Below are 71695 nucleotides of genomic sequence, written 5' to 3' on the forward strand. Positions count from 1 at the left end.
TGAGATCCATGTGCACTGTGACCTCCTGGGAAAACCCTCTCCTCACATTGACTGAGCGCTTATAACTTCTAGTCCTCAACTGAGATATAGACCAGTGGAATGGGAACCATTTATACTCTCTCATCCTGGTCCTCAGATTCGGAGGACGAGCAGCCGCGGCAGCAGCAGGAGAACCAGGCACAACAGCAGCACCAACACCAGGAGCGCCAACCTCCTCCTCACCCACCTGATGCTGCACAGGGCAGAGGGCGTCAGCGCAGGGCTGCACCTCGCCGCAGGAGATACCCCCAACACAGGGTTTACAGGCTGAGGATGAGCTTCCTCAACTTGACTGAGTAGCAGTGCCAAAGGAGGCTGAGACTTTCGCGAGAGGTAGTCGCTGACATCTGCGCAATGCTGCAGTGACACCTGGAGCCCAGAGGAGCGTGTGGACACCCCTTACCAGTGGCTGTCAAAGTCACCACCCCCCTCAATTTTTTTGCTTCAGGGCCCTTCCAGGGATCATCAGCGGCATCTCCCAGTCGGCCGCACACACTTGCATCACGCAGGTTACTGAAGGCCTCTTTGCAAAGACGCACAATTACATCCACTTCTCCACGGATGAAGCAAGTGTAACCGTGCGTGCGGTTGGCTTTGCAAATATGGCAGGCTTGCCAAGGGTGCAGGGCAACATAGACTGCACACATGTGGCCATTACGGCACCCCATCACAACCCAGCTGTATTTGTCAACCGCAAGGGCTTCCACTCCCTTAACGTCCAGCTGGTTTGTAACCACAGGAAGAACATTATGCATGTTTGCGCCATGTTTCCTGGCAGTTGCCATGACTCGTTCGTCCTGCGGCAGTCTACTGTGCCTCAGCTCTTCAATCCGCCAACCCAACTTTCCAGATGGCTACTTGGAGACAAGGGCTATCCCCTGAAGACGTGGCTAATGACGCCATTGAGGAGGCCATCAAACAAAGCTGAGGAGCGCTACAATGTGAGCCACATTTCCACCAGAGCCATCATCGAGCAAACCATCTGCTTGCTCAAAATGCAATTCAGATGCCTCGACAGATCAGGTGGAGCCCTACAGTACTCACCAGCCAGGGTCTCCAGAATCATCGTGGTCTGCTGTGCACTGCACAACATCGCACAGCAGCGTGGCTTCCCACTGTCTGAGGAACAAGTAGCTCAGCGCATAGCCTCCTCCTTCTCAGAGGAGGAGGAGGAGGAGGAGGAAGAAGACCTTGCGGAGGCGGATGTGCCACTTCCACCAGCACGCAAGCACATTGTTGTCCGTGATGTAAGGGATGCACTAATCTATGCCAGACTCACTTAAGTTGACGAAGCAAACACATGTGGCTGCCACCTTCTTAACACTCCATACACAATAAACTGTGGGTTCCTATCACTCTCACCACCATCATTACAGATGAAAGGCGCCCTGACACCTCACTGTGACACTTCCATTTCAGGGCACACATAGGCACTTTGAATCTTTGCCATCGCATTTCTTTATTACAATTGAAATGGCGATCATTATATTAAATATGTATTACATCAAAACACCCAAGTGAGTCCCCTTGTGACTAATTGTGCTTAATCTTTCTCTTACGTGTGTTTCTACGTGGTGCTTCCCCTGTGGCTTCAGCAGATGTGGAGGCCCCTTGCTCACTCTCATGCTGCTCCTGCTTTGACACCTTTGGTGGGAATCCTCTGGGTTTGCGAGCCTGTGAGGGCTCGGCAACAGTCTGCTCCTCCTGCAGCTGTGCAGGGGCTGAGACGCCCATCTCAGTTGGGTGAGGACTCTGGTGGGGCTCTGACCGAGGGCTCCGCAGTGGCATGGGAGTGTGAACGCTTGGAGAGGAGCCCACACTTCCTTGTTGCCTGCCACAAACATCCCTCTCATGGGTCAGCCGCACTTCAGTGCTAGCAAGTGTCTGGACAGCACCTTGCTGCACATCAGGGGGACCATGAGGACCCGTATCTGCACTGGCAATCCTCCTCAAAAGGACGTCCATGAAGCTCTGGTATCTCTGCTCAATAGCTGCACATCGCTCCTCCAGAGATGTTAGTCTATTCTGAACAGTCACCATGTTTTCCTGACTCTGGTGACTTATTTCCTCCATGACCGTAGCCATCCTTTCCACGGAGGTAGCCATCCTTTCCATGGTGGTGCGTTCATGCACCATTACCTCCACAAAGGCAGTGCTCATGTTAGAGATGGACAGCTCCATTCTCTCCACACTCGCAGTTACCCTGGAGACAAAACCTGTCAGAGACTCCTGCACTTGTTCCTGGAGTTCCAGCACCGCTCACTTTCTGGATGGCCTCAGAGGCACAGGGTCCACATGCAGCTGAGCAGAGCTAGGAGCGCCCTGCGGCCTCCAACGAGGACTCTCCACTGCTGTCGCTGTCTCCACCATCTGCTGATGCTCACTTGTGAGCTGTGATACACCAGGTGACAACACTAGTCTACCTCACGAATGACCCACCGAGGTGTGCGTCTCTGCGCTGGTGCTGGGTGCACTTAATTCTGCTGATGCTGCGCCCTCAGAGGTTGCAGCTTCCTCTGAGGAGTCTTCCAGCTCTTCCTCCTGGACAGTGGGGAGGGGAGCTCTCGATGGTCCTGTGGCATGAGTTAGACATGTGATATTAACGTAGCATGCACATCAAATTGTGCAGATGATCATAACTCAATCTGTATGAGCATCAGATGCCATATCAGTCACTCATGCAATGTAAATGAGAGGGCTGCAAATCTATTCTGTCACCGGCTTGCTTTACTGCGCCCGTCTGACCGTCCCCCACTTCCAGATCCTCAGCACCTCCTATGATCTCCAGAGCAGCCTCCTCAGCTGGGCAATGGAAGGTGGCCCTCCTCCTGTCCTGGCCCTCTCCCTCTTATTGTGGGCTCTCTTTTCCTGCAATGAGGGACACAAGTGGAGTTTGAGCGAGAATGTTGGAATGAGTGTAGAGAATCCATAGCATAGATGCTTAGAGGGAGACAAAGATGGAGTGAGGTGCCAATACCAAGGGCCCTCCCTGTGCGTTGTTAGTTGTTGGCATTGCATAACAGTGAGAGCGAGTGTGAGGGCAACATAGTCGAATAGTGAAGTGATTGTGTTCATAGAGAGAGAGGGATGGTTAAGGGTGCAAGGGATGTAAGGGTAAAGTGGGATGTGCAGGAGTAGGGTGACAATGCAGAGTGCTGGTGATGAGAGGAGACGGGGAGCAGATTGAAGGTAAGTGTGATGTTAGATTCACTTTTGTTGAGCGTACCAGGTCATTAAACCTTTTCCTGTACTGGACCCAGGAGCGAACACACAAAGATCTGGAGCTCACCTCCTCAGCAATTTGCAGCCAGGCTGCTTTGCTTTGCTGAGGAGGCTTCCTGCGTCTGGATGAGGGGAAGAGTACCTCCTGGCGCCCTCTCACTCCCTCCACAAGAGCATGGAGAGTGTCATCATCAAAGCGGGGAGAGGCCTTAGCTCTTGCAGCAGTCATGGGTACAATTTCAACAAGGAGAAGCAGCAGGAAAGGATGGATTTGAAACAATGCTGCATGGGCCCCTTAAATACAGCTGGCTGACAGACGTCAGCAGAGGTGAGCAGCAGACCCGAACCCACTAATTGGGCCAGGTAGTGCGCACGGAGACATTAATTAGGCCACTTAAAGCAAACTTGTAGTTTCTGGGCGGCTGAAAGCGGTGGCGAGACCGGAACCCGCCGAACATCAAACCCGCACTTAACCCACCTCCATTAATAAAATCATGGCCATTAGGTTTAAACAGTCGCATTCTGTCCCAGAAATCATCAGGCCCAGGGGTCCTCTGCACCTCAACTCCCAAGCTTCCCCAGTCAGTAGGCAGCACACTTCATGATAAAAGTTACTCTTTGGGCTCATCCTCTGGGTGAATTAATTGAATTGATGCTGCCCATTGTCAATGACACCCCAAGAAGCGACTGGGGGTGAGGGGTGGGTTTGCCTCAGAGTTAGCCTGTGCAACACCCGCTGAGCGAAAGCAAGTTTTTATGGGAATCTTCCACGCATGGGCTTCTTAGATCAGAACCTAAAGCATATGGAAGATTCCAATATACAGGTTGATGTAATAAAACTCACTACGCACTTGGTTTGAGCATAAAGCAAGGCTTTAATCAACTTGTTTCAGAACATGGAGGTCTAGTTGTACTTCACTAGTTCCTTGTCTTACAAAATGTCCCTGGTAAGCTGGGGCCAACGCCCGAGTATTTATACTCCTTGGATGGCGCCACCAGCTGGCCATCCAGTGTTATTTCATGAGTACTTTCTTGATGAATGATGAGATTTATAACACAGGTTGTCCAAACTGTTGCCGTATTGGCTCTAAGGCTCCCAACCCTAAAATAGAATCCTGCCGCCCGATTTCCTGTAGAACCCGATTCCCAGGGATCATGACAACAAAGACTTCAGTGCTAAATAAGTGCGTGCTTCACTGTGCAGCCATCTTAATTCTACACTGCAGCTGTCAATCATAAGAACAACTTCCAGGTCAAAGGAAAGAGTCTGGGAATTTCCTGTGCTTGTTCTAAAGTTTCAGTTCAGTATTGCTACATCAACCTCCCTCTGGAATATGGTCACAGTAGCTTAGGCAATATCCATAGGTTATTAGGCCCCATTCATCAAATGCACAAGGTCTGTAAGATGTAAAATAACAACAGAAAATGCTGGAAAAACTCAGCAGGCCAGGCAACATCCGTGGAGAGAAATTAGAGTCGACGTTTCGGGTCGAACCCTTCTTCAAAACTAAAGAGGCACAGGGAATGAAATGGATTAAGAGGCCAGGCTGGGAGAGAACAAAAGAGAAGAGACATTAAGAGGTATTCAAAACGAAACGAGATGGTGATGGGACTAGTGGAGACAAAAGGCAGCTCTAGATTAGGTGTGAAATGCGCTGGCTGAATGAGAGACAGCTGCCATGTGGGAGAGAGAAAAAAAGGAAAGGGGTGGGGGGGAAGGGAAAAACCAAAACAAAGGTGTGGATAAAAAATATAAGTAAAAATGTAATAGGGGCCGAGGTTATGATCTGAAATTGTTGAACTCGATATTGAGTCCGGAAGGCTGTAAAGTGCCTAATCGGAAGATGAGGTGCTGTTCCTCGAGTTTACGTTGAACTTCCATGGAACAATGCAAGAGGCCAAGGACGGTGAGGTCCGAGTGGGAATGGAGCGGTGAATTAAAATGACAGGCGACCGGAAGCTCGGGATCCCTCTTACGGACTGAACGGAGGTGTTCCGCAAAGCGGTCACCCAATCTGCGTTTGGTCTCCCCAATGTAGAGGAGACCGCATCGTGAGCAGCGAATGCAGTATATTAAATTGCAAGAAGTACAAGTAAATCGCTGTTTCACCTGGAAGGGGTGTTTGGGGCCCGGGACAGTGGGAAGGGGGGAGGTATAAGGGCAGGTGTTACATCTCCTGCGCTTGCACGGGAAGGTGCCAGGCGAAGGGGAAGGGGTGCTGGGGGTGATAGAGGAGTGGACTAGGGTGTCTCAGAGGGAGCGGTCCCTATGGAATGCTGAAAGGGGAGGGGAGGGGAAGATGTGTTTGGTGGTGGGATCACTTTGGAGGTGGCGGAAATGGCGGAGGATGATCCGTTGAATGTGGAGGCTGGTGGGGTGAAAGGTGAGGACAAGGGGAACCCTATCGTGGTTCCGGGAGGGAGGGGCAGGGGTGAGGGCAGAAGTGCGGGAGATAGAACGGACACGGTCGAGGGCCGTGTCAACCACGGTAGAGGGGAATCCTCGGTTGAGGAAAAAAGAAGACATGTCGGAAGCACTGGTGTGGAAGGTGGCATCGTCGGAGCAGATGCGGCGGAGACGGAGAAATTGGGAGAACGGAATAGAGTCCTTACAGGAGGTGGGGTGGGAGGAAGTGTAGTCCAGGTAGCTGTGGGAGTCAGTGGGCTTGTAGTGAATATTGGTCAATAACCTATCCCCAGAGATGGAGACGGAGAAGTCGAGGAAGGGAAGGGAAGAGTCAGAGATGGACCATGTGAAGGTGAGGGAAGGGTGGAAATTGGAGGCAAAGTGAATGAAATTGTCTAGTTCAGGGCGAGAGCAGGAAACGGCACCGATACAGTCATCAATGTATCGGAAAAAGAGGTGAGGGAGGGGACCTGAGTAGGACTGGAACAAAGAGTGTTCCACATATCCCACGAAAAGGCAGGCATAGCGAGGACCCATGCAGGTACCCATAGCAACCTTTGATTTGGAGGAAATGAGTGGAGTTAAAGGAGAAGTTGTTCAATGTGAGAACAAGTTCAGCCAGGCGGAGGAGGGTGGTGGTGGATGGGGACTGGTCAGGCCTCTGTTCAAGGAAGAAGCGGAGCGCCCTCAGGCCATCCTGGTGGGGGATGGAGGTGTAGAGGGATTGTACGTCCATGGTGAAAAGGAAGCGGTTGGGGCCAGGAAACTGGAAACTGTTAAAGTGGCGGAGGGTGTCCGAAGAGTCGCGGATGTAGGTGGGAAGAGACTGGACAAGGGGAGAAAAGATAGAGTCGAGATAGGAAGAGATAAGTTCCGTGGGGCAAGAACAGGCTGAAACGATGGGTCTACCAGGGCAGTCCTGTTTGTGGATCTTGGGAAGGAGGTAGAAGTGGGCTGTGCGGGGTTGGGGAACGTTTGCTATCGTCTGTAAGATGTACCCTGCGTAAGTAGACCCCTTATATAATATCCCATTGTGGATTCCACAGTAGTCCTGATTCAGGAAGTCCATAACACAGAATGCCAATCCCATGTCTCCAGATGAAAAGTCGAATGGGGAGAAATTTGGTATCGCCCCGCTTGGGGCGCAATTATCGGCCGGGCGCAAAGTTTAGCGCCTGGCGCTAATTATCGCCTCTGACTGCAAACTTGGCTTCTATCGCCCCTGGAGGTGTTTGGAGTGCTAAATCAAGCGCTACACACCTCTCTTAAGGTGCTAACGCCGAGGAGCGAGGCGCTACCTCAGAGCGCGGGCGAAGCTCAGGTGATGTCAGTCAGCAATGGAACACAGACACACTGGCGCCGGACAGTTCTTAAAGGGGAGGGTCGATCTTGCTCTCCATCCACACTCTGCTCATTGCAGCCTTGAGTCTCGGCCTGGAGAGACCTGTACATCAATTCTGCTGGAAAGAACAATGGAGAGGCCCAGGAAAAGAGCTCAGAGTGCAGCCCCCACAGTCTCTTCTAAATCGATGCAAGGAAGGTCAAATCAAAATGAACCTGCAAAGTGCTGCTCAGTCCCCAAAACTCCTTCACACAGCGTTGAATCTCTCCAGAAGTCTCTCTTTCTCTTTCAGAATGCGTGGTGCAAAAATGTCGCCGACAAAAAAAGGCAGGAAGCAGTCGCCTTTAAATAGCGCTCCCCCAGTCCCTTCCCGACTGCAAAACGCTCCCCTCAACCTGTCATTGCTAGCGGCAGGCGGTAAGGCAGGGAGCGCCACTCAATATCCGGTCCGGGGCACTACCGGGGCGTTGCACGCTCGACTGACGTCACGACCTGCGGGAGTAGGAGATCGTGGCGGAAGTGCTTAGCACCGCTGCAAAATGTCTGGTCAATTTCGCGAGCGGCGCAAACATCACCACGCCCGGGCGCTAGTTGCTTTGCGCCCCATTAGCACCCTCTTAGGGCGCTAACGGGAGGCGCAAAGCAACCAAATTTTTTCCCCTAAGTGCCTAGGTGCTTTTGGCCAGCATATGTTCTAAAGCTTCCTCAGGACCTACCTCTTTGACCTTGCCTTCAGTTACCACCCCTAAGCTTTTTCTCAATTCCTGCTCACTTTCTGAATTCTTCCCTGTACATTTTGTGAAGTATCTTGGAATGTTTTGCCACATACAGGTACTAAGTATAAATGAAGGTTATTATTGCAAGGACTGAGATACACTGGGTGGTATATACTTGAGATCTATATTCTGTGCATTATAATTTCAAATTTTACGATAGTTATTGTACTTCATGAAATATAAGAGTCTTTTTTTCTGTTAAATAGAAAATACTGGACGTGTGGGAATGGCTTGAGTAAATAATCCAATCAGAGTTCAGATAAAGTTATCAACCGAAAAATCAAACATTGAGGGGTTTGTTAGTCCCAGAGGCCTGAGACTGAATTGCTACCTGTTATGCTGTACTGCCCATCCAGAATTCGTCATATTGTACAGAATTGTATGTTTTAATCTCTGTAGTGTTTCTTGCATCGCTGTTGGTGATAATCCAGGTCATCACAAAACATTGAGGTTGTGGCACAAAATTCTAAAGGAATTCACCATCCCAGACATATTGAAGACAAGTTTCTTTAAGCTTTCTTACACTTCTGGTCAGGATACCTCCAAGCAGCTAAGTTTCCAATATCATGGCATGCTCTTCTTCACCTCAATAAGTCTTAGCATCTCTCTCGCTCACCTGGGCAGGTAATCACCTGATAGGCAATTCCACCTCTATCCTCCAATGTCTCCCTCACCATCACATTCTTTCTTGTCTCTATTTGATCATTGCTTCCCTGAACATTCCTCCCTTCTAAGCTGCAGCAATATCATCCTCTACAACTCATCCTCCTCACTTGTGTTGAAATCAAGACTCATCGCACCATGTCTTAGTTTATTTCCCAGACGTTAAAACCACAGAACTCCTCACCTCCCTCAGCTTTTCCTGCCTCCTGCAGTCTGCGAGTGAAAGCCTTAAACGAACATACTAAGTGATCTGCAGCCACACTGTAGCAATGGAGTGACACATTATGCATTGTGCTCCTGTCCTTAAGTGTGTGTCCATCGGCCTATTATGAGCAGTGTCATGAGAAATCCACCAGTATTATGCTCTATTTATAACATTAATACTCACACTATGTCTGAAAAACTCAGATTTTTTTCCTGCTGGATTGAAGGATCTTGTGGTAGGATTTGAAGTAAATAGGAGAGGTGATTAAGCCCTCAGACTAAACTTGAAGAGGGATTTGTTATTCAAGGCTAGGCCGGTCTTCTTTTCCACTCCCCTGTAGTTGTTGACCTATGCTGGGGTATGGTTCTACAGCAGTCTCCCTTTGGTCCTTCACTTCAGCAGTCTCCGTGTGCTGGTGGACAAGGGGAAGTCATGAGCCAGATTCTGTCCTCCTCCAATGTCCAGGCACATTCACTTTACTGCACAAATCAGTGGATAGTGAGCCAAGAGCTATCTGATATAATTATGGAGAGGATACAAAAGAAAGACAAAATAAACTTGTATTTATGTAGCACCTGGGACACCTCAAAGCGCTTTGCAGCCAATTAATTACTTTTAAAGTGCAGTTACTGTTGTTATGCAGATAAGACAATCAATTTGCAAACAGCAAGGACCAACACTTCACAAACAGCAAATGAGGTGAATCACTCAATGTGTTTTGGTGGTGTTGGTTTAGGGAAGAATATTGGTTGGGAGAACTCCTTGCTCTTCAAGTAGTGCCATAGGATGTTATATGTCTGGCTGAACAATCAGAAAGGGCATTAGTTTAACATTTGATCTGAAAGAGGGGTATCTCAGACAATGCAGCACTCCCTCAGTACTGCACTGAAGATAGGACAAACCGAGCGAGAGGTCCAATGGTGGGGAGTAGCCCCTAACCCTGCACTTCACCTTCCACAGTTCCTTCCTCCTTGCTTCCTGCTCCCATGCTTCAGACTGTGCGCGCTCAAACTGTCATCTACATGTTCCTCCCTTGCAGATTGCACTGCGCCCTCCGCACACTTCTCCCACCCCAACATTGTAGCTTTAAAAAGGTAGAAGCCCGTCTCCCAGCACTGGTTTGGGAAATAAGTTTTTAGGTTTTTTTTAAAAGCACTTCGAGAACCTATAGGCCTAGAAATTCAGTTGCTTGCGCCAGCCGGTAGCGCCTTAGGAGGAGGAGATGTTGGGCGCTAGGCGGCTAGCGGCCGGGCGCAGCGCGATCTGCGCCTCTCCCCAACTTCACTAGAGATTTAGCGTCGGCGCAAAGTCTTTGCGCGCGCTCAGCTGTGCGCGCAGATCCTGACGTCATTTCATCGTGCAACGCCCTTTGTGCGCCCCAAACTGGAACTTCAGTGGTGCCGCCCTTCTTTGCGCCTGGCGCCCCCAGCGACTGGTAGAGAGGAACGGTTCCCAGTCGCTGCGGGGGGCGCTATTTAAAGGGGACTCCTCCTGCATTATAAGTGACAGCCATTTTGTGCCAATCCTTCTGTGTGAGAGACAAAGGCAGAGAGCTTTCTGCTTTGACTCAGCGCTCGCACAGGTACTTCTGGCTTCAGGCCAGAGCTTTGCACTTGGATTTCACTTTCAGTGCCATAGCCTTGAGTCGCCACATATACTGTAATGGGGGCTACAATGGGTGGAAACGTTGGCTTTCTGCATTGCATTCAAAGGGATCAGAGACGCCGTGAGAGAGTGCCAGTCATGGCCAGACGGAGAAGGGCCAACAGGTGTCGGCACAGGAGGCCTTACCCACCCAGGGTATACCGCCAGCAGTTCTCATATCTGAACATGTCTGAGGAGCAGTGTGTTCGGAGGCTGCGATTCAGAAGGGAGGTGGTTACTGAGATCTGCCACCTGCTTCGCAGAGATCTGCAGCCACAGCTGAGGAGCAGGACGTCTCTGTCGGTGGCAGTGAAGGTGACGGCGGCTCTCAACTTCTATGCCACCGGCTCCTTCCAATCCGCTACTGGGGACATTGCCAACATCTCCCAGTTCGCGGTACATTGCTGCATCCGACAGGTGAACAATGCCCTTTTCAGAAGGAGACGTCAGTACATCTCCTTCCCCATGACCCTGGACAAGCAGCAAGAGCGTACAATGGGATTTGGAAGAATAGCGGGCTTCCCCATGGTCCAGGGTGTAGAACTGATGAACCAGCATTGGTCAGGCCTTGCTTCAGGGCTGCAGTGCGCAGGGCATGGCAGCCAGACAAGTCCACCCTCCCCCTTTAAGAGCTGACCGGCGCCAGAGTGTCTGCCGTCAATCAGCAACTCGCCGCACCTGCGCTGCGCCCGCCCTCGGGGGTATCACCCCGGACCGCCGGCTTAGCGCCTAATGATAGTCGTGCATCGCCTGTTTTAGCGCAGCAGCAACCTCTTGGGGCGATGCGGCTGAATATCGGCGAAGGTGGCGCGAACTTGCGCCGGGCACAAACTTTAGCGGCCGCCCGACTGTAGCGCCCCGAACGTGGCTATACTGAATTTCTAGGCCATACTGTGTTCAGTCATTTGCCTTAGTCAGCAAGGGCATAAATATAAGAAAACAAAGAATTGAAGGGGCAAAAAATCTTCACATAGACAGCAGTTAGAACATGGAATTCTCTGCCACATACTGTTGTTGAAGCAGAGTCCATTAATTATTTTTAAAGGGAATTAGATTGTTGATTGACAAAGAGGGATATTAAAAGGAATGGGGAGCGAGTGGGAGAGTGGGATTCGACTAGGTGGCTCAGGGAGAAAAACACCAGTACAGCATTGCTGGGCTGATTGGTGTGATTCTAGACTAACATTTTAGAACTCAGGCTTGAGGTTTACCATTTCACTACATTCTGATTGACTTCATTATCTCTCCTACTTTTTTTCCCCCCCAACTTGTCTTGCAGTATCTTAAGAGTCTGGGCCCTTCACCTGGGTTTCTCAAAAAAATATTAAGTTACTTTGGGGTAGATTTTCAACCCGCCACCTGGGTGTAAAACTAGCGTTGCGGATCGATCGCCCGTTATAGAAAAGCTCCTGATTTCCCCCCCCCCCCCCCCCCGCATAGCCATTCTTCATGCCTGAGCTTGGACAGTGCATGTCTGTAAGCTATCCTACCGACAGTATCGTGATCAAGCTCCATCCTGTCCTCAGATCCAACCATACATCTTCAGTAGAGGGGGGGCGGGGGCGGTTACTGAATAGTGATTAGGAGTAGGAACCCTGGCTGATTTCTCCCCTCACCAAACCAGAGACCAAAGAGGCACGGAGTCTAATTGTTGGTCCCTAGCTAAACATCATCCCTAGCAGATCAGACCAGGACTCAAATCTTCTGATTTGTAATGGTGGCGCATTTACCAAACATAGAATATACAGCACAGAAACAGGCCATTTGGCCCAACTGGTCTCTGCCGGTGTTTATGCTCCACATGAGCCTCCTCCCACCCCTACTTCATCTCACCCTATCAGCATCCCCTTCGATTCCTTTCTCCCTCATGTACTTATCTAGCCTCCCCTTAAATACATCTATACTATTTGCCTCAACTACTCCTTGTGGTGGCAAATTCCACATTCTCACCACTCTGGGTAAAGTCGTTTCTCCTGAATTCCCTATTGATTTATTAGTGACTATCTTATATTTACGGCCCCTAGTTCTGGTCTCCCCCACAAGTTGAAACACCTTCTCTACATTTACCCTTTTATAAAATTATATTCAAACCCCTTTATAATTTTTAAAGACCTCTATCAGGTCACCTCTCAGCCTTCTCTTTTCTGGAGAAAAGAGCCCCAGCCTGTTCAATCGTTCCTGATAAGTACATCCTCTCCGTTCTAGTATCATCCTTTTGAATCTTTTTTGCATCTTCTCCAGTGCCTCTATAGGCTTTTTTAATAATACGGAGACCAGAACTGTGCACAGTATGCCACCTAGGGAACCAAACCAAGTTCTTTGAGGGAATTCATAAGAGATTGTCTTTTGAAATACATGCAAATCTGCCAGTTTCCCAAAGGGCAAGGACACATCTAATTGATGAGAGTTCATTGTAAAATTACTCAGAACAGAAAATGCACATGTATCGTATTATCAAGCTTTATTTCACATTTGGTACCAGGAATGGGGTAAAATCCTTCATAATTCCTTATTCTCAAAATCCTTTAAAGGACCCATTGATGTACATTTGAGGTAAATTTAAACCAACAAAATTTGAAATGCAAGAAGTTAAAAATGATTGAAATGACCAGACATCTTTTTATAAAACATCTTCATTTTCTTGGATAAAAAGGGGACTCGGAGAGTGTTTTGCCATCCTTGGTTTCAATCGTCTTGACGATAAGGGATTTGGTTACTCCGCTTGTTTCCATCCCGCCACGGATTGAGCTCTCGAAATGCCTCACCGGAACTCCGTAATCTGTTGAGCATGTACAAATTTTAAACATGAGGAAAGAGAATGAGCAACGATTGCATTGGAAAGCACAACTTTCTTAATCTACCAATTTATTATACTGAACACTAAGCAGTACCTGTGACGAACATTAAACATGGATGCAGTGCAGACATCTACAACTGTAAGAGGGGGGGGGGGAATTGTTGCATTCCTTTGTGTGGTCCATGCAGTGTTACTGAATTTCAGTCAAGGGTCACAATCCCAATCAATGTCTTACTTGAGGTTCCACACCAAGGGATACTGCAACAGGAGTAAATGAAGGGGACTGGGTCTCTGGTCCTGATCACCCAAACAGGGTGCTGTGGGCAGTTGCCAAGTGAAGGCCAGCACTTTCTCAAATCAATAGAAAGGGAGGGAAAAAAATCAAATGATGGGACTAATTGTTCCATTTGGTAATAGGGCTGTTTCATTCATTGTATGGGACATGAATCAGTCATTCATTCATGAAAGAAAGACTTCTGAAATAATACTGAGCGGCCTACGGGTGGCGCTGTCCAGGGAGAGTATAAATACTCGGGCACGGGCCCAGTTTGTGCAGGACATTCTTAACAGGAACTAGTGAAGGACACAACTAGACCTCTATGTTGTAAAACAGTTGATTAAAGCTTTGTTTAATGCTTAGACAAGTGCCTAGTAGTTTTCTTACGTCAGTATGGAAGCTGAGACAGCCCTTCCTCCTGGTTCACCACATCACACTGACTGCAATGGAACTGAATCTCAGGCGCTGCGTATAACGGGCGACCGATCCGATACTGCCCGCTTTGCACCACAGCACGAGCTGAATATATAGGCCTTAATCTCAGAGTGCTTGGGACTCACTGCCACACCAGGCAGGTAAAATGTATCTTGTTCTGCACGAAATGATTAGATTCTGTAACTGAAAAAATTCTGAGCAGTTTTCTTACTTTTGACTGATTGGTGATGATAGGTCACATTCACTGGCGTTGACAATCTGAAATGAGACAAGAGCAACTGTTATTGGAAAGAACACGCACAGGAACAGTTACGGATGAATAAAGGTACAATGACGCTCACACCCTTCCATTACCCTATGCAACTTTGAATAATCTTAATCTCTTAGGCCAGGAATTTCCTTGGAGCTGCTCCTGCTGTAACTTCACCAGAGGTGTAGTGTAAACAGCATAAAGGGGGTTTCCAATGCACTCCCTGGACAACATTCAGGCTTGGGCTGATGAGCAGCAAGTAACATTCACGCCACAGAAGTGCCAGGCAATGACTATCTCCAACAAGCGAGAATCTTTCCACCTCCCTGACATTCAACGGCATCACCATCGCCAAATCCACCACCATCAACATCCTGGGAGTCACCACTGACCAGAAACTTAACTGGACCAATCACAAATACTGTGGTAACAAGAGCAGGTCGGAGGCTAGGTGTTCTGCGGTGAGTGTCGCACCTCCTGACTCCCCAAAGCCTTTCCACCATCTACAAGGCACAAGTAAGGAGTGTGATGGAATACTCTCCACTTGCCTGGATGAGTGTAGCTCCAACAACACTCAAGAAGCTCGACACCATCCAGGACAAAGCAGCCCGCTTGATTGGCACCTCATCCACCACCTTAAACATTCACTCCCTGCAGTATTTTGTTTATCCACTGATGATTTTTCTCCCAGGTTTGCTTGCAGCAGTGTCCTGGAGATGAATCTTCATTTCCTGGAGACTCCAGGGCAATGCTGGAGAGTTGGCAACCCTCGTTGTGCCAGATGTTTGCTGAGGAATTCTGAGTTGCACCCACTAATAATCTGTAAAACTGAATCCTCATTAATTTTGCGGGTCAGCCCGTCAGTACTCGCTCGTGCGCCTCGGCATGTATATCGACATTAAAAGCGTTATACAAATGCAAGTTGTTGTGTTCGTAGTAGCTGCTTCAAGTAACACCCAAAGCGCACTCAAGGGCAGCAGAGATCATTTAGAATTTGTATCACACCCAAAGCTGCTGGTGCGGCAGATTTTATGCTGCAGGTTGAATTCCACAGCACTTAACCAGCTGACAGACAAGTAGGCCTCCCAACCTCGCAAAAACACGTGCCACCACTTTGATCCAAAAACAGTGTCCAATTTATATTTTTTTAAAGACGTATCACACTGCAGCAGTTAAACATACACTGGCCCCCCCTCATTAACATACGCGAGCTGTGAAACACCACGGTTACGCCAAGATCACACCCATCAGCGCTCTTGTGGGCTCAGCAGGAGCACCTTGAATTTACATGGGGCTGGCAAGCACCCATGCCATGACGAACGTATCGCCAATGCCCACTTGCTCCATCCAGCCTGACGATCTGGCATCTGCTGACCATGGGAGGGGGTGGTGAGGTTGTCCAGCCCCCTCCCACCACCCCCAACACCAAGACATCAGCCATGTCCTGGGGACGGATCCAAAAAACAACTTGCCTTTGTTTCGTGCTCCATGCCCTTCCCTCCTGACTGAACTCCCCGGTAGGGCCCACCTACAACCACTCGGAGGCCAGTACATCTCATCTCACTCAGCATAGTGGTCTCCAGTCCAAAGCTGGGTCCTGACTGAGCCGGAGGAGTGGGAACTCTCAGCATAGGGAGTCCCTAACCCTGGTTCCGCCCTCCGGAGCTTTCCCCCTTGGTGTCATTTGCCTTGTACGCAGTGGGCGGAGGTTCTGTCCCCAACAAGGCTGCCCAGAAAGTCCCGGAAAAGGCAGCGACCCAATGCAACTGGATCCCTGCAGTCTTCTGGTGGGTTCCGATGGAGTTACATCGGGAGTCCGACAGAACTCACAAATTTCCAGGGCCACATTGTGCAACACTCACAAAGGACACTCTCAACTAAAACACTTTTTGTGCATCTCTGAATGCAGCCTTCTAGAAAGAGCCTAATTTATTGAACTAAACCAGATCAAGAGGTACCCAAAATGTGCTAACCTGCTCTCCTCTCCTTCAAGCAGTTTTTTGTAAGTGGCAATTTCAATGTCCAGGGCCAGCTTTGTGTTCATCAAGTCCTGGTACTCTCGCACCTGACGGATCGTTTCCTGGTTAGCCTTATCCAAGGCTTTCTGTAGATCGGCAATGCGGTTCCTAGCTTCCAGAAGGGCCATCTCCCCACGCTCCTCTGCCTCTGTGATCGCTGCCTCCAGCTGCTCTTTCTGGAATATATGGAAAACAGTCAGTGTCAAGTGAGCCAATGCCCCCAACTTAGGATTTGGTAAGGTATAAACCATTTCCTCTGGTGGGGGAATCCAGCACAAGGGGGCATAACCTTAAAATTAGAGCCAGGCCGTTCATGGACGATGTCAGGAAGCACCACTTCACACAAAGGGCAGTGGAAATCTGGAACACTCTCCCCCAAAAAGCTGTTGAGGCTGGGGGTCAATTGAAAATGTCAAAACGGAGATTGATAGATTTTTGAGGCAAGGGTATTAAGGGTTACGGAACCAAGGCAGGTAGATGGAGTTAAGATACAGATCAGCCATAATCTAATTGAATGGCAGAACAGGTTTGAGGGGCTGAGTGGCCTCCTCCTGTTCCTATGCAACAGGCTCGAGGAGCTGAGTGGCCTCCTCCTGTAGCCCAGGTTAGCTTACCCGGTGAGTTCCCCTTTTTCCTTGTAAATACATTTCTTCACATTATTAAAAATATGGAAATTAACACCAACTACCTTTGGTGATTTTAAATTCACAAAATTGTTTTGATAGAGTTCAAACTGCCATATTCACTAACATTAAACACAAAAGGGGTCACAATCTCCTCTGTATAATGGTAGAAATGTCTCAACTTGGCTCCTCCCCGGCCAATTTGCTCTATAGGTGCACCTGGTAGCGTGGAACAGAGCCATACAGACCAGGATGGTTCCAAGTTCAGTCCGTGATCTGTGCCGAGTCAGCTGCCCTACAATTGGCCTCAGCACCACTAGATCAGTCATAGAGTCATAGAGTTTTACAGCACAGAAAGAGGCCCTTCGGCCCATCGTGTCTGCGCCGCCCATCCATCCCTGTCCAGTCTAATCCCATTTTCCAGCATTTGGTCCATAGCCTTGTATGCAATGGCATTTCAAGTGCCCATCCAAATGCTTCTTGAATGTTGTGAGGGTTCCTGCCTCTACCACCCTTTTAGGCATTGAGTTCCACATTCCATCCACCCTCTGGGTGAAAAAGTTACTCCTCAAATCCCCTCTAAATCTCCTGCCCCTTACCCTGAATCTATGCCCCCTTGTTATTGACCCCCCTACTAAGGGGAAAAGTTCCTCTTTGTCTACCCTATCTATGCCCCTCATCATTTTGTACACCTCAATCAGGTCCCCCCTCAGCCTTCTTTGCTCCAAGGAAAACAACCCCAGCCTGTTTAGTCTTTCTTCATAGCTGAGGCGCTCCATCCCAGGTAACATCCTGGTGAATCTTCTCTGCACCCTCTCCAAAGCAATCACATCCTTCCTATAGTGAGGTGACCAGAACTGCACACAGTACTCCAGCTGTGGCCTCACCAGCGTTTTGTACAGCTCCATCATAACCTCCCTGCTCTTATATTCTATGCCTCGGCTAATGAAGGCAAGTATCCCATATGCCTTTTTAACCACCTTATCTACCTGTTCCGCTGCCTTCAGGGATCTATGTACATGTACACCAAGGTCCCTCTGACCCTCTGTACTTCCTAGGGTCCTACCACTCATTGTGTATTCCCTTGCCTTATTTGTCCGTCCAAAATGCATCACCTCGCACTTTTCAGGGTTAAATTCCATTTGCCACTTTTCCGCCCATCTGACCAACCCATTTATATCGTCCTGTAGCCTGAGGCTTTCCTCCTCGCAATTTACCACCCCACCAATTTTCGTGTCATCTGCGAACTTACTGATCATACCTTTTACATTCTCATCCAAATCATCTATGTAGATCACAAACAACAAGGGACCCAGCACCGATCCCTGAGGTACCCCACTGGACACAGGCTTCCAGTCACAAAAGCAACCTTCAACCATCACCCTCTGCCTCCTGCCACTCAGCCAGTTTAGGATCCAACGCGCCAAGGCACCCTGGATCCCATGGGCTCTTACCTTCTTGACCAGTCTCCTATGCGGGACTTTGTCAAAAGCTTTACTGAAGTCCATGTAAACCACATCCACAGCATTTCCCTCATCCACCCCCCTAGTCACCCCCTCGAAAAATTCAATCAGATTTGTCAGACATGATTTACCCTTGACAAAGCCATGCTGACTATCCCCGATTAATCCTTGCCTCTCCAAGTGGAGACTAATTTTGTCCCTCAGAATTTTTTCCAATAATTTCCCTACCACAGATGTTAGGCTCACTGGCCTGTAATTCCCTGGTTTATCCCGGCTACCCTTCTTGTATAATGGTACTACATTAGCTGTTCTCCAGTCCTCTGGTACATCCCCTGTGGCCAGAGAGGTTCTGAAAATTTGTGTCAGAGCCCCTGCAATCTCCTCCTTTGCCTCCCACAGCAGCCTGGGATACATCTCGTCCGGGCCTGGGGATTTATCCACTTTTTGGCCTGCTAAAACCGCTAGCACCTCCTCCCTCTCGATGCTAATATGTTCAAGTATGTCACAGTCCCCTTGCCAGACCAGAGGAGGGACAATCAGCCAGGGCTCCCATTCACAGAATCACAGCAACCCCACAGTGCAGATAGAGGCCATTTCGGCCCATCAAGCCTGCACCGACACATATCCCACCCTATCCCCGTAACCCCACGTATTTAATCCCCCTAACACTAAGGGTCAATTTATCATGGCCAATCAACCTAACCTGCACATCTTTGGACTGTGGGAGGAAACCGGAGCACCCGGAGTAAACCCACGCAAACACGGGGAGAATGTGCAAACTCCACACAGTCGCCTGAGGCCAGATTCGAACCCGGGTCCCTGGCGCTGTGAGGCAACAGTGCTAACCACTATGCCACCGTGCTGCCCTGATCTGTTGTTCAGTGACTCTTGCTGGAAAGACCATAGGGCTGATTTTAATGTTCAGTGATAACAGAAAACGGGCAGTAACAAATCAGCTGCGCCCGGGTGGCCCTGGAGATGGAGCACGCGGTGTCCGCCGGCACGCTTGAGTACTTCCACGACCAGTGGGCGCCGCGGGGACTGGAGTGCATAATCGATTTGGACAACCACATTTTAATTTGATTTGTTAAGGTTTATTTAAAGTTTTATTAGTTACAGCTTATTTGTTTATTTTGCTTGGTCCAATCAAAAGAGGAACAAATCAGCTGCCTGTTATACCCCCTGCCTGATTATCCTGTCCATTAACTTCAATCAAGATGATTATCTCAAATTGTCCATTAACACTTGTAAGAACACATGAAACTTGGCCACTTGAGTGAGGTACTGGAGGGCAGTTGGCACCTGTGGAACCAAAGAGTCAACACCTCTAGGAGAAGAGGGTTGAAAATAGAGGGGGCATTGACAACAACAAAAAAAGCAATGACTAAGAATGCCATTGCTCTGTAAAGTGATCTTACTTGTTGCTTCAAAGCCTGGATTTCAGAATTTAGTCTTGCAGCTTGTCTTGTCTGTTCTGAAATGTCAGTCTTCATGATACGGAGATCATCTGTATATTTTCCAGAATTTTTCTTCATACCGTCAAACTAAAATGGAGAATCATTATTGATGTAAAATTCATAATCATTCTTTAAGGGAGCCCAAACCATCCCTTCTATAGAGGTGGCCGATGTACTAACGGTTCTGACAAAGGGCCTGCACCCCAAACGTGAACATATTGCACTCATTTCAGATAGTGATGGACCAAAACATAAATAAGATAGTCACTAAGAAATACAATAGGGGATTCAGAAAAAACTTCTTTACCCAGAGAGTGGTTAGAATGTGGAACTCGCTACCACAGGGAGTGGTTGAGGCGAATAGCAGAGGCATTTAAGGGGAAGCGAGAGACGTACATGAGGGTGAAAGGAATAGAAGGTTATGCTGATAGGGCGAGATAGAGGGGTGAGAGGAGGCTCGTGTGGAGCATGGACCAGTTGGGCCGGTTTCTGTGCTGTAAATTCTATCTAATGAATTAGAGTAGAAGATGCTGATGAGTCTCGGTTTCAACACAATGAGAATACAGGGAGGAGAAAGAGGAGAGAGAGAGTGTGTACAGGCTGGAGTGGCTAAACGTCATCATTTTACAAAATATCATTCTCATGTGAAAGTACAGGACAGTGGGTTATCATCTTGTGACATGCAATATGTAAATTCAGTCTTTTTGACTTAAGACAAATAGCTTCACAACATTTTTGAAGACTTTGAAATGGAAAGGGGTTTATAAAGCAAAATGTGATTCACCTAGCAGTAGAACATCAGTGCTACACCACATTTATTTTCTGGAAAAACAAAGTAAAGGCAGTGGGGGTCATTTTGACTTTGGGTGATGGAAATGAAAATGGGGAGAGGTGTATACAAAATCAAATCAAATCAACTTTTATTGTCATTGTTAGTGCACAAGTGCAGTACAACGAAATGTAGGCTTGCAGCTCCCGAGAGTGTACATTTAGATTAAGACATTTAAACATTCAACATACATTTGGCTTGTAATACATTAACATAAACATAACCATAATAAAGTGCATTGGCAGATGTGCAGGCTTTAGAGTTTATTTGTGGAGTTCAGTAGGATGACAGCCCTGGGAAAGAAGCTGTTCCTAAATCTGGTCGTACGGGTGTGAATGCATCTGTAGCGTCTCCCAGATGGCAGGAGGGCGAACAGACTGTGGCTGGGGTGGGTAGGGTCTTTGATGATGGACCGTGACCTCCGTAAACAGCGTTTCTGGTATATGTGCTCTATGGTCGGTAGCCGGGTGCCGGTAATGCATTGGGCAGTTTTGACTACCCGCTGCAGGGCTTTCCGGTCATAGTAGCTACAGCTGCCATACCATACTGTGATACAGTTCGTCAGGATGCTCTCTATTGTGCAGCGGTAGAAGTTAGAGAGGATCAGGGGTGACAGGTTACATCCCTTCAGCCTCCTTAGGAAATATAGGCGCTGCTGGGCCTTCTTCACCAGAGAGGAGGTATTGAGGGACCAGGAGAGGTCTTCCGTGATGTGGACTCCGAGGAACTTAAAGCTGTCCACCCTTTCCACCACAGCCCCATTGATGTGGATGGGGGTGTGACTTCCGCCTTTAGACTTTCTGAAGTCCACAATGATTTCTTTGGTTTTCTTGATGTTAAGGGCCAGGTTGTTATCGGCGCACCACTTCACAAGATGCTGGACCTCCTCCCTGTAGGCTGACTCATCGTTGTTGGTGATCTGGCCTACTACCGTGGTATCATCCGCAAACTTGATGGTGTTGGAACCATGAACAGCCACACAGTCGTGGGTGAAGAGGGAGTAGAGGAGGGGGCTCAGCACACATCCTTGTGGGGCCCCCGTGTTCAGGGTCGGGGGGGGGGTGGAGGTGTGGTTACCTAATTTGACAGACTGGGGTCTGTTTGTTAGGAAGTCCAGGGTCCAGTTGCAGAGGGAAGTGTTCAGGCCAAGAGTTTGGAGTTTGGTGGCCAGCTTGTTGGGGACGATAGTGTTGAATGCTGAGCTGTAGTCTATGAACAGCATTCTGATGTAGGTCTCTTTACCATCTAAGTGATTCAGTGCAGAGTGTAGAGCAGTTGTGATTGCATCCTCCGTTGATTTGTTTGCACGATAGGCAAACTGGTGTTGGTCAAGAGAGGCGGGAACACTGGCTTTGATGTGAGCCAGGACAAGTCTCTCGAAACACTTCATTATGATGGGTGTGAGTGCGACAGGTCGATAGTCGTTCAGGCACGTCACAGCCGTTTGTTTTGGCACAGGAATAATGGTAGCGGTCTTGAAGCACGTAGGGACTACTGCCTGGGCCAATGACAGATTGAAGATGGCGGTGAAGACATCAGCCAGCTGATCAGCACATTCCTTGAGTACCCGTCCAGGGATGCTATCCGGTCCAGCAGCCTTTCGTGTGTTCACTCCGCGTAGAACACCCCTTACGTCGGAGGTCGACAGAGAGACCGGGCGGTTGATCAGATATTGCCCGTTCTACACTATCGCCAGAGGTCAGAATTACCCACAATGGTCCTGAAATTCCATGGGGGTTCCCTGGTCTCTTGCCGTAATCCCCAGGGAAATCGTACAGATCCGAGTTATGTCGAGGCCAATGTTCCCACTAAGCTGTGTACATGCAGCCACCTGCAAGTCCCGCGCAGGTGCAGAAATTGAAAGGGACTGCGCATTAAAAGCAACAGGCCGCACAGAACAAAGCGCAGCTGACAGGGAACATTGGTCGGGGCTCAGCTATTTCCCTGGGAGTTGGAGCAGTCTCCTACCAGCGTGTCAATGGAAACTGGACAACCCCTACAGAATTTCAGGGCCACTAGTTACATTTACGTGGTGCATTATGTTGAAACGGATAAGCACTTCAAAACTACGATGCAGGCCAAATAATACCTTCTACTGTCAATGGCGCGGGATATAAACTGGTTTCCCAGGAGGTCAAATTTCTCCCGTCTATAATTTTAGCACAAAGGTTAACGTGAGCGCTGAATCTGCCCTGTTGACTAAAATTACTGCGAGGAGAAGATCCCCCCACCCCGCCCACAGGAAAGTTTTGATCTTGGGGGTTTTGATAGAGTAAATAAGGAGACACTGTTGCTACTGGCAGGAAGGTTGGTAGCCAGAGGACACGGATTTAAAACAATTGGCAAAAGAACCAGGGGGGAGATGGAGAATTTTCACAGCTGGTTATGATCTGGAATGCACTGCCTGAAAGGGTAGTGGAAGCAGAAACTTTCAAAAGGCAAATAGATACATACTTGAAAAGGAAAAATTTGCAGGGCTATGGGGAAAGAGCAGGGGAGTGGGACTAATTGGATCACTCTTTCAAAGAGCCGGCACAGGCACGATGGGCTGAATGGTCTCCTTCTGTGCTGTAAAATTCTACGATAGGCGAGATTTAATTGTGAAGTTATTGGCCCTGAATTTGCGGTCGGTACGACGGCGTACTCGGAGTATGCAGTCATACCGCCTTTGAAATTGACCGCAAGTTTGGGTTTCCCGCATGTGCTAAATCCTGAACTTGCGATCTGTCAAGTTCTGACTGCACATCGGCTTTGCTGCAGGTTTTACCTCCTCGTTCAAATCAACATGCTGGCAAAAAGTTGGGCTAATTGCCCACCTACTGCACATTAATTACCCCGAAAATTTTTATGTCTGGTGCAAACAGGCGCAGGAGCCTGTTGCGCAGTGTAAGCAGGGGGGGTGGCGCTGAGAAAATTGGATTCATTTATGCTACAGCCTCTAACAGAGTCACCGGTTCGTGTTCGAGCAGATACAAACTTTTACTTGTTCGAGTTTGAAAACAGGGCCTTTTTGTGTCACCGTCTTTGCTGCCCAAAAGCCTTTTGTAGTTTCGGTTTAATTCCCAACTTCTATTTAGATAGGATTTAATTCACTTATGATTTCCTCATGTTATCAAACATTTAAACTCTCGATTTTAGATTATTTAAATTAATCAAAAGTTAATTAGTCTAATAGAGGAGAAACAAATTCAGTAGAACTATAAGACTGTAATTATAGGTTTGTGTATTATAATCTTGGTTTGTGTATTGCAATGATTGTAAATTTATTAATAAAATAGCATTTCTGGCTGCTAAATGCTTTAAAACGAGTTGTGGGAAAAATCAGCAATCTCCTCTGTTTCCCGAATGGTTAAGAGTCAGGAAGTGAAAGGAGCACCGCCCCACGTGATCCCAAGTTCACATACGCACAGTGGTGCGCCCCTAGGATCTGTGGGCCACTACGCTACGCACAACTCTGCAGCGTTTGAAAATAACTTTTCGAAGTGGGGGGGTTTGCACGGGGCAAGTGTGGATTTCGTTCAGATGTCAAGGCCATTGGGTTGAAATTGTACTGCATGATATTAGCAAAAAGCACAAATGTATGTGCAGGAGACTCCTCCCCACGCTATTGGTCAAGATCTTTACCTTTGGAGTTCAATATTTGTGTTTGTGCAAGGTGCTAAGGTTCGTTTTTTTCTTTTTCTTCGATAACCACAGCATCCTAGCAGGCCGTTCACACTCGGTGCCAGTGCTGGTGCCTGCTCTCCAACTGGAGATACTTACTTTTTGACAGTAAGCCAAGCCTTACCTTGTCTTCATATGAAATGTAGGTTTCTTGGCGAATTTTGTTCACCATTCCTTCATATTGAGCCCGGACATCACCGATGATGCTGGAAAGGTCCAGGTTGCGGCTGGTGTCAACTTCCACAGTAACAGCAGTGCTCTTGATCTGGGCTTGCAGATCACGGATTTCCTGGGTGGCAAGAAAAGCAGATGCACTTCAGTTTAACATGCCTGCATCCCACTCACCAGTTAGAGCTCTTGTTTAAAATAGAAACAAAAAAAGTAGATCGTATTTGTATTGTACACCACGCGAGAGCTGTGTCAACAGGAATAACTGGAAAACATTGTTATAAAGGTCATTTCAGCTGTGTTAGCATAGTACAGAAGGTATTTGATGCTGGGATATATTCTACTTGATCACAGGTTCACATGGAAACAATTCATACCCAGTGGGTATCTTACAAAAGTGCAACTTAACTGAGGTGTCCAGAGATTAATGTCACGTGCAATAGCAGGTTAAACAAAGCATCCGAGGAGTATGGACAGTCTCAATCCAGTTCCTAGTGGGCAAGGCCATCAATAATGGTCTTGGCATTTAAGCTATCCTGAAATAAAAGGATTAGTAATGCTCACTAAAAGAACTTGACTTGAATGTGAACCTGCAAGTTCTCTGTTCTCAAGTCCCTACATTTCCTCTCAGTATGGGTTGAGGTAACACCATCAGTTAACGATGAGTTTTCAGATCAGCCATCATCTAATTGAATGGGGGAACAGGCTCGAGGGGCTGTATGGCCTCCTACGTTCCTAACATTCTGTTGATGGATTTGTATTCTAAATTGAGTTGTGCTGATTCTTTTGATAAAAGAGTCACTAATTTTGCCCTAATGAGCACTCAGCGGCCACAAGGTCAGTGTGGTGAAAATGGAGAAGTGCTACAATACAGGGTGTTCTCCTGTAGTTGGGTCTGAAACACATTGCTGGAGAAGAGTAAAGAGCTTTACCCTACATCTAAATATGCTGTACCTGACCTGGGAGGGCTTGATGCTCAAAATGGAAAGTCTTCCATTCCCCAGCATTAACGGCCTTCCCTGGAATCAACCTCTGCTAGCTCGTGGTCAACTCCCCACTCCTCCGCAGCCCTCTGTTTCCACTGGAGAACCTCCAGTAGTGTGCCCACTGACTCTGCCCCTCAAATAGCTCCTCGACTCCCTTGCCCTCCACAACTAGCTCCAAACCTGGACATTGGTTCGTCGATGCTCCCAGCTGACTCCACTTTGTCTACAAGTCAACCTCATCCCACCACAGGACTTTGGACTCTCTTATATTGTCTTCTTCCTGTCCTCTGTTTACAGTGAGGAAATGTCTCTCCTAATCCCTGCCATGCCTATGTAACCTGGATTCTCTGTATCCATTCACGTGCATATTTTGGCTGCTGCTCCAGACCCGAGCCCATTACTTCTATCTTCCTTGTTTTCCCCTCTTGGGCTCTTCTCTCCGGTTTCCTCTCCTTCCTGTTACCCAGTCATGCCACCTTTAATATCTCCCCTCCCCTGATCCCAACCTATCACTACTCCTTTGCCTCCCTAATCTCCAGGCTTGAATTCTGCTTCGAGAAGCCCACAGCGACCCTCCTGTACCTCTCAACATTCTCCAAAGGACCCATTGAGGAAATTGTCACCGCCTTCTTACAAGCAGCAACCCCAACTGCCCCAGCCTCCTCTCACCTGACCTTCCCGCCCACTGCGTCCACTGGGGGCTAATCTCGCCACCCCACCCCCCCTTGGACTCTACCAGTGGATCAACAATCATGGGCCCTCTCCACATTTCCCTCCAAGATTGTCCATTCATTCGCAAACAAGGCCTTTGTCATCCACTGCCTTATTGTGGACAATTGCATTGGCATCCTGGCTTTAATGGAAACTGGACTCACAGGAGGTGACCACTTTGTCCCTTACTGTCTGACCCTCATCACCAAATCATACCTTGGTCTCTCTCCCTACTGCCACATGCTTACTTTAAAATATGAGGCAACTTCATTACAACCCCATTTACTATTCGTACTATTGAATTGCACTCGGTTGTGCCAGGCTTGCCTGAATTTTAGACTGGACTATCTACTTGCACACATGCCAGTATTTTATTTTAGACTTAATACATACAAAACATTCAGTTTGCATGTTGGATTACTTTTTCTAGGTTATTGTGAAAACATCTGGGTGAGGAGGGAATGGGACTAATGGGAACTGTAGTAGGAGTGCACAGGAAGAGGCTTCACTGCAACTGTATTAAGACACCCATACCAGTGTATCAGACAAAGATACTGGATACGTGGAGGGATTCCACTGGTCAATGGGTTCAGATAATGCCAACAAACTAGCCTGGGAGTGCCTGGGAGCAACAGAAAAACTGAGTGGCGGAAGTCTTCTGGGGAAGGGTCCTACCCAGAACCTTGGCCTATCTGTCTCCTTCAAATGCTCACTAACCTACTGTGCAGTGCTTGCATTTTCTCAGATTTTCTCAGGCTGACACGAAGCTGGGACTCTGGGTTGGGGGGGAAATCACAGCAGAGAATGAGGGAAAATTCGGATGGTGAGGCCAGTCACCGCTTCATCACCCCGACTGGGATTTTCCTTCCCTCCTGTCCCCACCAAGACTGCCACTGGCCACTCCTTCCCTGCCCACTGCATGAGAATGGCAGTAGTGAGGGCAGGAACAGAGTCCCCAAGAGGATTTCCCTCCCATATGTGCCCCACTTACCACCATTTCCCTGGGCCACCATGTGGAAGATGGTGGTAGACCTTGAGAAATGGCAGTAAAGGCCCAGTGTTCCCCTAGTGGAGGAGAGGGCCTTATCGCAGCTTCCTCTCCCTCCAAGTCTGGCCCCATGTTTACTTGTGGAAAACTAGGAGTTCTTCGTGACAACTCCGTGTCCTTACATTACACAACACAATTTATTCATTACCTCATCAAATATGTCCTTCAGGAAATTGATCTCATCAGTAAGGCTCTCAAGCTTAGCCTCCAGCTCCACCTTGTTGAGATAGCTTTCATCAACATCCTACAAGGCAAAGAAAGAGATAATCATAAAGTACACGAGTTACACAGGGACAGCAGGAGGAATTTTGAATGGTCTCCATTGTTTTTCTTTTTCCTCCTCCAATTTCCATCCCATCTCTCCTGAAGACGCTCACCCTTATTGGGTACCAGTTCCATGATCGCCAGACACTTCCAGTACCTTGGCAAAGTGACAATTCTTTACGTATAAGCTTAGATTTTCTTCATTGGCACAAGTGTGGCATGGCAGGATACACGCCTGGCCAACAGGCTTGGCACAGACCCCAGTGAACATTCTGGGGTCAGTTTAATTTAAATGTTTTCGGCAGGTTCCTGGCGGCATTGCCAACAGTGATTGGAAGCTTGTCCCAGGGTGGGAGGCGGGGGGGTGGGGAGGTGAGGCAGGCATATGGGAAATGGCGGCAGGATAGCCAATGCCCAGGCAAGATCTCCATTATTCACTGAACAGTGGTCTTGACTCAAAATGCAAATTCCACCTCTCTCCCTCTCCATGAAAGTGCCTGCTGTGCCCACTGAAGCTTCTTTCACATTTCCCATCACCTAGCAGAGTTGGATATATCTGCTATGATGAGGCACAAGTTACATCCCTCATATCTGAGGGGGCAATGAAATCTGATGCCACACCATTATTGCCACCTCACTTAAGCACACATTTGGGGAGGCACTTTCGGCATCAGCACAGCTGATGCCAGGAAAATCTGAACCTAGAAATGGATGGGGACCCAGTGTAAAGGGTCCCCACCCCACCTTCTGCACCCACCTGCTGAAATGCCACCTGAAAATCATGCCCAAGTGTCAGCGGGCTTTCAACTGTGGAGCGGGTGGGGGGTGGGGGACGGTGCGAAACTATAGACGATCTCAATCAGGTCGCCACGCAATTGCCGCATACACACAATAGCCAGGAGGAATCAGCGGCCCGGCGACTGCAGCCGATTTTCCCCCCTGCCAAGCACAGACTGTGCAGAGTACCATTGCAGCACCTGACTGTCACGCTGGCTAAGATCAGCTAACTCTGCACAAACTGGAGATCAAGCCTAGGGCCTCCTAGTCTGTAATATGGCTCAGCTCCATACCGGACAGTGCATTACCCACTGAACCGGCGGAGATGCCCGGTATTTTCCAATGGGATTGAGTCTGAGCTTGAACCCACCTTCTTGATCATTACAAATTCGTTCTCCCTCTCCGTACGCAAGTTGATTTCATCTTCATACCTTCAGAACAAAAAAATCAGAATACATGATTTACAGGGAAGAGCTGTATGTAGAATTTCCACATTATCAACTGTGGAGTATTTCTCAATAAAACCTCAAGTAATCATTAACCATGTCTAAACATCACTTATGAAAGCACAGTTATCAAGTGCACAGATGGGTAATACCCTCCTACCAGCTTCAGGGTCTTAAAATCCAAGCGACTACTTCACGATTTGTTCCCCGCTCTGTCCAACCTCACTGGTGTCCTGCACTCTGGGCTGTAGCCCTCCAACATGCAATTCTTCACTTCCCCTGGCAAGAGTCCAACAATCTATCGATCTCAGCCTTGAATATACTCAACGACTGAGCCTCCACAGCCCTCTGGGGTAGAGAATTCCAAAAATTCACCACCCTCTGAGTGAAGAAATTTCGCCTCATCTCAGTCCTAAATGGCCGACCCCTTATTCTGAGACTGTGACCCCTGGTTCTAGACTTCCCAGCCAGGGGGAAACATCCTCCCTGCATCTACCCTGTCAAGCCCTCTATGTCCATGTTTTTACACAAGTATTAGTCAGGGCTAGTTAATGATAAATTAATACAGTCTGCAGAAAGTTAACAGATCACTTATTCACCCTTTGGAATCAGCCCTTTAGACTTTGGAATTCACTGTTATAAAATGTAAACTTTTCTGGGGGCATGCTGAAGTGCCAGGACTTGTACATATGGAAAACAACAGTACTTGGTGAGCTATGGAAAGAAAAAAAGTTACCAAGTGACACTGGGCTACTAACCAGGAGTCATTAGTTACATGGCTACTTTAGTGGCGCTTTATGTTACTGTTATCAAGTCGCACTGTGCTGCTTGTTTTTTTTTTTTTTGCTTGTTTACGTGCCTTGGGGGTTTGAATTCTTTTGGTAGCGTAATGGTCAACATGGTCACAAAATTCCTTTGTGCACAGTTTTAATGCAGTTGTTCAGCGCAATGTTAATGGGGCCAACCAGTCCATGGCCATAGCACCCCATGTGGGGGTTCGGGAAATGTATGGTGGCGTGTCAGCTGTGGCTCAGTGGGTAGCACTCTCGCCTCTGGGTCAGAAGGCTGTGGGTCCAAGTCCCGCTCCAGAGACGTGAGCATAAAAATCTAGTCTGACACTCCCATTGCAGTACTGAGGGAGTGCTGCACTGTCGGAGGTGCCATCTTTCAGACGAGATGTTAAACCGAGTTCCAATCTGCTCTCAGGTGGACACAAAAAAATCCCACGGCACTATTTCGAAGAGCAGGGGAGTTCTCCCTCGTGTCCTGGCCAATATTCATCACTCAATCAATATCACAACAACTTGTATTTATATAGCACCTTTAACATAGTAAAATGTTCCATGGCGGCTTCACAGGAGTGTTACAAAACCAAATTTGACACCGAGCCACCCAAGGAGATATTGGGGCAGATGACCAAAAGCTTGGTCAAAGAGATAGGTTTTAAGGAGGACAGAGAGGTTTAGGGAGGGAACGCCAGAGCCAATGGTGGAGCGATTCAAGTCGGGGATGCTCAAGAGACCAGAATTAGAGGAGTGTAGATATCACAAAGGATTGTGGGGCTGGAGGAGATTACAGAGATAGGGAGGGGCAAACAGATTAACTGGTCATTCAGCTCATGGTCCGAGAGACTTTGCTGTGCACAAATTGGCTGCAATTTGCCTATAAAACAGTAACTGCCTTTCAAAGTAATTAATTGGTTGTAAAGCACTTTGCCAGTTCCTGGGATCATAAGTTCTTTTTCCATCAGCAAATGCAATCATTAAAATTATTGTTCTAAAGGAGAAGATAAGTTTAGGGAGGGATTGTTCACTAACGTACTTGGCCTACTAGATAAGAAATAGCAAACATATATAATAGCTCTTGCGCACCATTTTGAAACTCAGCCATGCAGACCAGCTCTTGCTTTCAATGCTTGGTCTGTGCCAAATTAGCTAACCTTGGCTGGGCAGTGGAAGGAATCATACTGGCACCAAGTCTCATTCACACATCACCCCCGTGCTCGCTGACCTACATTGGCTCCTGGTCTGGCAACACCTCGAAGTTCCCCCTCCTGATCACTATTCCTGCCAGAACGCAGATGTGTATGGACATCTGGCAAGTACAGGATGAGGCCCGAACTGGACGAGGAGGCCCCACCATCCCATAGTTAAACAGATTGCTGACACTCACTCACTGTCTAGGCTTGCCCATGGAGAATAGCCACTTGAGTGAGATACTAGTGCCAGTGGCACCGTATCTCAGCCTTTGGGACAGGAGGAAGAAAATTGAAAAAGAAGGACTTCTACCTTGTAGGAAGGAGTGTTAAACTTTAAATCTGCTTTCTATCATTTTTGTGGAAACCCACCGTTTCACGTATAAAAACCACTAAGCTGATGTCAGCTACACAATCAGTTAATAAGTGACCGTACAGGAAATCACATAGATCAGCATTCTTTTCTTTATCAGGCATTGGAGATAAAGTGATTTGGGAATTTTTATTTCCTTAAAGGGGCATTCCAGTCTGCCAATTCCCATAGTTTAAATATGGCCCAGGAGAGGAGGAAGAGGAGGGGTGAGGCTATTAAGATTTATGCTGAGATTGACCAGAGATCCCTGAATCTCTCTACTTCACTTGCCTTCTTTAAGACACTCCTTAAAACCTCTTTGACCAAGCTTTTGGTTAGCTGCTTCTCCCTTTAAGGACCACTGGTTAGGCCGCTCAATGCCTGGTACAAATGGGCAGAGCTTGCTCCACACACGCTCTGCCCATTTTCACCTCAAAATTACAATCAGCGAGTCCGATGTACAAATTACAAGTGGCCTTCCACTCGAAACAGGCGGGCACTCCAAATGCCCATCTGAGGACCCTACCCAAGATGGCGGCGGCTGGGGCACCAGCATACATGTGGCAGTAAGTGACCCAACAGCATTTTCGGGCCGCTACCATCCCGTTTACACAGTTAAAATCGTCCCTCATTTGTTTTAAACAGGAGGGTTTAAAGTGCATTAAAATAGCAAAGAACTTTTTATGCAAATCCATTGGCCTGTGTGCTCCCAGAGAAAAAATAAAGCATTTGATGTCTGCCACTGGGTCGAATAGGACTGGCTGCAGATATACTGAAGTAAATGGCTCTGCCTGCACTTTGGGGTAGTGGCCTATTGATGGGGAAAAATTTCAAAGCTGTTTCTCAGGGTGTACAGGTGCACCTAGACAGGTGTGCTGGAATATAGCTGAACTGTTGAAACTAACTTTCTGCCAGCTCAGAGTCCTCCTTTCAAGAGTGTTGATACAGGAAGCAATGTTAAGTGAAATTATAATTTTTAAAAAATGATTATAGACTGTGTGGTGTGGTACGGGGCCAAAACAATGCAGGAAGTTCCCAGGTTCGATTTCTATCTGTCCATAGCGAGCTGCTCTCAGCTGAACTGGTAATGGGACTGTTGCAATTTGCCTCAGCAACCCCAGGACTATGGAACAGGAATAATCAGCCAGAGTTCCTCCACCTGATTACCATACAGTGGCTCCTGTTGTAAAGTGCCCGTGTACAGAAAGGGCAGGGATAGGATCAAACAGCACTGGTGTCCCGCTCCAGGCAGATAGTCAGTCAACACTCACGAGCTAGGCTGACGCATGAAGAATGACCGCTTGGGGAAGGTGCCAGAGGTAAGAGCTGCACTCCCAGTAGGAGTCACTGCTTTCAGGTGGGGAGGGTGAACAAACTCATTAACAGCAAAGGATCTGCAAGAAGCTTAAAAGCACTTCAGGTCTTCTACACAGAAATTATGGGGGGTTATTTTAACCCCAACTCACCCAGCGGGAAACAGATGGGATCAGATAGATAAAGACAGTAGAAAATAAAATCGGGCGGGTGTCAAACGGGCGGCCGATCTGATACCGTCAGTTTCTCGCTGGACGGGTTAGGTTCAAGTTAGCCCCATATGTTTCTCCCAAGTTGAACAACAAATTGACAGTCAAACGAAGCTCTCTACTGCCACCTTCTCTGCTGACTCATGCTGGGGTGCAGTTCGATCAGTTGCCCTCCAGTATCTCATCCAAGTGGCCATTCTTCACCTCTGAACCTAGGCAGGGAGTGTGGGCAGACTACTTGATCTGGCAAGAACCACAGCCAAGCTCGATTCTGCCCTCATCCTTACCCACACACTTGTCCTATAATGTTGTACAGAATTTCAACACGCAAACAGGCCATTCGGCCCATCCAGTCCATTTTGGGGTTTTAACTCTACATGAGCAAAGTGTTCACTAGATGGCAATCAGGGTTGGGAACCTTGGCTGATTTTTTTCCTGCCTCCCTAGCCCAGGCTTTTCATAGTATCGCAGTCACCATCCTGGCAGAGGTCAGCTAACTCAGCACAGATTTGAGAATTGAATCCGGGGACCTAATGGTCTGTATGGCTTCGATCTGCACTGTGCAATGTATTGAAGTGTCTGAGTTATCAAGAGAGGCTCAGCTCTTCAAACCTTTGCTGGTTAATAGTAGGATTACACAGGTTTGGTTGTGCAAATTAGTTGCTGCATTTCTTTACATGACAACAGTGACTACACTTCAAAAAAGTACTTAATTTGCAGTGAAGCACTTGGGTACATCCTTCAAGTGTGAAAGGCAGTATATAAATGCAAGTTCTTTCGTGAATTGGTTAGAACAGTGGAATCCTATCATATGTCAGGAGGAATTAGTATGTCAAGTGAAACATAAGTGTCAACTAGCCCAGACTTGTAGCTAACAGAATTAACTGTACAAGGATTAAAGTAAAGCATTGCAAGCAATTTATATGTAACTTTACCAGTAATATGTTAATATCAGGAAGGGAAATTGTCTAGAAATTTTTCACAAACTTTCTCCTATTAGTTGCTGCTTCTCCCAGTGTCCTGGGCCAACATTTATTCCTCAATCAACATCACTAAAACAGATTATCTGGCCATTATCACATTGCTGTTTGTGGGAGCTTGCTGTGCAAAAATTGGCTGCCACGTTTCCCACATCACAACAGTGACTACACTTCCAAAGTGCTTCATGGCTTTGAGGTCACAAAAGGCGCTTTCTTATACTGAAGTTATACTGGCAGTAATGGTGCAATAAGAATACGGTTTGCAGAGTCAGCCTATCCATTGTGTTCTGCCCCTAGGGCGGGTCCTAATTCAAGTGTCACACGAGATGTTTGGACCACTTACTAGGGAAGAGTAGCCGAGGTGGTTTCCTGTTGCCTTCCGCATGGTTTTTATCTTTGAAATATCTTGAGGCGTGCTACAACCAAGGCTAAAGAGCTCCACCGACCTTTGATCTGGACTCCGCTCACTCGGGCTGCTGGAGCCTTAGCCTAACCCTTCTGACTCAGGCGAGAATAATACCACGGAGCCAGTGGTCACACCCCAGTATTGAGACCATATTCCAGTCTCCACTCACTGTCTGGCGCAGGCTTGAACACTTCACCCTCTGCCTCCCTAACTCTAATCTCCTTCAGTGTGTGCGCACCCCCCCCCCCAACCCCCACGCGATATCTGCGCTCCTCTAATTCTGCCCTCTTGAGCATCCCCAATTTTAATCGCTCAACCATTGGTGGCCGTGCCTTCTGTTGCCTAGGCCCTAAGCTCTGGAATTCCCTGCCTAAACCTCTCCACCTCACTACCTCTCTTTCCTCCTTTAAGATGCTCCTTAAAACCTACCTCTTTGACCAAGCATTCGGTCACCTGCCCTAATTTCTCCTTATGTGGCTCAGTGTCAAATTTTTTGTCTTATAAAACTCCTGTGAAGCGCCTTGGGATGCTTTACTACATTAAAGGCACTCTATAAATACAAGTTGTTGTTGTTGCCTCAGAGGTGGGACTGCTACCACTGAGCCAAAGGCTTGTTCCATTTACAAAGTATCTAGGGCGAATACTGTGGAGTTACACGGCAGCGTATAAAATCAGTCTGGAGCGGAAGCGCAAAGCCGACGATAGTGAATCGGGAGCCCGTATTGCACTCCGCCAGATTCTCATTTCCACCGAGTTCAACAGAAAATAAAATTGGTGCGGAGTGCAAAAGGGGTTGCCAATTCGCTATCACCCAAGCCAAATTTATGTCCGTGCCACTCAGAAGGGTTGAAGATTGTGCAGCGGAGAGTCCCAGGCATACATGAAGACTTGCATTTCTATGGCACCTTTCAGGACCTCAGAACGACCCAAAGCACTTTACAGCCAATGAAGTACTTTTTGAAGTGCAGTCACTGTTTAATGTAGGAAACGCAGCAGCCAGTCTGCGCACAGCATGATCCCACAAACAGCAATGTGATAATGACCAGATAATCTGTTTTAGGTGATGTTGGTTAAGGGATAAATACTGGCCAGGACACCGGGGAAAACGCTCCTGCTCCTCTTCTTTGAAATAGTGCCACGGGATCTTTTACGTCCACCTGAGAGCAGACTTGGTTTAACGTCTCATCCCAAAGACGGCACCTCCCTCAGCACCGCACTGGAGTGTCAGCCTAGATTTTTGTGCTCAAGTCTCTGGAGTGGGACTTGAACCCATGAGCTTCTGACTCAGAGGCACGAGTGCTACCCGCTGACACCTATACATGCATGGGATACAGTAGTGCCCATCTCCAATAATATTTCTTTCCTGTGCTACCAATTCAGTTTTAATTATGTTTAGTCTCAATATTTTCTCACTAACAGAACTCCTTGCTTTGTGCACATAACACTGTAAAACTCTGGATACTTTGTTTGCAGTTTCTTTGGACTCACCTCAGCTAAATACACTTTCCAGAACTAAAAATTAATGTAGAGCTCAGTTTGGTTTAATCATTTTTTGTATAGTTTCTGAAATAATAGATTTTTCAAAAAGGCAAATCATTTGCACTCACTGTTCAAACGCAAAGAATACTGTGCAAGTCATCAGCATCGAGATACTTCCTCTGACAAACTAGTTACAAAGTGAATCAAAGAAGGGGAACTAAGCCAGTAAAGTTCTGCTATTGGCTATCGGGGAGTCACTGCACAGTTGTTGCAGTTCAAAGCCAGACGTGGCAGCTCCACTAGCCCCGGTTTTCATACTGCTACGAAAACAATGGTGCCATCATGGAATCATAGAATCTTAAACCACGAAGGCAGCTATTCAGCCCATCATGCCTGTGCCGGCTCTTTGAAAGCTGTCCAATTAGTCCCACACCCCTACACAAAAGCAAAATACTGCGGCTGCTGGGAATCGGAAATAAAAAAACAGAAAATGCTGGAAATACTCAGCAGGTCAGGCAGCATCTGTGGAGAGAGAAACAGAGTTAACGTTTTAGGTCGATGAAACGTTAACTCTGCTCTTCTAACGAAAGGTCATCGACATGTCTCTACTCAGAGTGCCTCTGCTTGTACTTAAACACGGGATAGAACTCGGAAAAAAGAAAGACTTGCATTTATATAGCGCCTTTCACGACGATCAGATGTCCCAAAGCGCTTTATACCCAATAAAGTACTTTTTGAAGTGTGTTCACTGTTGTAATGTAGGAAACGCGGCAGCCAATTTGCACCCAGCAAGCTCCCACAAACAGCAATGTGATAATGACCAGATCATCTGTTTTAGTGATGTTAATTGAGGGATAAATATTGGCCAGGATACCGGGGCGAACTCCCCTGCTCTTCTTCGAAATAGTGCCATGGGATCTTTTACGTTCATCCAAGAGAGCAGACGGGAGTCTCGGTTTAATGTTTCATCCAAAAGACGGCACCTCCGACAGTGCAGCCCTCCCTCAGCACCGCACTGGCGTGTCAGCTTAGATTTTTGTGCTCAAGTCTCTGGAGTGGGACTTGAACCCACAACCTTCTGACTCAGGCGAGGGCGCTACCCACTGAGCAACAGCTGACACAGCTCACAGGCATCCCGATGCTGGTGAATTTCTTAATGTTAATAAAGAGCTGACTGTCCTATTGGCTCTTCACCAGCGTTAGAATCTTACACTGGGAAATTCCTCGGCAGGGGTGAGGAAAGTGGGGGTTCTCCCGATTGACCACCTTAACTACAGCAGAAACCCCGGTTACACCGCCTGAACGGCATTGCCGCCAATCTTCCGGCACAGTTCCAGTGGCCAATCAGAAGAGTCTCCGAGGAAATTCCCAGTGTTAATGACAGTGATCGTGTGACTGAAGGCCCTGAAATCAATTTGCACTCAGATGAGTTGTCTCCGTCGGCAGTTACACTACAGATTCCGTGCCCAAGCCTTGGAATCTCACTGCGAGATATTGGCAATAAGTGTGTTAACACATGCATATGCAATTCTCTTGTCCCCTATTTTAAAACAAGTGTTACACTTATTTTAAGAAATGGTTAGCATCTTTGCTAAAATAGCATACCGAGGGATTTCATGGGAACACGTTCAGACATTTATTACTTATATTACACTGCATGATTTCAGGGCAGAATTCTGCAGTCAACAACAACTTGTATTTATATAGCACCTTTAATGTAGTAAAACGTCCCAAGGCGCTGCACAGGAGTATTTTAAGACAAAAAAAATTGACACTGATCCACATAAGGATAAATTAGGGCAGGTGACCAAAAGCTTGGTCAAAGAGGTTGGTTTTAAGGAGTGTCTTAAAGGAGGAAAGAGAGGTAGCGAGGCGGAGAGGTTTAGGCAGGGAATTCCAGAGCTTAGGGCCGAGGCAACAGAAGGCACGGCCACCAATGGTTGAGCGATTATAATCAGGGATCCTCAAGGGGGCAGAATTAGAGGAGCGCAGATACCTCGGGGGGTGGGGGGGGGGGTTGTGGGGCTGAAGGAGATTAGAGATAGGGAGGGGCGAGGCCATAGAGGGATTTGAAAACAAGGATGAGAATTTTGAAATCGAGGTGCTGCTTAACTGGGAGGCAGTGTAGGTCAGCGAGCACAGAGGTGATGGGTGAACGGGACTTGGTGCGAGTTAGGACACGGGCAGCCGAGTTTTGGATGACCACAAGTTTACGTAAGGTGTGTTGTGTATGTAATATGTGTGCTACTTTGAACCTATGGACAGGACTGCACTACTTGTTGGGCGTAGTGATACGCAGTACCACTCCTGGCCATAGGGGTATAAATAGTACTGTGGGTACTGATCTCCCCTCAGTTCCCGCCTGTGGGCATGAAGTAAAGACCTATGTATAGTCCCTACCTCCAACCAGTAAAGACCTGTTTGAGTTATACGTTTAAGTCTTTGTTTTAATTGTTCAATACAATACACATACTTAACACTGGCGACGAGTCAGGTTCTTACCCTGCGGCAGTTGAAGAGAGGTTTCAAACATCACCACCCCACTAGAATTGACAGGCTTTAGGACTCTGAAGCCTCCATCAGCGACTGAGCACTGGAGTGCAGCAAACATCCTGACAGCTTCCAGCGACTGACAGAAGTCTTTCTGCAGTTTCCTTGTTCAACCTAGGTGGTGGGGTAAGCCGTGCAGTGTTGGCTGCAAAGACAGGGCTGGGGAAGTTGGAGAAGATAAGGGCGATCGCAATCCCTGATAAGAGCCGCGGTGAAACGCGCGAGCGGGTAAGCCAGAGCCCGGGAGGGAGCGAGCAAGAGCCGCGCGAGCGGGTGAGCCAGAGGCCGGGAGCCGCTTCAAGTGCGAGGCGCAGCGCGGGCCAGCGATCGGAACCAAAGATAAGGGCCGCACTCGGGGGCTGAAGGGAGACGGCGTCGGGGGACGGGTGAAGACCGCCAAGCGCGGGAAAACCGCCATTTTGTGGGCGGAGGACGACGGCAAGAGCGGGAAGCCGCCATCTTTGATAACAAGTAAACAAAATAAAATCTGAGAAATTGCAAATCTACAATGCCTAAACACGGGAATATTAGCACCTTTGATAGTGACCTCGAAGATTGGGCCATATATGTTGAAAGAGTAAAAAATTATTGTAAGGCCAATAAAATTCATGACCAAGATAAAGCTCTAACATTATTAAATTTAATGGGTGCGAAGACATACGGGCAATTGAAACACCTGTTATCACCAGATGAACCGGCGGATAAGACGTTCGATGAGATTGTTACTGTCCTGAAAGATCATCTAAACCCCACGCCGCTGATGCTAGCGGAACGATTTAAATTTTACGACAGAAGGCAGCTACAGCATGAAAGCAATGCTGATTATTTGCTGGAATTGCGTAAATTAGCGAAATATTGCCAGTTTGGAACGGGACTGACAGAGGCACTTCGAGACAAATTTGTGTGTGGTTTATTTAAACAGGATACACAAAAGCGACTGCTCGAGGAGAATGAGCTGACGCTTGAGAAGGCGGTCACTATGGCAGCAGCATACGAAGCCGCAGCGAGAGGCACGGCAGTAATGCAGCTACGGTCACCGGAGCTCAGTGCACACAAATTGGGTGTGAGTTCTGGCAAATGTTATCGTTGTGGAAAGACAGCGCATGATCAGAACCAGTGTTGGTTTAAAAACCAAGAATGTAGAACTTGTGGTAGGCTTGGACATATAGCTAGAGTATGCAGGTCAGGGAAGAAGACCAGCAACAAGAAGTCACCGCAAGGAAAATACGCAAAGGTACACAAGGTGACCGAACAGGAGTCCGATTCAGACGCTAGCAGTAATGAACTGGCTAGCTTAAGCTGTAATGAACTGGCTAGCTTAAGAGTACTCAACGCTGGTAAGGGTGCAGACCTCCAGACAATTTGGGTCACTCTTCAGATAGAAGGAGTCCAAGTAAAACTGGAATTGGACACTGGATCGGCATTGACGGTCATAAATAAGAAAGATTACGGAAAGTTATTCCAACATATTCCCCTACAGGATACGGGGATTATATTGAAAACATACACGGGGCAAAGAGTGTACCCCATCGGGAAAATAGAGGTTGCAGTGGTCCACAAGGGCGAAGACAGTCAAATAATGGACTTATATGTGATATCTGAAGGAGGTCCTCCACTACTAGGACGGGAGTGGATTAGGAAAATGAATATGGACTGGCATTTCCTACAAACAATAACGAGTGAGAACTCGGTGAAGATAGTCGGCCCAGACTCTGGAACGGATGATGGTAAGCCCAACTCAGGTGCAAAAGACAAAGTTTCAGCACAGAATTCCACTGAGCAACAACAACATAGTTTAACTGTGGATTCTGAGTCTGGCAAGTCTACTGATGTGCCCATTTCTGAGGGACACCGGGCTCGAACTCAACTCCATTTCAAACTACAACAGCAATTGGAACAAATGCTTCGCCGTTGTGAGCAAGAGTTGAATGCAACGAAAGAGTTCTTTGATATAGAGTTGGAGAATCTGGAAAGACAACAGAAGCAGCTGATGGAGAAAATGGAGCAGGAGCACACAAAACGTCTGATGTCAGAGGAGTTAACGGTCAGCCAACTCCTGCATATGCTGAAGGACAGGACTCTGAAATGGAAAAAACTTGAACACGAACTTCAATATTCAAACGAAAGGGGTTCGGAGCTCTCAAAGGTTATTGGAAGAGCTGAGGTGGCAACACAGACTGAGATGACTGCAACAGAGCAGCCCTTGGATGCCAAAAGTACGCTGACTCACGTCAACGTAGAACAACAGACCGCTGAAACAGCTGCTCCGGTAGAGGGATTGAATAGTCCGATCAATCAATCTCCAAAAGAAGTTGAAGTAGTAAAATCTCAAATGAGGTCATTAGTAAACGACTTGCTGAAAGCCCAGAAAAAGCTGGATGAAGAGGTACGCATGAAGAAGTCTCTTCAGGAAAGATGTCTGGACTTGGAACAAAAGCTGGCTAACGCCCAGCTGGGTATGGAGGAAATAGAAGACCCTCTCGCTGGCCTAGATCAGGACGACACCGAATATTACTATGTCCTGTCCTGCCCAACTTGTAACTTCGACTCCCACCATACAGAAATCATGGAGGAGCACCGAAAGTCTACGGAACATCGGGAGAAGGTGGCTCTACTACGGAAAAAGGAGGGAGAGAAGGAGGAACTGCGCATGCAGCTGGCAGCTGACAGTGGAGCCCAGAGAGTCTCCAAGAAGCAGAAAAGGAAAAGTCGAAACAGAAGATGACCCATCTGAACCATTATTACCTCTACCAGATCACACACGTGGTCCCTCCGAACGGAGCCAATTCAGTTCGGAAGTTCAAACTGTTAAATCCATGGAAGGACTATTGAATGAGTCACTCCAGCAACGTGAACCGACTCCACCACAGAGATTGAATCTGTGAACTGTTTTCCGCAGAGACTGAATCTGTGATCTGTTTTGACATGAAGTTATCTATGTATCTATGTTATTCTGTTATGTAAACCTGAAGTTATATATGTATATATGTTATTACGTTATGTTAAATGGGGAGATGACTGTAAAGCTAGGAAGGGAGGAATGTTGTGTATGTAATATGTGTGCTACTTTGAACCTATGGACAGGACTGCACTACTTGTTGGGCGTAGTGATACGCAGTACCACTCCTGGCCATAGGGGTATAAATAGTACTGTGGGTACTGATCTCCCCTCAGTTCCCGCCTGTGGGCATGAAGTAAAGACCTATGTATAGTCCCTACCTCCAACCAGTAAAGACCTGTTTGAGTTATACGTTTAAGTCTTTGTGTTAATTGTTCAATACAATACACATACTTAACAAGGTGGAATGTGGGAGGCCAGCCAGGAGTGCATTGGAATAGTCAAGTCTAGAGGTAACAAAGGCTTGGATGAGGGTTTCAGCAGCGGATGAGCTGAGGCAGGGGCGGAGACGGGCGATGTTACGGAGGTGGAAATAGGCGGTCTTAGTTATGCCGCAGATATGTGGTCGGAAGCTCATTTCAGGGTCAAATATGACACCAAGGTTGCAAACAGTGTGGTTCAGCCTCAGACAGATGTTAGGGAGAGGGATGGAGTCAGTGGCTAGGGAACGGAGTTTGTGGCGGGGACCGAAAACAATGGCTTCGGTCTTCCCAATATTTAATTGGAGAAAATCTTTGCTCATCGAGAACTGTATGTCGGACAAGCAGTCTGACAATTTAGAGACTGTGGAGGGGTCGAGAGAAGTGGTAGTGAGGTAGAGCTGGGTGTCGTCAGCGTACAGGTGGAAACTGACGCTGTGTTTTCGGATGATGTCGCCAAGAGGCAGCATGTAGATGAGAAATAGGAGGGGGCCAAGGATAGATCCTTGGGTAACGATGCGGGAGTAGGAAGAGAAGCCGTTGCAGGTGATTCTCTGGCTACAATTAGATAGATAAGAATGGAACCAGGCGAGTGCAGTCCCACCCAGCTGGACGACAGAGGAGAGGCGTTGGAGAAGGATGGAGTGGTCAACCGAGTCAAAGGCTGCAGACAAGTCAAGAAGGACGAGGAGGGATAGTTTACCTTTGTCAGTCACAAAGGATGTCATTTGTGACTTTGACGAGAGCAGTTTCGGTATTGTGGCAAGGGCGGAAACCTGATTGGAGGGATTCAAACATGGAATTGCGGGAAAGATGGACACGGATTTGGGAGGCAACAACATGTTCAAGGGCTTGAGAGGAAAGGGAGGTTGGAGATGGGGCGGTAGTTTGCAAGGATGGAAGGGTCAAGGGTTGTTGACAGCAGATTTGAGGGAGAAGGGGACAGTACCTGAGGAGAGAGAACTGTTAACAATTTCAGCTAACATGGGAGCCAGAAAAGGAAGTTGGGTGGTCAGCAGTTTGGTGGGAATAGGGTTGAGGGAGCAGGAGGTGGGTCTCATGGACAAGATTAGCGCGGAGAGGTCAGGAGGGGAGATCGGAGAGAAACTGGAGAAAGATGCAAGTTCTGGGCTAGGCTAGGGGGGAACCTTAGAGGAAGTTTGGTCCAGTGGGCTAGGGGAAGGAAGGGAAGTGGCAGAGGCAGCTGAACAGATGGTCTCAATCTTAGAGACAAAGAAGTCCATGAGCGCCTCACACTTGTTATCGGAGGTGAGGGTGGAGGAGAGAGGGGTTTAAGAAGATGGCTAGCAGTGGAGAATAGGAGCCGGGGTTTATCTTTGCATTCCAGAATGATTCTGGAATAGTGAGCAATTTTGGCAGATGAGAGCAGGACCTGATGGTGCTTTATGTGGTCCAGCCAGATCTGGCGATGAATGGCTAAACCAGTTATCCGCCATATCCGTTCGAGTCTGCGTCCCTTGGAGTTAAGGGAGCGAAGATGAGGGCCGTACCAGGGGGAACGGCCAGGGAGAGAGGGTAATTGTTTTAGTAGGGTCTAGGGCATCGAAGATAGTGGTGAGGGTGTGGTTGAGCAGATCGGTAGCTGCAGAAATGTCATGGTGAATGGAGGGCCAGAGGCTGGACAGTTGGGATTTCATAAGTGTAGTTGTAAGAGTTGGGAGAGAGTTTTTTCCAGGGGCGGACACAGAAAGAAGTAGGGTTGTGGGGGCAGGGGGGTGGAAGGGGGATGTGGGTTGAAAGCAATATGAGGAAATGGTCAGAGATGGCCTTATCTGCAATTGACACGATGGGAGTAGCAAGGCCACGAGAGATGGCAAAGTCGAGGGGGTGGCCGTGAATATGGGTTGGGGAGTTTACATGGAGGGAGAGATTAAGGGAGGATAGGAGGCTAGTGAACTCAGAGGAGAGAGAGCGTGATGAATTGAGATGGAGGTTGAAATCACCGAGGATGAGAAGTCATTCAGTACAGAGGCTGAGGGAGGAAAACAGTGAAGATATCAGTAATAAAACTTATGGTACTTGGGTGGGTGGTAGAGAACAAGAATTTTAAATGAGAGGTGAGAGGGGTGGAATAGGGTGACATGCTCAAAGGAGGAGAAACTGCCAGAGGAATAGGGGGACAGACCAAGGTGTGATTTGGTGATGAGAGCCACACCGCCACCACGGCGGTCTGAGCGGGGCAAGTGGTGGACAATATAGCCAGGCAGGGAGGCTTCATTTAAGGGTAAGGTGTCATCACCCCTTAACCAAGTGAATGGACATTCTGCAGGGAGATGCGGAGAGGGTCGGTGATAACTGATTCACTGCCAGCGTCCACAGGGTCAGCACTGGGGTGGGGGGGGAGGATGAGTTGGATGGGGAGGAGATTGGCAAGATTTGCCCCCAGTGGGCACACTGGGCAGGAAGGTCAGCGAGAGAGTAGGATGGGACAGTTGGGGTTGCTGCTCGTAAGGCGGCAGCGATGAGTGCCTCGATGGGCCCTTCGTAGGATGCCAAGAGAGGCACAGAGGGAAGCTGTGGGCTTATCTAAGAGGGAGTCAAGCCTGGGACGGCAGCAGGAGAGTAGGAAGGTCGAAGAGTAATGAAGGATTGGGGCAGGGATTTGGGAGGGCAGAGTATCAGAGAGGAGAGGTGAAGGGAGGCATGACGAAACTGGTCAAACTCTCTGGCTAAAATAAATGCATATTCTCATCCAACTAAATCATTAGCCCATTTTTTACTATGCACAAAATAGTACACAGAGGAATTTCAACTTCTCTCAAATTCTTTGATCAGGCATTTTTGAACACTTCTCCACATACTTTGTCTTGTAGTCTTCCACCAACGCTTGCATGCTTTCCAGGTCGGCAACCAGGCGCATTTTCTCCTGGGCCAAGGCATTGTTCTGCTGCTTGAGGTTGTTGGAATAAGCCTGGAACACGTTGTCAATATTGGAAGTGCGCACATCTTTCTCCTGCAGCAGATTCCAGTGCATTTCCAACTGCTTGTTGCGTTGCTCCAGTATCCGCACCTGAAACACACAGGATTACATAGGATATACAGCACAGAAACAGGCCATTCGGCCCAACCAGTCCATGCCGGCGTTTATGCTCCACTCGAGCCTCTTCCCGTCTTTCCTCATCTAACTATCAGCATAACCCTCTATTCCCTTTTCCCTCATATGCTTATCTAAACGCCACTTAAATGCATCAATACTATTCGCTTCAACCACTCCCTGTGGCAGCGAGTTCCACATTCTCACCACTCTCTGGGTAAAGAAGTTTCTTCTGAATTCTCGATTGGATTTCTTGGTGACTATCTTGTATTGATGTCCTCTAGTTTTGCTCTTCCCCACAAGTGGAAACATTCTCTCTGTATCCACTATCAAAATTTTTCATAATTTTAAAGGCCTCTATTAGGTCACCCCTCAGCCTTCCCTGCCCCCCCGGGAAAAGAGACCCAGCCTGTTCATCCTTTCCTGATATGTATACCCTCGCATTTCTGGTATCATCCTTGTAAATCTTCTCTGCACCCTCTCCAGTGCTTCCATATTCTTTTTATAATATGGCGACCAGAACTGTCCGCAGTACTCCAAGTGTGGTCTAACCAAGGTTTGATACAGGTTTAGCATAACTTCCCTACTTTTCAATTCTATCCCTCCAGAAATAAACCCTAGTGCCTGGTTTGCATTTTTAATGGTCTTGCTAACCTGTGGCGCAACTTTGTGATTTGTGTATTTGTACTGCGATATCCCTTTGTTCCTCTACCCCACCTAGACTCGACCCTCCAAGTGAGAAGTGACCTCCCTATTCTTCCTACCAAAATGTACAAGCAAATCACAGAATCACAGAAACCCCACAGTGCAGATAGAGGCCATTTCGGCCCATCGAGCCTGCACCGACACATATCCCACCCGATCCCCGTAACCCCACGTATTTAATCCCCCTAACACTAAGGGTCAATTTTATCATAGCCAATCAACCTAACCCGCACATCTTTGGACTGTGGGAGGAAACCGGAGCACCCGGAGGAAACCCACGCAAACACGGGGAGAATGTGCAAACTCCACACAGACAGTCGCCCGAGGCCGGATTCGAACCCGGGTCCCTGGCGCTGTGGGGTTAAAACTGCACGGTCACCTCGAAGGTTTTAAACACACTTACTGTACACAGGAACTTTTATTCCCAAAATAGAACAAATTATAAAATATAGATACTTTAAAAAATGCACCTGTTTGCATTGTAGGCTAAGTAGAGTAAAAGTATAAAGTCTCATTTAACACTAAGGGATTTCAAATGTTACTCAGGGGGGAAAAAGTCCTTAAGACCCGAATGTTAATAGATAAAAGGTGACGTAGCCTAACTAAAATTGACTATATTTCACAAGGAATGGAGCTCAGCCCCAGAATCCCAGCCCACAGCCTCGAAGACTTAATTCTCCACCCTACCCCGGTTTATTATATTAATTTCACCCTCATCTCTAAATCTGACCTGTCAAATTTTGCAAGATAACGGGCAGTTTGCAAAGGAGAATTACATTAAATAATCTGACTAAAATGTAGTGCAGAATAGTACTTTGTTTTAAACTCCAACTTGCGGAGTCAATGCTTTATTAGTCGCCGACAGGAGACTCCTGGGACTGTTCCAGTTCAGTGCAAGGTGCATTCGCCCCAGGCTAGCCCCAGTTTACATGTATATACACAATAATCTGAAATGGCTCAAATATAACCCGTTTAAATCGGAGCTTCCAGACCGATATCAAATAATGCTTTATCATGCTGTGTTTGATCCTTCTCCCGTTTAATATCTTGCTCGAGTTTAACCACACTTTACAGTCGAGTTGAGTATTTGCTTACGGTCCCGTTATAATTTTTGATATTTTTGGCTTACCTTGTCGATGAAAGTGGCGAACTGGTTGTTCAATCCTTTGATCTGGTCCTTCTCGGTGATGCGAAGCGCCTGTAATGCTTGGCTATCCTCGAAGCGGGGGATCTCGAGGGACATCGTGCCCACGGGTACGGCGGCACTCAGTCGCTGCCCAGCCACTGCGCCCAGGAACCTGGTCGAGCGGGCACTCATGGCCCGTTGCATTGCCGAGCCAGGGGTATAAGACTGGCTGCTGAATTGCCTGGCCTGGGAGCCGGTGCGGTACGAGCTACGGCTGGACATTGTGCACGAAAACTTTTCTGTTTTAACTGTCAGAGGGGAAAAAAAACTTTGCCGTGCTTTGGCTTAATTGGGAAGGAAGCGATGAAGACGTTAAATAAGAACCAGTTACCAAGCGTCTTTTGCCCCGAGGCTCTTGCGCTCCTGTTAGTTGGTGTGTGGTATATACCAATCCCTGGCGCTCCCATTGGACAGAAATTGAGTCAGTGGTGACTTGCCACGGTTATTGGCTGCATCTCTCGGCCAATCGGCGATGGCCGGAGGGTATAAAGTTTATAAACTTCCCGCGAGTTGATTATTGATTTTTTGTGCGCTTTCAATTTGTTTTCTTCACGGATCTCTGTCCCCAGCATGAATCGGAGAAGCTATTCCTCACTGTCATCTTACGGTGGCCCCGTGTATAGCCAGTCCCTACGGAGGTCCATGCCTCTGCAGTCCAGCGCCAGCAGTGTCGGTGGCTTCGGCCACAGGGTACCTGTGAGCCGGGTCTCCACCAACGTCTCCCGGCCCAACTACTTCGGCGGTGGCGCCATGGGTGGCGTGGGGGTCGGGGGGGTCTCCAGCGCGAAGGAGACCATGCAAGACCTGAACGACCGCCTGGCCAGCTACCTGGAGAAGGTGCGCAGCCTGGAGTGTGCCAACACCAAAATCGAGCTGCAGATCAAGGAGCACCTGGACGCCAGGGGACCCAGCGTCCGTGACTGGAGTGTCTACGAGAAGCCGCTGAATGATGTTCGTAAAGAGGTACACGTTCTAGCAGCTCAGCAAACCCATTAAGGGTGGGTTGAGTTGGGGGGGCTCTCTGGGTGCTTGGCCCACCATGCCAGGAAGGAAGGGTGAGTGGGTAGGCAGGGCGTCTCCAGCTGGTGTGACTCGAGCCTCAAGCTGAGCGCTGGCCACCAACGGAGGGACGGTTCATTGTTGTATTTAAAGGGGTTTGACTCCTCCACTACAGCAGGAGCAGAGAAATATTCTTGCAGACAGAGATTAACCCATTCTGCGCCAGTAATTTCAAGACAGATTGCCCTTAATCATTTGCAAGGACGGTTGGCTGGCTAACGTATGGGATGCAAATCATTTTAATATGCATATATATTTTTTTTAATTTTCTAGGTCTATGATATGACCATAGATAACGCTCGTTTGATACTTCAGATCGATAATGCTCGATTGGCTGCTGACGACTTTAGAGTGAAGTGAGTGTTTTCTTTCTGTCATACACATACAGAAAAGCAAGTCAGACTTTCATTTATATGCAATAATAACTGATGAGTTTACTATCCACATATCCTGTTATACAATGATTAAACTAAGTACAGCAATGTCACTACCGCAGCATTCAATGCAAAAGTTTTTTTATTTAGAGATTTCAACCCCCCCCCCCCCTTTTTCGTGGTCCTGAAAGTTGCCAGTGTTGAACCCCCTTGACTGAGGTGAACGAACCAACCACACCAAGGTCAGGTCTCAAAGTTCCAGCTCCTTTAACACAGTTGTCTTTCCTCGCTAGGTGGGAATCTGAGCTGACCATCAGGCAGTCTGTGGAGAGTGACATCAATGGACTGCGCAAACTCATTGACGACACCAACATTGGCCGCCTCCACCTGGAGAGTGAGATCGAGTCTCTGAAAGAGGAACTCATCTACATCCGAAAGAACCATGACGATGTAAGTTGCACAGAGCAGCAGGGAGCTCTCTGGATAATAATGACTGATTTCAAAAGCAGGGTGTGGGTTGTGGAAAGTGTTGGACTTCACCAGCACCTGACCGTCTATAGGATACTGTAGGGGGCATAGTACTGAAGAGAGTGCAATGTACTGGTGGGAAACCCATTGTTGGTACAAAAGTAATTTCCTCGTGGGAAATAATAGGAATAATGGGGCACTGTGCAGGAGCTGGGTTCCAGGAGCTGGGTTGTTGAAGTATAATGTGTAAAGGGGCACTGTTGAGGAAATGGACTAGTTAAAGTAAGATGTGTATTTTACCAGCTGCATTTTAACGCTCCCATCCTTTGCGTCTATTCTAGAAATAAAGCCGGGTGTGGACAGTTTGGTAAAGATGGAATGGAAATGTGTGTGTTTTCTTTCCACAGGAAGTCCGAGCTCTCCGCTCCCAGATCAGCGACTCGAGTGTGCAGGTTGAAGTGGATTCTCCTCGCGGTCCAGATCTGAGTGCGATCATTGCTGAGATCAGGGCGCAATATGAGCAAGTAGCACAGAAAAACAAAGAGGACGCAGAGAACTGGTACAAGACCCAGGTGAATGAAATGCCATTTAAAAACCTGAACAACGCCACATAATGCTTTCACTGATATCTCAAAGTGCACATTCTAAGCACAAAGAACTACACAGGCTTGCAAGATTACGCTGTTACCTCAAAATATTAGAACCTGGTAATGTTTGTGAAAAGTACTGGCTCTTAATTACATTTCTTCTAATTGCAGATGGAGAGCTATAAAGTTGAATTCCAGCACAATACCGATGCACTGCAAGGCGCAAAGGTACAAGTCACGGAACTGCGCCACCAGATGCAGTCTCTGGAGGTTGAGCTAGAGAGTCTTCTAAGCATGGTGAGGATTCCCAAGATATTTAATTCAATCTTCTGGCATATACTTTTGATAGCCTTGACGGTGCAGAGCTACATTCTAATAAGTGTCATTTAACCAAAGCCTAAAATCAGACATTCAATGCAATACTGATTGATATTTAGTTCAATGGTCATATATTCATCAGGTTCAAATTCACCAAGATGCACTGTTGGATGCATTTTTTTTTTTGGTTCTAGAAAAACTCGCTGGAAGGCAGACTCCGAGATACAGAACTGAGGTACGAGATGGAGCTGCAGCATCTAAGCGGCCTTATTGCCAAGCTGGAGGCAGATTTGAGAAAGATCCACAGTGAATTGCACGTCCATGCCAGAGACTATGAAGAGCTACTGAACATCAAGATGAAGCTCGAGGCTGAGATAGTAACATATAGACGTCTGCTAGATGGAGAAGACATCAGGTAAGCAGGGGTTACATTTAACATCAGTAGAAAGTGTTGAAAAAGTAAAGATTGTTACGACCATGGCAAAATGGTGACCATTTCCCCCCCTGGCCATCTTTGTTAAATATGTATAATTGTTGTGGGCAAATTGAATTATGTCTGACTTTTTTCCCTTATTTTTACAGCACACTTGTTGAGTCAACTTCAGGTAAGACCATTTTAATTGCTTCCAGGAAACTTGTGTGTTCCTACTGTAAAGGCCATGGGATAGATTTTCACCTGCTCTGCCCAGGTGGTAATCAGTCCCTTACGGAACCCGCCTGATTTACATGCCATTGACATGAATGGGAGGAGAATCGGGGATTCTACAAAGGACATGCGATCCACCCAGGCAGCAAGGATGAAAATCTATCGCATGCTAAGCTTGTGCGTGAACATACTGCTCACAATTCTCTTTATTTGCAGGAACAGGTGTTGCATCACAAACTATCAAGAAGGTAGTAACAACTACTCAGAAACTCATTGACGGCAAAGTTGTGTCTGAGAGTGAAGCAATCCACATCAATTAAATGCCATGAAGCCACAATTGCCATGACAGATCATCTCTAGTTGCAATGTAATAGTCTGCTGTTTGTTGGCTTTTTCAATCTTACAAAAATAAAGATCCTGCTTCACTTTCAATCTTGACTTGTCTTTTTAATAAAGGGCAGAAGGAAAATAATCTTCAAAGGTATCTTGACAAAAACTACTGACATAAGTAGGTAAATAAAAGCAAAAAGGCAGAACTTCATCAGGTGTAACAGAAGTGTCCAACCCATAGTGTGTGTATATACCAAATCCAGCTCATTGTTTTGATTCCCTCCCAATAGAATTACCTCGAATGTACAGCACAAACAGGCCATTCGCCCCAACTGGTCTGTGCCCCACATGAGCCTCCTCCCACCCCAATAGCAGAAGCAAGTGATATGCCGATGGGTCCATGGGAATTTATTTAAAAAACAGTCTGCGCTCCCGGCTTGCCCAGCAGGGGTGCACTGGATTAACATATAGCTCCCACTCCCGCAGCAGGCTCTTCTGCTCCAGTCAGGATCTGTCATGTTGTGGACTCTGAAGGCAGGTTCTAACTGAAGGCGAGCAGCTGACAGTCAGGAGCGCTCCTTTATTTCCCACGGGAAGATCAGTTGTTATGGGCAGGCTTTTCATTAATAGAGCTCACCTGTACCTGTCCAGCTACCACTGTACTATCTGTACTGGGTAGAGGAGCAGTAGGAGAATAGCCCACCATGGTGCAACTGAGTGACCAAGGATTGCAAGGGCTAATCCTAGTGGGGACAGCACCCCTGCCCCCTACAAGCAGCCAACCTAGACACTCTCTGACCTTGCTCCCAGGACACGGCCCCAGCTACCTCTTACCTGCCCACCCACCTCGGTCCTGATGCTACTGCTTCTACTTGTTGCTTGAAACCCCTACTGCTGCTGCCTCTAGCTCAGCCGTTTGCCAGAGTTCTCTTCTCCCCACCCCGCCCCCCCCCTGCACATTTATGGTATAACTTTACTGCGTGCCAGTGCCCTAATGCTGTCCAGTAAATGCAACCTGAATTACTTTCTCGCTTCAGTTTCAGTCTCTTTTTCCACCTTTAACAACAACTTGCATTTATATAGCGCCTTTAACATAGTAAAACGTCCCAAGGCGCTTTAAAGGAGTATTATCAGATAAACTTTGACACTGAGCCACCTAAGGAGAAATTAGGGCAGGTGACCAAAAGCTTGGTCAAAGAGGTAGGTTTTAAGGAGCGTCTTCAAGGAGGAGAGAGAGGCGGAGAAGTTTAGGGAGGGAATTCCAGAGCTTAGGGCCCAGGCAACAGAAGGCACGGCCACCAAAGGTTGAGCGATTTATAATCCGGGATGCTCAAGAGGGCAGAATTAGAGGAGTGCAGATACCTCGGGGCGGGGAGGGGGGGTTCCAGAGCTGGAGGAGGTTAGAGATAGCGAGGGGCGAGGCCATGGAGGGATTTGAAAACGAGGATGAGAATTTTAAATATGAGGCGCTGTTTAACCGGGAGCCAATGTAGGTCAGCGAGCACAGGGGTGATGGGTGAACGGGACTTGGTGCGAGTTAGGACACGGGCAGCCGAGATTTAGATGAGCTTAACCTTCACTTCAGCCTCTCTGCCTCCACTGTTGTCTCTCCCTCTCTCTGATCTTTTCCCTTTCTTTTTTCTCATTCCCTTTCACACTCTTCTGTTTTTATCTCTTTCTCATTTCTGCAACTGTGGACTGTTATAGAGGTACTAACCAATATTTAAGCAGACTGCCAGTTGGGGGGTATGTGATTTTAATAGCAATATCAGCAAGACTTGCAATACCAACAAGTTATAGAGCTGCTTGCCGGCTACATGGCTGGTGTAGTTTGTATCCTGTATAGTTAATCCTATCCAGCAGCATTAAATAGTTTGTATCCTGCATAATAAAATCCTAACTAACTAGTTGGATAACAACATTTAAAGGTTCAGCCAGAATTATACTTTCATCAAGAATATTACAAACCGATAAAAAAAATCAGCCAATTTGCAAATCTTTGGTTATAAATTGTACAATCACCTGTCAGTCAATCCAAACAGAGATAATTAGTGTGTATGTGTGGGGGGGGGGGGGATATTTTAATGATAATACTGGTATTATATTGCATCTTTCACATTGAAACATCTCAAAGGACTCCAACTCTGGCCTCTTGTGCATCCCGGCTTCCTTCACCCCGCCATTGGCGGCTGTCCAGGCCCCAAGCTCTGGAGTGCTCTCCTAAAACCTTTTCGCACTTCCACCTAGCTCTCCTATAAGACGCTCCTTAAAACCTACCTCTTTGACCAAGCATTTGGTCACCTGTCCTAATATCTTCTTCTTTGGCTTGATGTCAATTCTGGTCTGATTATGCTCCTGTGAAGCACCTTGGGATGTTAAAGGGGCTATATAAATGTAAGCTGTTGTTGTTCAAACAATGAATGAGCATATACGTGCCCTTCATCAAATATGGCCAACTCAATGGTTGCGACATAAGGATCTGGCACACTGCTCCAAAAGGTGGGAAACTTTTGGCCTTGGTAACACCAACTATTCACAGAAGCCAAGTAGTTAACAGAAATCCTCGAAGACCTGCTTTTAGCTGCTATTTAAAGGATTACCACAGTAGTTTCACTTCTGAAGACACTGCCTGCAAGAATAGTGAAATGTTGGATTTTGCCTTTTGACTTGTCCTTTTTGTAACCTTTTTCCCTTTTTCAAATAATTCTGTAACTGACAGGTGTATAATCTCTTTTTGATTCCGCTGAAATAAAAGTGGTAAAGCTAACTTTCAACTGCAACCTGCAATACTGTAATAAGAACATAAGAACATAAGAAATAGGAGCAGGAGTAGGCCAATCGGCCCCTCGAGCCTGCTCCGCCATTCAATAAGATCATGGCTGATCTGATCCTAACCGCCAATCCACTATCACAGAACCATCTCCTGAATCTAACAGAATTAGACACACGAAATAGGAGCAGGATCAGGCTAAACGGCCCCTGGGCCTGCTCCGCTACCCACAGGGCCATGACCGATCCGAACCTAGACTCATGTCCAAATTCCTGCCCGCTCCCCGTAACCCTTAATTCCCTTTACTTCTAGGAAACTGTCTATTTCTGTTTTAAATTTATGTAATGATGTAGCTTCTACAGCTTTTTGGGGCAGCATATTCCATGGACCTACCACCCTCTGAGTGAAGTAGTTCCTCCTCATCTCAGTTTTGAAAGAGCAGCCCCTTATTCTAAGACTATGCCCCCTAGTTCTAGTTTCACCCATCATCGGGAACATCCTCCCTGCGTCCACCAGATCCAACCCCTTCACAATCTTATATGTTTCAATAAGATCGCCTCTCATTCTTCTGAACTCCAATGAGTAGAGTCCCAATCTACTCAACCTCTCCTCATATGTCCATCCCCTCATCCCCGGGATTAACCGAGTGAACCTTCTTTGTACTGACTCGAGAGCAAGTATGTCCTTTCTTAAGTATGGACACCAAAACTGTATGCAGTATTCCAGGTGCGGTCTCACCAATACCTTGTACAACTGAAGCAAAACCTCCCTATTTTTATATTCTATCCCCCTAGCAATGAAAGCCAACATTCCATTGGCCTTCTTAGTCACTTGCTGCACCTGCATACTAACCTTTTGAGTTTCGTGCACCAGGACCCCCAGATCCCTTTGTACTTCAGTACTTTCCAGTTTCTTGCCATTAAGATAATAGCTTGCTCTACGATTTTTCCTGCCAAAGTGCATAACCTCACACTTTCCAGTATTGTATTCCATCTGCCAAATCTGTGCCCACTTACTTAGCCTGTCTATGTCCCCTTGCAGGTTTTTTATGTCCTCCTCACTCACTACTTTCCCTCCCATCTTAGTATCATCTGCAAACTTTGATATGTTACACTCGGTCCCCTCCTCCAAATCGTTAATATAGATTGTAAAGAGTTGGGGACCCAGCACTGACCCCTGTGGAACACCACTAGTTACTGATTGCCAGTCTGAGAATGAACCATTTATCCCAACTCTCTGCCTTCTGTTAGATAGCCAATCCTCTATCCATGCCAGAATATTACCCCCAATCCCATGATATTTTATCTTAAGCAATAATCTTTTGTGTGGCACCTTGTCAAATGCCTTTTGGAAGTCTAAATACACTACGTCCACTGGTTCCCCTTTATCCACCCTATATGTTACTTCCTCAAAGAACTCCAGCAAATTTGTCAAACATGACTTCCCCTTCATAAAACCATGCTGACTGTGTCCTATTAAATTATGATTATCCAAATGTCCTGTTACTGTCTCCTTAATAATGGACTCCAAAATTTTACCTACCACAGATGTTAGGCTAACCGGTCTATAGTTTCCAGCCTTCTGTCTACTGCCCTTTTTAAATAAGGGTGTTACATTAGCAGTTTTCCAGTCTGCCGGGACCTTTGCTGAGTCCAGGGAGTTTTGTAAAATTATCACCAATGCATCCACAATCCCTACCACCACTTCCCTCAAGACCCTAGGATGTAAGCCATCAGGTCCAGGTGATTTATCCGCCTTGAGTCCCATTATTTTACCGAGTACCACTTCCTTAGTGATTTTGATCGTGTTTAGCTCCTCCCCCCCTTTAGCCCCCTGTTTGTCCAGTGTTGGGATATTCTTAGTGTCTTCTACTGTAAAGACTGATACAAAATATTCATTCAGTGTTTTTGACATCTCCATATTTCCCACCATTAATTTCCCGGTCTCATCCTCTAAGGGACCAACATTTACTTTAGCCACCCTTTTCCTTTTTATATAACTATAAAAACTCTTACTATCTGTTTTTATATTTTTTGCTAATTTACTTTCATAATCTATCTTCCCTTTCTTAATCAATCTTTTTGTTATTTTTTGCTGTCTTTTAAAGTTTTCCCAATCCTCTATCCTCCCACTAGATTTGGCTACCTTATATGCCCTTGTTTTTAGTCGAATACTATCCTTAATTTCTTTACTTAGCCACGGATGGCTGTCTTTTCTTTTACACCCTTTTCTTCTCAGTGGAATATATATTTTTTGGAAGTTGTAAAATAACTCCTTAAATGTACACCACTGATCATGTATCGTCTTACCCTTTAATCTATTTTCCCAATCCACTCCACTCAATTCCGCTCTCATACGTTCATAGTCTCCTTTATTCAAGCTTAGCACGCTTGTTTGAGATCCAACCTTCTCACCCTCTAATTGAATATGGAATTCAACCATGTTATGGTCACTCATTCCAAGGGGATCCTTTACTAGGACATTTTTAATTAATCCTGTCTCGTTACACAGGACCAGATCTAAGGTTGCTTGCCCCCTGGTCGGTTCAGTTACATACTGCTCAAGAAACCCATCCCTAATACACTCAATGGACTCATCCTCAAGGCAGCCCTGCCCAATTTGATTTGTCCAATTAATATGATAGTTAAAATCCCCCATAATTATAGATGTTCCCTTATTACAAGCCTCAACTATTTCCTGATTGATACTCCGTCCAACAGAGTTGCTACAGTTCGGAGGCCTATAGACTACGCCCACTAGTGTTTTTTCCCCTTATTATTCCTTACCTCCACCCAAACTGTTTCATTATCCTGATCTTTTGACCCAATATCATTTCTCTGTATTACAGTGATTCCTTCCTTTATTAACATAGCCACCCCACCTCCCCTTCCTTCCTGCCTGTCCTTCCTGATCGTTAAATAACCTGGTATGTTTAATTCCCAGTCCTGGTCACCCTGCAGCCATGTTTCTGTAATGGCCACAAGATCATACCCATATGTAGTTATTTGTGCCTTTAACTCGTCTATTTTGTTACGAATGCTACGTGCATTCAGATAGAGAACTTTCAAAGATGTTTTGTGACACTTAGTTCCTGCTTTTGCCCTTTTTATTACTTTACCTTTTACTCCATACCTTCTGCCCCTTCCTGACACGCTCTGGTTTTTAATTTCCCCACTGCTACCTAAGTCTATGACCTTCTCTGTTGTCATTTTTATTATTTGCTCTCTAGGAACCTCCCCCCCACTAGTTAGTTTAAAGCCCTCTCTACAGCCCTAGTTATATGATCCGCCAGGACTCTAGTCCCAGCACTGGCCAAGTGAAGCCCGTCCCAACGGAACAGCTCCCTCCTGCCCCAGTACTGGTGCCAGTGTCCCAGGAAGCAAAACCCATTTCTCCCACACCAGTCTTTGAGCCACGCATTTAACTCTCTAATTTTATTTGTCCTAGCCATATTCGCTCGTGGCCAGGAAAGAGTGAAACTCCCACAGCATCTTAAGTGCTAATTGTTGATTACAGAATCCACAGCAGAAATCTCTTTTACTCAAGAAAACTCTGAAATCATCTTATGATTATAGTAAGAGGCATAAAGCCTGCACCATAACATTAAAAATAAAAAAGTTGATACTATACTAATACAGAGTAATATACATTAAAACTATTACAAGATCATAATTTGAAATGAACCATCCACCAATGTTTCAGTTAAGCCGCGCAGCGGTCTGGCGGTCCTGCGCAGGCCGTTCACCGGCTTTACAATGGAAAAAGCGCGCCTGCATGGAAATTTGAATGGGCCGCCCAGCCCGTTAAAGGGGCCACTCGCTCAAAAAAAAATTCGATCATTAACATACCCATGCAGAAAGCGGACACCAATCACGGCATAAGGGTTGAAATAATTTCAACACAGCGAAAAATAAGTGCAAGTCAATTTAAAACAGAACCTATATTTCCATCTTTTAATATTCAGGATATAACGTGAAGCAGTATTGCCTTGACCAGTTAAGTACTAGTACTGAACAGGTATTTGAGATCATGTTAGCCAGGAATACACTATCTAACTTGTCTGAACTTGAGCAAGTTTCATTCCTTGACACTGACTTTGAGTCTGAATTTGCAATTTATCAGTAAACATACTAAACTTAGTTAAATTTGTCATTTTAATGGTAGATTTTCTCAATTTTCTTGAAACAAATCACTGTCATTTCTAACTATCTTTATATCCATATCAGCAGCAATGTCTAAAAAAGTATTCTAAAGACTTGGTTAGAACCTTGTGGTATCTGAGCAAGAACCCTGTTGAGTTTTGTTGGTGGTTGAAACTCAGTAGATACAAAATTCCCTTAGATCAAGTTACACCGTAAGCTTGTTTAGGTTTGTGATTCAATGTTAACTACACACAGCAAATATTGAAAGTGATCTCATATTCTATCCCTTCTGGCAACACTATATAGGTACTAAAGTCAAGAATTCAGAACCCGGTGTAATATGTGTCTAGTGCAACATTAATAATTAAAGGTTCTAGTCTTTTAGGTTTTCAAACTTTATGATTTTAGTGTTTCAAATCTTGTGGTCTTCATGTGGTTGTCAGGGCAATGCAGATAGTGCTAGAGTCTGAGGTTGTTTTTGGTTTCTAACAAGGTTGACTGCTGCTCAACACAATTCCATGGGTAAATCACTATTCTTCATGAGCGAGCCTACGCATTGAGTGTCAAGAGGTCAGTTCGCTGTGAGCAGTATTAGAGCTGGCCCCAACCCTGTCCCCGCTCAACATTCACACATACCTCTTTTCCTTCAGAGGATGCTTTAACAGCAATCAAGAGCAGGAACCCTTGCTAATTGTCCCCTCCCTAAACCAGGGTACCAAGGGCAATTGTAACATTGCTACTACTACCCTGGCTGAGACAAGGAATTGAGCCAGAGATGTTCTGGTCTTTCTGGTTCAGTCAAATGTTGTCTTTACCAAATGAGCCATCAGGGAAGCAATGCTACCCTCGCCTCTGAGTCAGAAGGTTGTGGGTTCAAGTCCCACTCCAGAGACTTGAGCACAATAATCTAGGCTGACACTCCAGTGCAATGCTGAGGGAGTGCAGCATTGTCGGAGGTACCGTCTTTCGGATGAGCTGTTAAACGGAGGCCCCGTCTGCTCTCTCAGGTGGACGTAAAAGATCCCACGGCACTATTTCGAAGAAGAGCAGGGGAGTTACCCTCGGTGTCCTGGCCAATATTTATCCCTCAATCAACATCACTAAAACAGATTATTTGGGCATTATCATATTGCTGTTTGTGGGAGCTTACTGTGCTCAAATTGGCTGCTGCGTTTCCAACATTACAACAGTGACTACACTTCAGAAGTACTTCATTGGCTGTAAAGTGCTTTGGAACATCTGGTGGTCGCTATAGAAATGCAAGTCTTTCTCTTTCTTTCAATATGCGGCAACCTAAAAATCTGCATTGACTTCCATTTCTTTCTAAAGTTCCCTCTGATTGATTGAATTTGATCATAATACCAAATTTAGATGTTCAATTATAGTTGACTCCGCCATTAAATATGTGGGAGCTAAGCATAAAATTCCAATCTACCAAATATCCTATTATGTAGAACTTCTGAACTAAAGAGCCTTCAAATACAAAATTGTGATGTAAATGTAAATGCTACTCAATTCTAGTTATTCATGGTGAACACGTTAAATGGATTACTCATAGAATGATGCAACACCGAAGGTAGCCATTCGGTCCATCGTGCCTGTGCCGGCTCTTTGAAAGAGCTCTCCAATTAGTCCCACCTTCCCTGTTCTTTCCCCATAGCCCTGCAAACTTCTCCTTTTCAATTATATTACTGTATGTGGCAAAAAAAATTCCTCCTTCGTGATGTTGCGCGACAATTTGTTTTTGTCTACCTGGTGCCTTAAATCTTCCTCTTTAATTCACTCCCTACAGACTCAAGGAAGGGTCACATTTAGTGAGAATGGCACCGGAGAGCTGCCCGGCTGATGTTCACCGTGGTATGTCAGCAAGTGGTTCCATTGAATCGGAGGGATCTGGCCTCCTGCCTGCTCAGTCAGTATGGCATTTCAACACAATGCACAGCTCCAGGTCAGCGGCAGCACTGAAAATGTTGGAGGAGAGTCAACAAAGAACTTTGCAGTAGAATGACTAAAAGAGACATTCAAGATAACAACAGCCACTGCATTTCAACAGAGTAATTAATTGTCTGAAGCCCTTTGAGATTATCATTCAAATATCCACCCTGCCCCACACACACACACAAATACACTCCTTCTCTCCCTTAATTAGTTAACCCAAAGAACATGCAGATAACAGTGCATTCTTGTGTTATTTTGGGCAGATATGCTAAGCATCTTTTGACCTCTGTTTGGGTTGAACTGCAGGTGAATGGTTATAAATGATACAAAGGTTTGCAAATTGACTGATTTTTTTACCTGTTTGTAAAATTCATAGAAACATAGAAGATAGGAGCAGGAGTAGGCCATTCGGCCCCTCGAGCCTGCTCCGCCATTCAATGAGATCATGGCTGATCATCCAAGTTCAGTACCCTGTCCCTGCCTTCTCCCCATATCCCTTGATCCCTTTAGCCTTAATAAATATATCTAACTCCTTCTTGAATATATTTAATGAATTGGCCTCAACTGCCTTGTGTGGTAGAGAATTCCACAGGTTCACCACTCTCTGGGTGAAGAAATTCCTCCTCATCTCTGTCCTAAATGGCTTACCCCTTTTCTTTAGACTGTGACCCCTGGTTCTGGACACCCCCTCCATCGGGAACATCCTTCCTGCATCTAGTCTGTCTAGTCCTGTTAGAATTTTATAAGTTTCAATGAGATCCCCTCTCATTCTTCTAAACTCCAGAAAGTATAAGCCCAATCGACCCAATCTCTCCTCATACGTCATTCCTGCCATCCCAGGTATCAGCCTGGTGAATCTTCGCTGCACTCCCTCCATGGCAAGAACATCCTTCCTCAGATAAGGCGACCAAAACTGCACACAATACTCAAGGTGTGGTCTCACCAAGGCCCTGTACAACTGCAGCAAGACATCCTTGTTCATGTACTCGAATCCTCTCGCTACGAAGGCCAACATACCATTTGCCTTCTTAACCGCCTGCTGCACCTGCATGCTTACCTTCAGCGACTGGTGCACAAGGGCACCCAGGTCTCGTTGCACTTCCCCTTCTCCCAATCTATTGCCGTTCTTGATGAAAGCATAATTCTTGAAAATTTGTTATCCAACTAGTTAGTTAGGATTTCATTATACAGGATACAAACTATTTAATGACATTATACAGGATCGACTGTACAGGATACAAACTAGTTAATGTTGTTTGATAGGATTAACTTTACAGGATGCAAACTGCACCAGCCACGCAGCAGGCAAGCAGCTCTATAACTTGCTGGTATTGCAAGTCTTGCTTAGTATTGCTATTAAAGTCACATACCCCAGCTGGCAGTCTGCTTAAATATTGGTTAATATAAATCAAGATTCTAATCTTGACTAAAATGAACCACTATTCTTAAGCCTTGACTCAGTTGGTAGCACCCTCGCCTCTGAGTCAGACGATTGTGGGTTTAAGTCCCACTCCAGAGACGTGAGCACAGAATCTAGGCTGACACTCCAGTGCATTACTGAGAGAGTGCTGCACTGTTGGAGGAGCTCTCTTTTTGGATGAGATGCTAAACTAAGGCCCAGTAAATGATCCAATTGAAGAAGAGCAGGGGCGTTCTCCCCGGTGTCCTGGCCAATAATCTTCCCTCAATCAACCTCACAAAAACAGATTATCTGGTCTTATCTCATTGCTGTTTGTAGGACCATGCCATGTTTCCTTACATTACAACAGTGATAATGCTTCAAAAGTACTTCATTGACATTGAAGTGCTTTGGGACAACAACAACAACTTGTATTTATATCGCACCTTTAACGTAGTAAAACGTCCCAGGGCGCTTCACAGGAGTATTATAAGACAAAAAATTTGACACCGAGCCACATAAGGATAAATTAGGGCAGGTGACCAAAAGCTTGGTCAAAGAGGTAGGTTTTAAGGAGTGTCTTAAAGGAGGAAAGAGAGGTAGAGAGGCGGAGAGGTTTAGGGAGGGAGTTCCAGAGCTTAGGGCCTAGGCAACAGAAGGCACGGCCGCCAAAGGTTGAGCGATTATAATCAGGGATGCTCAAGAGGGCAGAATTAGAGGAGCACAGATATCTCGGGGGGGTTGTGGGGCTGAAGGAGATTACAGAGATAGGGAGGGGCGAGGCCATGGAGGGATTTGAAAACAAGGATGAGAATTTTGAAATCGAGGCGTTGCTTAACCGGGAGCCAATGTCGCTCAGCAAGCACAGGGGTGATGGGCGAACGGGACTTGGTGCGAGTTAGGACACGGGCAGCCCAGTTTTGGATGACCTCAAGTCTACGTAGGATGGAATGTGGGAGGCCAGCCAGGAGTGCGGTGGAATAGTCAAGTCTAGAGGTAACAAAGGCTTGGATGAGGGTTTCGGCAGCGAATGAGCTGAGGCAAGGGCGGAGACGGGCGATATTACAGAGGTGGAAATAGGCCGTCTTAGCGATGGCGCAGGTATATGGTCGGAAGCTCATTTCAGGGTCAAATATGACACCAAGGTTGCGAACAGTGTGGTTCAGCCTCAGACAGATGTTAGGGAGAGGGATGGAGTTAGTGGCTAGGGAACAGAGTTTGTGGCGGGGACCGAAAACAATGGCTTCGGTCTTCCCAATATTTAATTGAAGAAAATTTCTGCTCATCCAGAACTGGATGTCGGACAAGCAGTCTGACAATTTAGACACCGTGCAGGGGTCGAGAGAAAAGGTAGTGAGGTAGAGCTGGGTGTCGTCAGCGTACATGTGGAAACTGACGCCGTGTTTTCAGATGATGTCGCCAAGGGGCAACATGTCAATGAGAAATAGGAGGGACCAAGGATAGATCCTTGGGGGACACCAGAGGTAACGATGAGGGAGTGGGAAAAGAAGCTGTTGTAGGTGATTTTCTGGCTACGATTAGATAGATAAGAATGGAACCAGGCGAGTGCAGTCCCACCCAGCTGGACGACGGTGGAGAGGCATTGGATGAGGATGGAGTGGTCAACCGTGTCAAAGGCTGCAGACAAGTCAAGAAGGACGAGGAGGGATAGTTTACCTTTGTCACAGTCACAAAGGATGTCATTTGTGACTTTGCTGAGAGCCGTTTCAGTACTGTGGCAGGGGTGGAAACCTGATTGGAGGGATTCAAACATGGTGTTGCGGGAAAGATCGGCACGGATTTGGGAGGCGACAACACATTCAAGGACTTTGGAGAGGAAAAGGAGGTTGGAGATGGGGTGGTAGTTTGCAAGGACAGAGGGGGGTCAAGGGTTGTTTTTTTTGAGGAGAGGGGTGATGACGGCAGATTTGAAGGAGAGGGGGACAGTACCCGAGGAGAGAGAACCGTTAACAATGTCAGCTAGCATGGGAGCCAGAAAAGGAAGTTGGGTGGTCAGCAGTTTGGTGGGAATAGGGTCGAGGGAGCAGGAGGTGGGTCTCATGGACAAGATGAGTGCAGAGAGGTCATGAGGGGAGATCGGAGACAAACTGGAGAAAGATGTGAGTTCAGGGCTAGGGCAGGGGGGAACCTTAGAGGAAGTTTAGCCCGGTGGGCTAGGGGAAGGAAGGGAAGTGGCAGAGGCAGCTGAACAGATGGTCTCAATCTTAGAGATAACCTTAGGATGTCCTGAATAAATGGGAATTGGCTGGTTTCTATAATGGGCGCTGATCATATCACCAACAGCAAGCTGAAAATATATCCAACAGTATCTGGGACATTAGCTCCATTTATATGCATTTATACATCATTAGTATGGTAGAGATACATAATTCTTGGAGATCTAAGATTAATTGATGCCAGCTCCTTCACCAGTGGCAGAGCTTATTCTCTTCTTAAGCACCTGACCAACAATAGTGCTCATAATGTGACCCAGGAGACACTTACAGCTTTCCGACTCCTCACCTCTGACCCAAAGCAAAGGTGCTGTTCAGTGTGTGAATAGTTCTCTAACCACAGCCCACCAGCTCTAGAATGCTGTTGGAAAGAGAGATAGAAGGATAAATACTGGGATTGTGACTCCCAGCAAATAGATAATGAGTAACCACTACCCAACTACACAGGTGTTGGCACAGACGAGCATCAAATCTCAACGAACGGTCAACATTTTTCCCCAGACTGTGCCGCGTTCTGATTCTTTCTCATCGTTTATTATTCCCTCGATGTTGAATGCGTTTTCAACTCTTTTTTAGGTCTTTCCATGACCCACAACATTCCCCAGTTGACAGGGTGAACAAGTAATGTCACCAGACCTCTGCCAATGCACGAATCATGTACCAGTTTAGCTCAGTTGGTAACCCTCTTGTGTCTGCGTCTGTAGGTTGTGGGTTCAAGCCTGGCCAATTTATATATATTAATTTCTATAACTACAAAGGAAGTCATGATATTTATCCAAGGGTTGAGCGGTTTGAGTCACTGTCTTTAGGAGAGGAAGGAAAAAGAGGAGAGAAATAGTGGTCCATCATCACCCTCAGTGGAAGGATCTGTTCATCTACAACTTCAAAAGAAACACATAATTTGCTTAAGGACTTGCATTTATATAACGCCTTTCATGACCTCAGGACATCCCAAAGCACTTTACAGCCAATTAAGTACTTTTCAACTGTAGTCACTGTTGTGTAAGAAATGCAACAGATAAACATGCACAATAAGGTCCTGCAAACAGCAATTAAATAAATGACTAAATCATCTGTGACGTTGGTTGAGGGATAAATATTGGCCAGGACACCAGGGGGAACTCCCCTGCTCTTCTTTGAATAGTGCCGTGAGATCTTTTGCATCCACCCGAGAGAGCAGACGGGGCCTCGGTTTAACGTCTCATTCATAAAGACGGCACCTCCGACAGTGGAGCACTGTCTCAGTCAGCCAAGATTATGTGCTCAAGTCTCTGGGAGGAGGGCTTGAACCCATGGCCTTCTGATTCAGAGTGCTACCACTGTGCCACGGCAGACACATCATTTGCATTACTTCAATCACCTACATGTTGGTGCAAGCTAAAGTACAGGTTAGCTTCTGGAAGCTGACAAGTTTCGTCCGACATATCCTTGGCAGTAGCATTTTAGAAAAAGCCACATAAAAAGGAAACGAGATTAAAAATGACACTAGAAAGCAATGAAACAATAACTGTCAGTACTAAAGAATATAACTCTTAAAGAGGAAGATAACTGCAAGTACATACCCATTCCCACATTACAACAGTGACTCCACTTCAAAAAGTACTGCATTGGCTGTAAAGCGCTTTGAGACGTCCGGTGGTCATGAAAGGCGCTATAGAAATGCAAGTCTTTCTTTTTTCTTTTTAATGTTTTAACTGTATTTTTTTAATTTTACTGTGCTCTTCCAGCGCAATGTTAGTGATTCTATCTCCAAGAATGTCAAAACTAACATGCATGTCTCCGTGAAGTTTCTTTTCCAGTGAGTGTTTCTCGTGGTAAAGATTGTTAATATATTGTACATAGGAGACACATTATGAAGAGGCAGGCCGATATCCCACAGCTGGTTGACCTGATAACAGTCAATAGAAAGTGATATCTGGGGCCTGCATGTGCAGGGCAAGCAACTGTGTATCTGCTTAACCAATCAAATTGAAGAATCTTTAATGAGCAGTGCAGAGTCTGAACCAGGAAGTGTCAGTGAGAATAGTCAAATCAGGTACAGAAAGCGACTTAAAGAGCGGGGAGGCTAGAGAAGCATATGAGGGAGAAGGAAATAGAGGGTTAGGCTGCTAGAGCTAGATGAGGAAGGATGGGAGGAGGCTCGAGTGGAGCATAAAGGCCGCATGGGCTGCTTGGGCCGAATGGCCTGTTTCTGTGCCGTATATCCTATGTAATTCTAGGAAAGAAAGATTGGATTAAGAGACAGTGATAAAAGAGACAGAAAGAAAAAGTCAAAAAAAATTATTTACATTCTTTTATTTTTTTTTAATCTCCAACAATAATTAAAATCTGGAGGAATGAGACTCCACGCTTGTAAATGTTAATTTTCAGTCGCAGTGAGGTTGTTTGGCAGTAATACAATGCTGTTATACGGGTACTTACATTGGAATGGTGAAGCCCTGACTTTTTCTGGGGAGTTTAGTTCATATCCATGAGGTAAGAACTGCAACTTCACCCCATTCAATGTCTTTGAATGGGGAGTCAGGTGGCAAGGTGCCATTTTCAGGACACCCTTTGGAGGAATGTCGCATCTCGGACAGCAACTTCCGGATTTCCGTGTTTAACTGCGCCTGTGCGGTTGCCGGAAGTTGCTGTCCGATTTCCACGTAAATAACAGTGAGCGCTGTTAGCCTCACCGTTATTTCGACCGCAAAATCCACCCCATTACCTCAAAACTAGTTAAAGGGCCAATGTCTACACGAAAAATAGGCACCATTTTGGTTGTGGCAAAATTACACTCAGGGGATGTGCTGCACGTGCTTTGTGCTATTGTGTTGTGTGCTTGCAATTAACAAAAAAAAACTGCCAAACATTTTTTTATTTCTATAATTATTGTTATTTTTGTCGAAGAACAGCAGGGGAGTTCTCCCTGGTGTCCTGGCCGACATTTATCCCTCAACTAACATCACTAAAGCAGATAATCTGGTCATTATCATTTTGCCGTTTGTGGGACCTTGAGTGCACAAAATGGCTGCCATGTTTCCCTACAATATAACAGTGACTACACTTCAAAAGTAGTTTGTGGACTTTGGGACGTCCTGAGGTCCTGAAAGGTGCTAAATAAATGCAAGTTCTTTCTTTCTATGTGAAAATGGTGCCCCTTTAATATTGCGAGATGCCTGGTTGGAAAAGATGGTCATTCTAGTGTTCGTGTAGAATGAAGCTACACATTCTTGTGCGGTACACTTGTACAAGTCTAAACCTGGCATTCCATTGCAGAAGAATGTTTTGGATAAAGCTCCCTCTCCAATTCTCTCTTCCCACCAGTTCTTTGAAGGCACACATTCTGCAGAACGCTTCCAGTACAGTGCTCCTGTGTTCTCTTGCCCACTCCTTTGGAAAGTCTCCTTTACTTAATGCCAAATGAATGGATCATGTACCCACCTGGCTGCTGGCAGAGCATTAGTGAGGGCCGATGGCATCAGAAATGACGGGGGATGATTTTTGTCTGCGTTGGGTAAACAACCGGGCAGCGAGCGGGATTTGCGCGGTCCCCACTAGGAGGACTCAGCACGGGCCCTGTCTGTTTTTAAGTTCGGCCCACATTACAACAACAACAGCTTGTATTTATATCTCGCCTTTAACATCGTAAAACGTCTCAAGGCGCTGCACAGGAGTACAGGAAACTTTGTGATATCCGGCACCGACGGGACCGAGCTGTTGCCGTCCCATCAAAACTGCCGGACAAACCAGCGCTAATGTTAAAACATACGGAGCTTTTGAGCTCCATATCTAGCAACAAACCCTGTTGCTTGCTTCTAAACAGTCGGCCGTAGCTTGCAAGCGTCTCTGTAGCTAAGCAACAGCTTTAGCTAGACCTTGCAGAGCCTGACTGGTGAGAAAAAAGCAACGAAAAGAAAAAAAACTTACTGAACCGACTCCTGAATTTTGCCGGTGGATCGAGCATTCTAGACAGTTAACCTCCGGATAAACCAAAGTTTCCTGTATTATAAGACACAAAATTTGACATCGAGCCACATAAGGGCAGGTGACCAAAAGCTTGGTCAAAGAGGTAGGTTTTAAGGAGCGTCTTAAAGGAGTGAAGAGAGCTATCGAGGTGGAGAGGTTTAGGCAGAGAATTCCAGAGCTTAGGGCCTAGGCAACAGAAGGCACGGCTACTAATGGTGGAGCGATTATAATCAGGGATGCTCAAGAGGACAGAATTAGAGGAGCGCAGATATCTCGGGGGGTTGTGGGGCTGGAGGAGATTACAGAGATAGGGAGGGGCGAGGCCATGGAGGGATTTGAAAGCAGGGATGAGAATTTTGAAATCGAGGCGCTGCTTAACCGGGTGCCAATGTAGGTCAGCGAGCACAGGGGTGATGGGTGAACGGGACTTGGTGCGAGTTAGGACACTCTCGCTATCATGGAGTCGGCGAGCTGCCAGCAGGAAAGGTTCTCCCAATAGGCAGCTCGCCGACCTGGAATCAGGAAATCGAGCGGAGCAGCCACTCCTCAAGGCCTGTAGTGGCAGCTTAAAGGGGAGGTGTATTTTTCGTCAGGAACACAAAAAAAGGAATACTGTGGAGCAGCAGGCGACAATTTCAGAACCTACCGCATAAGCTTTCAAATCTGTTACAGTGGAAAACCTGCAAATGGCTGCTAGAAACATGTCCCAAAAAACTCTAGCTGGCTTTACCTGAGAGCAACTGAGGATTTTTTTTTGTTCATTTATGGGATGTGGGCGTCGCTGGCAAGGCCGGCATTTATTGCCCATCCCTAGTTGCCCTTGAGAAGGTGGTGGTGAGCCACCTTCTTGAACCGCTGCAGTCCGTGTGGTGAAGGTACTCCCACAATGCTGTTAGGGAGGGAGTTCCAGGATTTGACCCAGCGATGATGAAGGATCGGCGATATATTTCCAAGTTAGGATGGTGTGTGACTTGGAGGGGAACTTGGAGGTGGTGGTGTTCCCATGCGCCTGCTGCCCTTGTCCTTCTAGGTGGTAGAGGCCGCGGGTTTGGGAGGTGCTGCCGAAGAAGCCTTGGCCAGTTGCTGCAGTGCATCTTGTAGATGGTACACACTGCAGCCACGGTGCGCCGGTGGTGGAGGGAGTGAATGTTTAAGGTGGTGGATGGGGTGCCAATCAAGCAGCTGCTTTGTCCTGGATGCTGTTGAGCTTCTTGAGTGTTGTTGGAGCTGCACTCATCCAGGCAAGTGGAGAGTATCTCTTTAAGTAGCTCTGGAAATGGCCGCCTCCCAACTTGTACTGCCCGTCATAGGTGGGCAAGGGCAGGAGCAGGCAGTAGTCAGCCATCGAGTGATGGAAATAGCATGAAGACCTAAATGGCGTCACTTGACCCCAATTTGCAAGTATGCATGAGGTTCACGCCCGCTTCCAATGGGAGCTCTAGCCAGCCGGATTCAAGTCCACCTGAAAATCGGAATGGAGGTCAAAGCAGCGGTACGTCAACGTGACTAGCACCTGCTTCATTTTGGTTCCACCCCGCTTTTGAGTGTGCACAGGGCGACAGCGAGCGGAAAATCCCCCCGGATGTGTGAGTGGAGGAGTCAACCCCATTACGTTCCCTGGTATAGTGGTCGAATGCAGCAGAAGTGTGCCTGGCAGGACAACGAGGGATCATTGTTTGTGAAATGAGAGGTGAATGTCATAGGCGCTTTGAAAACAACAAAAACATGTTACATTTAATCATAGCCGTGATTTTTCAAAGAAATACTTGCGGTGAGACCGCCTCTCTGATGGGTTAACAAAGACTGATTGATGTTCACACCATTGACGTGTACTGTCTTGGCCAATATGTGTCGAGTCTGAGTGAGATTTGTTTTTGTTACGATAAGTCTTTGGTATCCACAATACCTCATGCCTAAACCATTTCTCATCTCAACAGCCCTAAGTTAAATCAATCTGCATGTCCCAATAATTTGTAGTGATAGAAATGCATTGATCTGCGCACCTCCTTCTTCTGCTTCTTCTTGGGCAGTCCCTCAGAACCGAGGATGACTTGCTTCCACACTAAAAATGAGTTCTCAGGTGACTGATGAGTCCAATGCGGGACCTACAGTCTCTGTCACAGGTGGGGCAGACGGTGGTTGAAGGGGCGGATGGGTGGGGTGCTTGGGTTGAGGTGCGCTTCTTCCGCTGTTTGCGCTTGGCTTCCACTTGCTCCCGATGAAGAGACTCGAGGTGTTCGGCGCCTTTCCGGATGCTCCTCCTCCACTTTGTGCGGTCTTGGGCCAGGGATTCCCAGGTGTCAGTGAGGATGTTGCACTTTTTCAAGGAGGCTTTGAGGGTGTCCTTGAAGCGTTTCCTCTGCCCACCTGGGGCTCTCTTGCCGTGTCGGAGCTCCGAGTAGAGCGCTTGTTTTGGGAGTCTCGTATCGGGCATGCGGACGATGTGACCCGTCCATCGGAGCTGATCGAGTGTGGTCAAAGCTTCTATGCTGGGGATGTTGGCCTGAGTGAGAACACTGACGCTGGTGCGCCTATCCTGCCAATGGATTTGCAGGATCTTGTGGAGGCAGCGTTGGTGGTACCTCTCCAGTGCTTTGAGGTGCCTGCTGTACATGGTCCATGTCTCTGAAGCATACAGGAGGGCGGTTATCACTACTGCTCTGTAGACCATGAGCTTGGTGCCGTGCTCGTGCTTCACATACACATAAGTAACAATACAATACCTGTTAAAAAATAAATTAATGAAAAATGAGAGCACACTAAATTGCCTGTATAGCAATGTACAGAGCATCAGCTGCAAAACAGAGGATTTAGAGGCAGTAATCCTATCTCCCCTCATGCCCTCTCCACGCTCATCTTGTCCATGAGACCCACTTCCTGCTCCCTCGACCCTATTCCCACCAAACTGCTGACCACCCAACTTCCCTTCCTGGCCCCCATGCTAGCTGACATTGTTAACGGTTTTCTCTCCTCATGTACTGTCCTCCTCTCCTTCAAATTTGCCGTCATCACCCCTCTCCTAAAAAAAACACTCTTGTCGACTCTGTCCTTGCAAACTACCGCCCCATCTCCAACCTCCCTTTCCTCCCCAAAGTTCTTGAACATGTTGTCGCCTCCCAAATCCGTGCCCATCTTTCCTGCAATTCCATGTTTGAACCGCTCCAATCATGTGTCTATCCCTGCCACAGCACTGAAATGGCCCTTATCAAAGTCACAATGTGACTGAAATCCGATGTGACTGTAATCGTGGTGTACTATCCCTCTTCAGCCTTCTCGACCTGTTTGCAGCCTGCATTGAGGTGAGAGTGACTGCCCTTGACATCAAGGCAGCATTTGACCGAGTCTGGCATCAAGGAGCCCTAGTAAAACTGAAGTCAATGGGAATCGGGGGGAAAACTCTCCACTGGCTGGAGTCATACCTAGCACAAAGGAAGATGGTTGTGGTGGTTGAAGGTCAATCATCACAGCCCCAGGACATCACTGCAGGAGTTCCTCAGGGCAGTGTCCCAGGCCGAACCATCTTCAGCTGCTTCATCAACGACCTTCCCTCCAACTTAAGTTCAGGAATGGGGATGTTCGCTGATGACTGCACAGTGTTCAGTGCCATTCACAACTCCTCAGATAATGAAGCAGTCCATGCGCGCATGAAACAAGACCTGAATGATGTTCAGGCTTGGGCTGATAAGTGGGAGGTAACATTCGCGCCACAGAAGTGCCAGGCAATGACTATCTCCAACAAGCGAGAGTCTAACCACCTCCCCTTGACATTCAATGGCATTACCATCACCGAATCCACCACCATCAACATCCTGGGGGTCACCATTGACCAAAAACTTAACTGGGCCAGCCACATAAATACTGTGGCAACAAGAGCAGGTCAGAGGCTGGGTATTCTGTGGGGAGTGTCTCACCTCCTGACTCCCCAAAGCTTTTCTGCCATCTACAAGACACAAGTAAGGAGTGTGATGGAATACTCTCCACTTGCCTGGATGAGTGCAGCTCCAACAACACACAAGAAGCTCGACACCACCCAGGACAAAGCAGCCCGCTTGATTGGCACCCCATCCACCACCTTAAACATTCACTCCCTCCACCACCGGCGCACCGTGGCTGCAGTGTGTACCATCTACAAGATGCACTGCAGCAACTCGCCAAGGCTTCTTCAGCAGCACCTCCCAAACCCACGACCTCTTCCACCTAGAAGGACAGGGGCAGCAGGCGCGTGGGAACACCACCACCTCCAAGTTCCCCTCCAAGACACACATCATCCTGACTTGGAAGTATATCACCGAACCTTCATCGTCGCTGGGTCAAAATCCTGGTACTCCCTCCCTAACAACACTGTGGGAGTACTTTCACCACACAGACTGCAACGGTTCAAGAAGGCGGCTCACCACCACCTTCTCAAGGGCAACTAGGGATGGGCAATAAATGCTGGCCTTGCCAGCGATGCCCACATCCCATAAATGAATAATTAAAAAAAAGCCTTTGACATGGTTGACCACAGCCACCTCCTCCACCGCCTCTCCTGCTTTGTCCAGCTGGGTAGGACTGGGCTCGCCTGGTTCCATTCCTGTCTGTCCAGTCATAGCCAGAGAATCACCTGCAATGGCTTCTCTTCCTGCTCCCACACTGTTACCTCTGGAGTCCCCCAAGGATCTGTCCTTGGCCCCCTCCTATTTCTCATCTACATGCTGCCCCTTGGCGACATCATCCGAAAACACAGCGTCAGTTTCCACATGTACGCTGACGACACCCAGCTCTACCTCACCACCACTTCTCTCGACCCCTCCAGTGCCTTTGGTTTGTCAGACTGCTTGTCCGAGCAGAAATTTCTTCCAACTAAGTATTGGGAAGACCGATGCAGGGAGAAACAAGAGATGATAGTTGAGCCCTCCACGGCCTCGCCGCTCCCTATCTCTGTAACCTCCTCCAGCCCTACAACCCTCCGAGATCTCTGCGCTCCTCCAATTCTGGCCTCTTGAGCGTCCCCGGTTTTCATCGCTCCACAATTGGCGGCCGTGCCTTCAGCTGCCTGGGCCCTTAGCTCTGGAATTCCCTCCCTAAACCTCTCCGCCTCTCTACCAATGTTCCCTCTCATTTTTGGGGGGGGGTGGGGGGTGCGGGCTTCAACAGGCTGCGCAGCACATTCAAAATTCCCTTTAAAACCCGGTGAGCTGGCGGCGCGGGGCCTCCAGAGCGCTCCATGGCCACGCAGCGGTGCAGCTTAAAGGGAACGTTGCTCTCTACCTCTCACTCCTCCTTTAATACGCTCCTTGAAACCTACCTCTTTGACTAAGCTTCTGGTACCTAACCTAATGTCTCCTTATGTGGCTCGATGTCAAATTTTGTTTGACAACGTTCCTGTGAAGCGCCTTGGGATGCTTCACTACGTTCAAGGTGCTATATAAATGCAAGTTGTTGTTATTGAGCATTGACCATA

General features: G+C 47.1%; 2 protein-coding genes across 2 annotated transcripts; one reads left to right on the forward strand and one right to left on the reverse strand.

Moving 5' to 3' along the window:
* Positions 1–12742: 12742 nt before the first annotated feature.
* Positions 12743–46422, reverse strand: LOC147097022 (keratin, type II cytoskeletal 8-like). The gene is made up of 9 exons (XM_085972754.1): positions 45983–46422; positions 43916–44124; positions 28435–28495; positions 27172–27267; positions 24235–24399; positions 19580–19705; positions 16031–16251; positions 14019–14065; positions 12743–13077 (listed from the first exon to the last, which is right to left on the reverse strand). Exons 1-9 carry the CDS (start codon positions 46259–46261, stop codon positions 12932–12934), a joined length of 1350 nt encoding a protein of 449 aa, XP_085828880.1. The 5' UTR covers positions 46262–46422; the 3' UTR covers positions 12743–12931.
* Positions 46423–46558: 136 nt separating this feature from the next.
* On the forward strand, positions 46559–49923 carry krt18a.1 (keratin 18a, tandem duplicate 1). The gene is made up of 8 exons (XM_085972755.1): positions 46559–47002; positions 47372–47454; positions 47766–47922; positions 48348–48512; positions 48699–48824; positions 49040–49260; positions 49428–49450; positions 49708–49923. The coding sequence occupies exons 1-8, from the start codon at positions 46610–46612 to the stop codon at positions 49809–49811; spliced, it is 1272 nt and encodes a 423-aa protein (XP_085828881.1). The 5' UTR covers positions 46559–46609; the 3' UTR covers positions 49812–49923.
* Positions 49924–71695: the final 21772 nt, after the last annotated feature.

This window comes from Somniosus microcephalus, chromosome 33 (assembly GCF_052327205.1).
Source record: "Somniosus microcephalus isolate GS21.2 chromosome 33, FLI_Smic_1.0, whole genome shotgun sequence".
In the NCBI taxonomy this organism is placed as follows: Eukaryota; Metazoa; Chordata; class Chondrichthyes; order Squaliformes; family Somniosidae; genus Somniosus; species Somniosus microcephalus.

Coding starts and splice junctions, on each gene's coding strand:
- LOC147097022 (XM_085972754.1), bottom strand. CDS start 46,261: ATGTCCAGCCGTAGCTCGTACCGCACCGGCTCCCAGGCCAGGCAATTC. Junction 27,268..28,434: donor AATTTGTAATGATCAAGAAG/GTGGGTTCAAGC, acceptor TTTGCCTTGTAG/GATGTTGATGAAAGCTATCT. Junction 24,400..27,171: donor TGAAGGACATATTTGATGAG/GTAATGAATAAA, acceptor CTTGCCACCCAG/GAAATCCGTGATCTGCAAGC.
- krt18a.1 (XM_085972755.1), top strand. CDS start 46,610: ATGAATCGGAGAAGCTATTCCTCACTGTCATCTTACGGTGGCCCCGTG. Junction 47,455..47,765: donor GCTGACGACTTTAGAGTGAA/GTGAGTGTTTTC, acceptor TTTCCTCGCTAG/GTGGGAATCTGAGCTGACCA. Junction 49,451..49,707: donor ACTTGTTGAGTCAACTTCAG/GTAAGACCATTT, acceptor CTTTATTTGCAG/GAACAGGTGTTGCATCACAA.